Source organism: Centruroides sculpturatus, unplaced genomic scaffold, assembly GCF_000671375.1.
Source record: "Centruroides sculpturatus isolate CEXI.00-Female unplaced genomic scaffold, Cexi_2.0 scaffold1393, whole genome shotgun sequence".
Taxonomy (NCBI): domain Eukaryota; kingdom Metazoa; phylum Arthropoda; class Arachnida; order Scorpiones; family Buthidae; genus Centruroides; species Centruroides sculpturatus.
The window spans coordinates 83375-155463 of record NW_019385616.1 but is presented as its reverse complement, the minus strand read 5'-3'; the positions used below and the strand labels follow the sequence as shown (position 1 = coordinate 155463).

General features: G+C 34.8%; 4 protein-coding genes across 5 annotated transcripts in view; 2 read left to right on the top strand and 2 right to left on the bottom strand.

Moving 5' to 3' along the window:
* LOC111640620 (mRNA cap guanine-N7 methyltransferase-like) overlaps positions 1–9536 on the bottom strand; it is a 38341-nt gene extending 28805 nt beyond the window's left edge. The window contains exons 1-2 of the mRNA XM_023386657.1: positions 9477–9536; positions 462–521 (exon numbers count right to left, since the gene is read on the bottom strand). Of these exons, the coding sequence (XP_023242425.1) occupies positions 462–485 (24 nt within the window). The 5' untranslated portion in view covers positions 486–521; positions 9477–9536. The remainder of the gene's footprint in view (positions 1–461; positions 522–9476) is intronic.
* A 9641-nt stretch (positions 9537–19177) lies between these two features.
* LOC111640618 (protein FAM210A-like) lies at positions 19178–29483 on the top strand. The gene is made up of 3 exons (XM_023386655.1): positions 19178–19429; positions 25310–25598; positions 28944–29483. The coding sequence occupies exons 1-3, from the start codon at positions 19264–19266 to the stop codon at positions 29188–29190; spliced, it is 702 nt and encodes a 233-aa protein (XP_023242423.1). The 5' UTR covers positions 19178–19263; the 3' UTR covers positions 29191–29483.
* A 1757-nt stretch (positions 29484–31240) lies between these two features.
* Positions 31241–34977, top strand: LOC111640612 (von Willebrand factor A domain-containing protein DDB_G0292028-like). Its single transcript, XM_023386648.1, has 4 exons — positions 31241–31450; positions 34378–34633; positions 34723–34844; positions 34949–34977. Exons 1-4 carry the CDS (start codon positions 31270–31272, stop codon positions 34975–34977), a joined length of 588 nt encoding a protein of 195 aa, XP_023242416.1. The 5' UTR covers positions 31241–31269.
* A 386-nt stretch (positions 34978–35363) lies between these two features.
* On the bottom strand, positions 35364–69987 carry LOC111640617 (calbindin-32-like). Of its 2 annotated transcripts, none has more exons than XM_023386654.1 (11): positions 69658–69987; positions 45951–46036; positions 45616–45705; positions 45393–45479; positions 39062–39118; positions 38913–38993; positions 38157–38212; positions 38029–38074; positions 37904–37960; positions 37725–37796; positions 35364–37047 (listed from the first exon to the last, which is right to left on the bottom strand). In XM_023386654.1, the coding sequence occupies exons 1-11, from the start codon at positions 69935–69937 to the stop codon at positions 36919–36921; spliced, it is 1041 nt and encodes a 346-aa protein (XP_023242422.1). In that variant the 5' UTR covers positions 69938–69987; the 3' UTR covers positions 35364–36918. The 2 variants fall into 2 exon arrangements, with proteins under 2 accessions (XP_023242422.1, XP_023242421.1); XM_023386653.1 differs by having other exon boundaries at positions 45616–45708; positions 69658–69985.
* Between the last annotated feature and the right edge of the window lie 2102 nt (positions 69988–72089).

The following is a 72089-nucleotide window of genomic DNA, read 5'->3' as shown; positions in this document are numbered from 1 at the left end:
CTCTGAATTCTGATTTCCAAATAATCATCTGTTTTCAAATGGCAATGGATTAAAACTAAAATTTAAATTGGGCTCCCATGTGATTTTGGAATTTCAATTTGAAATTCAATTCAAAAGCTTTGCTTTTCCAATTGCTATTCATCTTTACTCCTGACAATACACAAGAATGATTGAAATGACCCAGATAAAATAATTTTGTTTTTAAACACCAGAGGGTGAGCATCCAGTAAAAAATGCAAATACATGGTTTACAAAAATTATTTCAAAAATGCAAAAGATCCTTTGCTCATGCGTACAGGACAGCCTAGGTTTTTGATACAGTAAAAAATAATAAAAACCTCATCTTATATGCGAGTAAATACTGTATATGCAATTGCAAATACTTTACAACATATAAATAAAGCAAGAATTACTTATATGTTAAATATATACAAGTTTTAATATGGTAAAATTGTTCATACCTCAGCTACTTCAGATTCAGCCATAATTATATTTCTTTGATGTTATAAATTCAAATATATCTGAAATAAAAAATGAAATAAAATGAAGTAAATTATTACAAGAATTACCATATCATCATATATTTCATTTTTTGGCAGAGAACTCTTTTAAACTTTTAATACCTAATTTCTAATAAAAATGTACATATAGTTATTAATTGTTGAAAATTAGTTATTTTTCATGCTTATACTCATATAACAACTGAAACCACACAATGATAAACTTCATAAGTACTACATTCATCAATAATCACTGAAAATTTTAACAATCTTTAGTGTAAGATAAATATATTTATTGAAAAAGTTGGAAAGAGCTCTTGCACAGCTGCTGTAAAACATAACAGTTAAATAAAATAAACAAACACTTTCTACTCTCCAATTTTACTAGAACAACTTTTAAACTTTTCACATATGCACTTCAAAGAGATTCCTAATACCAGGATTATTTAATTTGGATATTTTGATGGGTAGAAAAGTTCATTCATTTTAGCAAGAATTCAGAGTATAGCTCTATTCAGTTATATATAGCTGTTCAATACATAATATTCAATTTATACAAGGAAAATTCAAATGAAAACCTTGAATTGTAAATACATTCCAATGTATTAATTATGGATGTCATACAATTGCACTAATTTTTAACATAGCTTCCATTTTTTGTAATGCATACTTCCACTGGTCATAAAAGTCCACGGATTCCTCCGAAATTGATTCTATTGAGACAGATAGTGCTTCACATACTTGTGAAGCACTATCTGTCTCTCATCATCTGCTCACAGACCATTTCATATATCACAGCCAGATAATGCCTGATACTCAGCTGGTGATCTGGAAGTCTTACAAAATTCAAGAGTCCATTTTTGATAACATGCAATCTGTTGCATTTATTAAGTAAGTAAACTGGTCTTTGTACTGTAATTTTTGTGTAATAAAAACTCCGCCATTCAGTGCCTTTTTAAACAGTCTAAATAAGTATCACCTGAGTCAACGTGTAATGAGTATGGAGGGTGTGGTAAACACTCCATGTGCAATTCCTGCATGTTTGCAACTATAGAATGGATAATATGTGATCTTGCATTATCCTGTTGCAGAAGAATCTCATAAAGTTAAACATGGAAGACATGATATGCTGAATCAAGACTGATGTTCAATAATTCAGTCACTGCATCCATCATAACATGATGATTCTTCAGTATGATGTTTTTAACTCTAGCTATTAACTATGGTGTCACAACTTAATGAGCCTTGTCTGATCAGAACATTAGTCACTAAAGTCATACATCTTCAAAATTTATACACTTTCTGAAGATAAAGGCAATTTCAAACTAAGTCTTCATTCTTCAATGAATTTCTGCTGTTTTCATCTCTTCACTATAAGATATCTAATAACAGGACACTGCTTCTCTCTGATGATCTAAATGGGAAGACCATATAATAATCCAACGAACGCCTAAATATTCGGGCTATAATATGGCTATAATTAAATAATTAATACAAATGAATTTAGTACTAGATGTAAACATTAGGTGCCATCTCTTATCTAAATTAATAATTATAATTTTTAATAATTTAATAAATAATTCAGAACATTCTGGAAGAAAACAACTGACCCGGGACGGAGCTTGAACCAGCAGCCTCCGCTTGCAATGCAGTGCGCTACCAATTGCACCACCTGGACCCAAGCCAACCTTTGCTTCCAGACATATTTAAATTTTGATATAACTGTTGGATTATTATATTAAATCATCGGTATTTGAGTTGTGAAGTATATGGGAAGACCATCTTAAACTGTTACCGAGATCTCATAAATGTAGCAAGATACTATTACCCAATTTCCAGAGGACCAACAATATTGCCAATTTGAAAAATATTACAAAGTTTTAAAATTTTACACACATTTTAAGATTTTCATTTTACTGATCTATGTATACAGCTAATCCAATACAATAGATTCTGAAAGCTGCTTATTGTAATCAGGAGTTTTATTTTTAGTTATTATTTTAGGTAAGTAGGCATTTTTAAGCTGTCGTTTTTAAGCAATCAGCCTCAGCATATGATCAATAACACAAAATGATTATCAGGTATTGCTATCATTCTTATTTACTGCTTTAAGTACTAAACATTAATAATTTTAATAGATATTTGCTTACTTGTTCAATTATATCAATTACAAACTGACTGAATTACTATTAATTAATAATAATTACAAGTAATCAATCTTTAATTTATACGTTTAAATGTATATTATTAACACTAGCAGACCCCACCACGCGTTGTTGTGGCTCAAAATGTAGCTATTATAAATGTATAACACTTCCCCCGTGGAGGGAAATTTTTCGAAAAATCCCTTCTTAGTGTACATTCTCTTGACGTACCCTATTGAAATGCAAAAAACTGCATGTAAAATAGTATAATAGAAGCCAAGTTCTTAACGATAAGCCTTAATCCAGTCCCTCTCCTCAGCAGGGGAATCTCGAAAAATCCCTTCTTAATGTACATTCTGTTGTCATACCCTATTAAAACACAATCAAAAATGCAAAAAACCATATCTAAAATAATATGAATAGAAGCAGAGTTCTTTACATTAAGCCTTAATCCTAACCATCTCCCTGCAGTGGGGGGAATTTCAACATGTATATTATATAAAAACATGTGTGTATTTGAATGCAGCATTGTGTCTAAATTTCAAAGGAATCGGTAGGAACAAACAAACATTACATTTTTATTTATATAGATAGATAGAAGATGATCCGTTTTAGTTCATTTTCACAGAAAAGCGTAATACCTTACAGAAAAGCAAACTTAGGGCGTTGTACTCGTAGCTCCATCTGTTGGACATAAAAGCCATAACCTAGATTATATCTTTTAATTTATATGAATGTTTAACGGAATAATGTACAGCCTATGTCCACCCTGTAGTTCCATTCTAAATATTGGTGAAAGAATTTTTGAAATCGAATGAGTAGTTTCGGAGATTACCCGCTACATCCAAACAAATTATTAATGTTTTGTAATATTTAGATTACGTCAATAACAGAATAAAAGTTTTAAATCTTTTTCGGACCATATTTTAGATCTTGCGGACCACTGGTTGGGAACCACTGCTCCAAAGCAAGAGCTAATAGGTCATTTTTATAGTGATTTTTGAATTCAAAAGATGAAAATACATAAGAATATGCTAATTTTGTGCCCAAAACAAAATCATTGTTGTCCAGTGTTATCGGACTATTATACGGCTAAGTAAGTAAATGATTAGAAAATTTATTAACTTTTCTAGAGGTAGGCAGTTATGCCACTATCTTGTGTTAACTTTAATAATTATAATAAATTAATTTTTAATTTCTGGAAGAAAAGAATCAGCCCAGAGTGGGACTTGAATCTGCAATTCCTGCACACCATACAGATGCATTTCCAGTTAGGCTACCTGGACCTCTGTCCAATTGAGAACAACTCCAGGCTGGTTATTATTAAAATTAATATGACATAGCAGCATAACCACCTACCTCTAGATCAGGGGTCACCAAAGTGGTCTATATCAGCACCTAAGGATCGATATCAGTTGAGAGAAGCATAACTTTTGCCTTGTCATATGTCATATATAAGAGTTTCCCAATAATGTTATATTGACCCCTAAGGGTCGATATCACATTATTGGGAAGTCGATGAAGACTAAAACTTAAAAATTTTGAACCGAATATTGCTAAGAATTATCAAGCTTAATCATCTCATTGATTGTCAGTTACAAAAATTATTACAGTCAACCCCCCTATAACACTGTTGATTATTCCATTTTAAATGAATTCCATGTTGTACGAGTCACTTAGATTTTACAAATACCTGTGCCGGACTGTGAACGGCTCACATAGGGGGGTTGACTGTATTAACATATGTACAATAAATGTAAAAAACTAAAATTAAAATATTATATTAAAATAGTATGAGCGTTTTTTTGCTTGTAACACAAACTTCTTGGTGGGGGTCGATATGAGGTTTCGATAAGTTGTAGGGGGGTTGACGATCAAAAAAGTTTGGCGACTCCTGCTCTAGACTAATTAGTTACAATTTATTTATTTAGCCACACAACCACATGGTAATTTGGCAGTTATTTGGTTATACTTAAATGTTTCAATGTGTCTTTTTAATATTAAAGTCAATAAAACTAGAATTTCCACTAATTTCAGTCTTATTCAGTTAATGTTATCTGTCAGTTATCATCATCAATATAAATGAGCATCAAAATGATTAAAATAAGTGGATTCTGCTGTACAATAATGAATAACTATTGCATTAATTATATTTGATTTAAAATATTAAACAATTTTTTATATGACATCTAAAAATTTTGTTTTTAAGAGATTTCTCTATACTTGTCACAGCAAGGATTATATTTTTGAACCAATATCTACATACCATACATCAATTTCCTATGCTTTTTCAATTTTTGTTATATATAATGTTCAACCAATCATATAAGTGTTCTTTTTGTTAAAAAAATTTGTTCTCATTATCATTACTATTTAAATTTATTAGGTTAAACTTGAGTATGACCATTTAAGATGGTTGAAAACAGTCTATTAAAGTGTATGTTTTACTGGAATTTTGANTGTTATTTGACGCTATTTAGACGAATAGGCAAGTTTTCCGAAGCATAAAATTGAAGATTTTCCGCCAAAATAGAAACTTCCTAATAATATCGGAAATGACTTTCTAACATCATTTTAAATATTCGCTATCTAAACCAGAAAGCTAGAAATAGACTTATTTATAGAACAATCCCCCATTTCTCACCTCAGGGAAAGTCATAAAACAGTTGGGTGCTAATGACTTTGTGAAAGGGAAAAAGTTCTAAACTTAGAAACTTGGAAAGAAAGGATTTGGCCTGTACAGTCCGCGGGCCACATAAACATTGATAGGGGGCCGTATGTGGCCCGCGGGCCGCAGGTTGTGCACCCCTGGTAATTCTGTGCACTTAGTACAACTTAATTAGGACTTTTTGCCCTTATTAAAGGGAAATAATATAAAATTGCACACAGCTCTCTAAAATAGTACACCAGCTGTTTACTGAAGCAAAGACATCTGTTTGTCATTCTGAAGGGAATGAGTTCAATTAAATGGTTCAAAGTCTTGGTGATGTGGTTTAGATATATCAGACTATTTTTTTCATCATCTGAACATTCTATTAGGGATATGATACACTTTTTTTTTTATTCTTCCTGTCTTATGGTCACTAAGAGGGTTTTTAATGTCCATCACAAGCTCAGTCATAAAAAGGACATGACATTGGATCAAACAAAGCTAGTTCTAGTTCTCTAGTTTTCTATTTCGATCATTATTCCTACATTTATAAGGATGAAATATTTAAACATAAACAAATAAATTGGCAAAATACACAATACGTTGATGAATGCCCTAATGCAAGACAAACTGTTTTGACCTCTTGCTCAGAACAACACAGTAGCAATTAGGGTTCCAAGAAGTCCACTATTGTAGGGAGTAATGTGTGTCCGAGAATGTTGAGTGCGTTACTGCACTTTGTAGTATGAGTGTTCTGCAGGGAAGCAAATTTTTTCATCATCAATAAAAATATTTTAAAAAATTGAATTTTTAAAAATGTGCAAAATAGCAAATTGTGCAAAAGTAGAATGTACAAAAGTCAAGGGCCACCTGTATATGGCAGTTTTTTTCAACCTTTTTCTCAGATCAGTAAAATTATGGATAATTTTATATGGACCAGTAATTAAATGAATTATAAGACTTACTTCTAACCCAAACCAAAAACGGTGCGTAACTCAACATTTCGTTTTTCACTAATGTTTTCGAATCAACGGTTCTTCTTCAGGTGAAAAAACGGACAAAATAAATGAAATTTGATGAAACATGTCTCTTTTCGAAAGAATTTTGAAATGGAATTTCAGTGGAAACTCGTGCAATCTTCGTCATCGTTTGCACATGTGCCATTGAGAGAACTTTTGCCTTGTCATATGTCATATATGAGTTTGCCATGCTATCAATAAGGATACTCCATCTTTTTGTGGAGCCAACATATATTAAGTCTTTATCACACCTATGATCTCTCATAGGAATGGTGTATACTCCAGCTAGAGTGTCTTGTTGTGGAGTATCTTTTCCATTACTGAGCATTTGAAAAAGAGTAGGACATCTTCGAAAGACTAAGATGACTTGTCTCTTTCTAGCGATCTCGGTGTACAGTTTCTCTAAATACAGATTATAAGTGATAGGCACTCTGTCCTCACAAATCATATTTTCTTGCTCTTGCACTTCTGGTCATTCTGTTCGTTGGGGATGAAGCATTTTTTTGGCTAATGCGGTTATCACGGTACCATACCAATGGTGTTTGGCAATACTAATAGCTGTGTTGATTTCGGTTTCAAATGGGTTTCCTCCGAAATTCCATTTCAGAATTCTTTTGAAAAAAAGAATTGTTCCATCAAATTTCGTTTATTTTTTTTCATCTGAAGAACTATTGGTTCAAAAACGTTAGTGAAACATATACTGTCAAGTTACGCACCGATTTTTGTTTTGGATTAGAAGTAAGTCTTATATTTTGTGGTGTGTTTTGATGTGTTGGTTTAAATGAATTATGCTTATTTATTACTTATTATGCTTATCTAAAGTTATTCTACATAATTACTATTTAAATGTCTACCATAATCACTTCTGCCAATGTCAATTCAGTCAAATATTTTTCTGCAGACTGGCAGTTGAGAAACACTGGTATACGTACTGTATATACCATATAGTATATACTGTACAGCTATCAAGAGCTAAGGATAGAAGTTACCTTTAGAAATCTGTATTTACAGCATATAACAAGGGTGGCCAAACCTTGTTGTGACAAGAGCCATTGAAAATAAACAAAGGCCATATCACATATTTATGGTATTTTAACTATATATTGATAGTTATCACTGGTGTATAATAAATGTCACCGTTACTATATTCCTTTTAATTCCTTTGATGTTATGAACGTACCTAAGTTTCATTTATGCTTTCAGTTGCTTATTTGAGGTTATGAGTTACACTTACAATTCATGTATATATTACACTGTAGTCAAAAAACTTACAAAAATATATGTGTAAGTAATATGTATCAAATTTATAAAAAGAAATTGTACAAGTAGGATGTGTGCTCCTATTGTGGACCATATAAGCCAAAATCCATCTAGCCCATTGAAGCAGGTTTAGGCAAGCCATCTTCACAGGAAGTATCATAAGGCAATCCTATTCTCAATGACAAATAACAATAACCAAGGATAGAGAACCAGAGTTGGAGTCAATTTTAAAAAATTCCAACTCGGGAGTCGCATACTTTTCTGTCGACTCCCCATCACCAACAATAGGTCGTCTCTCACATAACAGGAAAAATTATCATGCAATGCCCCTTCTGGCAGTCAACCATGTAGCAAGGCATCGTCAAGTCTTCAGAAGATAACAAGGACTCAACATTTTGGGCGAATATTTTCTACAAAATGCCCATTATCGAGCTCGCTCTTCCTTTAAGGTTGCCACATCTCCCAGGCTCTCAACCAAGAAAAAAAGCCAATCGCCGACTGCCAGAAACAATCATGCGACTACCACAATCGAAATATTTTTTCATAATGTAAACCACAATCTAATTAAAAAATGTTTTTTCCATGACAAGTATAGAAGAAACTTTATTTTCACATACAAATATTACTTTTTGCATTACTTCATACTATAATAAAAAATATCAAAGTCCAAAACGGCTTTAAACGGTCACCTACCGGCACCACGCGAGAGCCACAAGCAGCCGGCGAGCCGCGATTTAGCCACCATTAGTATATACCAGGGGTGGGCAAGCAAGAGGTCAGTGGGAGCCGAAACGTAGGTTTTGCAAAATGCATGGGAGTCGCAGTTCTGTACCGCGATTTTATTATATAATATAAATATTATATAAAACAAATATTTAATTTGTTTAATAAACATATTTTCACAAAATTGTGGAAATAAAATTGTAAAAATAATAATAAAAAGCAGAAATTAACACTTTAAGCAAGAGCCACGCGTAACTCAAAAAGAGCCACATTTGCCCACGGTGGGTATATACGTATAAGCGCACACAAGCTTACAGAAATACTCTCCTCACAACAATTTCCTCCAAACTATGGTAAAAGCCAGACTTACGGCTCAATTCGAGCTCCGAACGAGACAGTCGGGACTCAACGGGAGCCATAGAGCACACCCACGGGAGTAAAAAAGTCAAAAGGAGGTAAGGAGTAAACACGGGAGTAAAAAAGTCAAAAGTCTTCAGAGAGGTGTGGGCCCCCTCTTCTGAAGACTAGAGGGGGCCCACACCTCTACGAGCGAGATACGGCCCCCAAAATCGGGTCGCACGAGACGGCGAGTCCCACGGCTCAGCCAAGACTATTGCATTTAAATATTTAGTCCACACGTAAAGGTATAGTTCCTTTGACATTTTTGCTTTGAATAGGAGGGTCTACAATTTTTGGAGGTACAAAACCCCTCATTCAGAACTCGGATAGAACAAATATATATATGTATTCTGCATGTATATAGTACAGTATAACTACTCTGTAAACAAATTACTAAAAGTAACTTTACCAACAGACGTAATGTTAGGGACTGTCAATTAGTATATTTAGGCCTAAGTCCCCTGACATTAAAACGCAATAAATTCTTTCATTTATGTTAATTGGTCGAAATAAAATGAAAATATGAGAATTTTAAGCCATTAGAAGCAATTTTAACTGCGGGAAGAATCGCCGGATATAAAAAACGAGGAAAAACATAACAAATCCAATGGGTTTGAAGGAAGAGAGAACGTCATCAAAAGTTGTCTGTTTACTTCACTCGTCATTTTACTTGACTCGAAATTCTAATTATACGCGTGTCGTTAAGCATGTTATTTCCAATGAAATTAATTATATACTCGAATACTCTACGACATTTTAATCGAAACAAAGAATAACTTACTTCATCTACCGTTACTCCGATCCGCTTAACTATCCTTCTATAACTGCGCATGTCCGGTAATGCTTAGTGTTGCCAATCTTACATTTCTTTTATCGTCTGTAACGGAATATATTTTTATTTCCTCCCCTCGCCGACATCCTTTAACTTGCTAATTAGCCACTATCCAGGCATTATTTTTTAATTTTTACTACTTCTCTTCATTTGTTCCGGCTTGTCCGAGTTTTCGTAACACACTCCCCCCCGCTTTTAATATCCAAGAAAGCTCGACCCCTGTTCAAACCTTTATCGCTTTATGAACGAAAGATACCAGAAGTAGAAACGAAGCTTACGAGAAATTTTTAATATATATTACAATATGTATAGAATTTAATGAAATAAAACGAATGTCCACTGTAGCTCAATCCCTTCCTCCACCCCTTCCACTGTGGGCGTCGTTTATGGACAACCCCTTACTGACTTTACCAAGTAACCAAGGGGCAAAGGAAGAAATCAACAAGTCAGATTAGATCTGACTCAAAATTTTTTTAAAACTCTTTCTCCTTTTTTTTTCACTCTTTCCGCCCTGTGGGCACTAAGAGGGCCTCTTCTAGCGGGCCCATTATGGGGCGGCCGGGTGGTAAGGGACGGGGCCCGACATATCCGAACGGATCACCCCCCGAAAAGTACCTGGGGATTCGATCCCGAGTTCCCCAGAACGGTAGGCTGCCACCTTGACCGCTCGGCCATCCGGCCTAACTAAGAGGGTCTTTTGAGCAAACTTATAGAGTTTTTCGGCCTCCCGAATTAGATGCCAAGTTCTCAAGAGTGTAGGCTGGCACCATAACAACTTTGCCGCTCGTCCATCCACTAAAATTTCCTTGCTAAATTAAAGAACCTCAATGGCACTCCCAAATCGAAACATCGCTCTTGACAATACTATTAACTGGCCACCATTGCTCCATTAGATTTTTTATGGGTTGGCTGAAGAGTCAAGTGTAAAGGAAGAAGGCGAATACACAAGATAAACTGCTCGACGCTATTACTCGCAAAAAGAAACGTCAAGATGAACTCGAGCAACGTGCGACATAATATCCAGATGGCACAACGCGCTGATTGGTCGGCTGAATGACGTCAACCTACTGGAAATTTGATCAATTAGTCTAAACTTTTTAAGAGTTTTGAGAACGGGCAGACGTTGTAATTATAGACATTTCATCTAAAACTCGAAAAAAGGCACTTATTTATAATTTCACTAGCTCTTGTATTGACATTAATGTTAACAATAACACATTTGATACATACGTGACACGATGCAATGAATTGCCGTAAGCAAAATAATTTTTGCTTGTTGGCATGTAAGTGTATTTTAGAAGGAATAAAATTATTGATATAAAAATTAATGAAATAATTGAATATTTTATAGGATATGACTTGTCTGAAAATCATCGATGAGTTGAATCCTTCTTCTGACTTTGACATCCGGACTGCGTCAATACCAATTTCGATTATGACTTCCCAATTTTGACTTCTTCCCGACTGTGTCTCATTATTACCTTTTAGTGAATTACCATTTTCCGAAATTGGACTACTCGAATTTTCACTCTCGAATTATGTCTTCCCCACGAATTTGGACTGTCCCGAATTATGTCTAACCTCGAATTTGACTCCTGAATCGTGTCTACACTCGAATTTGGACTCTTCCGGCTTGTGTCTATGCTCAAATTTGATTCCGAATTTGTGTCATCCCTGGAACTTGGATTCTCCGGAATTGTGTTTTTACTGGAATTTGAATTTTCTCAAATTGTGCCCATTGCTTGTGACGTCATCTAAATTCAATGAAAGTCCGATGAACGTGAGAAACTCGAAAAAAAGGAAGTTTTGATACACAAAACGGAAGAAATTTTTTTTTAAATTCTTCGTGAAGAACGAATGTTTCCAGATAAAATTTGCGTTAAACGAAACGCTTTACGAAACCGTAATAGGAAATTACATATTTGAATAAATGTCGTTAAGTATTGTTTGTCGCTTGCAGGATGGTGAAGTTTTATGAAGAAAATGTATTTGGAGAATTCAAAAACCAGAGACAGTTGATTCAATTAAAGTTTTACAAGAAGACGTTCTCTGCAATGCTTTGATCCTGATTCAGTTCTAGAATTTGTAAATTTTCGATGTAAGATACTAGTTTGTTGAATGATATAAGTGTAATTATAAGGAATTGTCTCTGTAATAAAGTCTGATTTGATTTGTCATCAAATTATTTTTATGTCACATAAAATTATTATCTTTTAAATTGTTGCAAACTGTTTTCAATCGCTTATTACGGTAATAAATCAAGATATAATACGACTAATTTTAAGTCCTCGAATTAACCGTTGATTTTTACATCCTATAAGAGAAACCTCTGAAGTGTGTGGCACGGCATCTGTCAATGTAAGCAAATCGTCCAGTTTTACATTCAATCATCAAATGGAAACGTTAGGCTTTGTTCGGTGCCGCCGTTAGAGCGGCATCGAACAAAGGGACCACGCCCTTAAGGAGTTTAGTTTTTGATTTTTTGAGCCTTTCGCGGTAATTTGCGATAGCGCTCCACAGAAAATGCATCGAACCACTATAGATTACCTGTATTACTTTTAGGCATTTATATCGCAGAAAATGGTAAAAATTCCTCTTGTATTCAACTAAGTCGGATGGAGAAAACGAGAACGTTTATTTAATCACGAAGGAATGGATACGCGTACAAATAATCCCGAAACAATGTTCCATAGAAACTATTGATTTTAGCAATAATATATCAAGGAATAATCTGTACTTTTTGAAGAACAAAGTACCATTTTTGGTTACTTTCGTAACATTTCTATATTAAAGACGAGGACGACCTTATGAATAATTTATGGATTTAGACTTAGCATCGAAGGACAATATAATCGGGCTATAAACGTGACGATTTATAGGACGATATTCAAATATTTCGTGTCTATGCCACATTGTTCGAATACCTTGCCGAATCTATTGTCNTTCTGTACAAGTAAATACTGTACAAGTACAGTACAGTATTTTCTGAGGAAATACTCGTACTTATTTTTTTTAACCCCATTCCCGATAACTCGGCATTTTCACAAACTCGGCCACCCTTCGGTCCACATTAGGTCGAGTTTTCGAGGTTCTACTGTACTAATAACTGTGTTGATCTCGGTTTCAAATGGGTTTCCTCCGAAATTCCATTTCAGAATTCTTTTGAAAAAAAAAATTGTTCCATCAAATTTCATTTATTCTGTCCATTTTTTCATCTGAAGAAGAACCATTGGTTCAAAAACGTTAGTGAATGACATACTGTCAAGTTACACACCGTTTTTTGTTTTGGGTTAGAAGTAAGTCTTATATTTTGTGGTGTGTTTTGATGTGTTGGTTTAAATGAATTATGCTTATTTATTAATTATTATGCTTATCTAAAGTAATTTTACATAATTACTATTTAAATGTCTACCATAATCACTTCCGCCAATGTCAATTCAGTCAAATATTTTTCTGCAGACTGGCAGTTGAGAAACACTGGTATACATACTGTATATACCATATAGTATATACTGTACAGCTATCAAGAGCTAAGGATAGAAGTTACCTTTAGAAATCTGTATTTACAGCATATAACAAGGGTGGCCAAACCTTGTTGTGACAAGAGCCATACATAAACAATGCCATTGAAAATAAACAAAGGCCATATCACATATTTACGGTATTTTAACTATATATTGATAGTTATCGCTGGTGTATAATAAACGTCACCGTTACTATACTCCTTCAATCGTTAAACAATCTTTTAATTCCTTTGATGTTACGAACGTACCCAAGTTTCATTTATGCTTTCAGTTGCTTATTTGAGGTTATGAGTTACACTTACAATTCATGTATATATTACACTGTAGTCAAAAAACTTACAAAAATATATGTGTAAGTAATATGTATCAAATTTATAAAAAGAAATTGTACAAGTAGGATGTGTGCTCCTATTGTGGACCATATAAGCCAAAATCCATCTAGCCCATTGAAGCAGGTTTAGGCAAGCCATCTTCACAGGAAGTATCATAAGACAATCCTATTCTCAATGACAAATAACAATAACCAAGGATAGAGAACCAGAGTTGGAGTCAATTTTAAAAAATTCCAACTCGGGAGTCGCATACTTTTCTGTCGACTCCCCATCACCAACAATAGGTCGTCTCTCACATAACAGGAAAAATTATCATGCAATGCCCCTTCTGGCAGTCAACCATGTAGCAAGGCATCGTCAAGTCTTCAGAAGATAACAAGGACTCAACATTTTGGGCGAATATTTTCTACAAAATGCCCATTATCGAGCTCGCTCTTCCTTTAAGGTTGCCACATCTCCCAGGCTCTCAACCAAGAAAAAAAGCCAATCGCCGACTGCCAGAAACAATCATGCGACTACCACAATCGAAATATTTTTTCATAATGTAAACCACAATCTAATTAAAAAATGTTTTTTCCATGACAAGTATAGAAGAAACTTTATTTTCACATACAAATATTACTTTTTGCATTACTTCATACTATAATAAAAAATATCAAAGTCCAAAACGGCTTTAAACGGTCACCTACCGGCACCACGCGAGAGCCACAAGCAGCCGGCGAGCCGCGATTTAGCCACCATTAGTATATACCAGGGGTGGGCAAGCAAGAGGTCAGTGGGAGCCGAAACGTAGGTTTTGCAAAATGCATGGGAGTCGCAGTTCTGTACCGCGATTTTATTATATAATATAAATATTATATAAAACAAATATTTAATTTGTTTAATAAACATATTTTCACAAAATTGTGGAAATAAAATTGTAAAAATAATAATAAAAAGCAGAAATTAACACTTTAAGCAAGAGCCACGCGTAACTCAAAAAGAGCCACATTTGCCCACGGTGGGTATATACGTATAAGCGCACACAAGCTTACAGAAATACTCTCCTCACAACAATTTCCTCCAAACTATGGTAAAAGCCAGACTTACGGCTCAATTCGAGCTCCGAACGAGACAGTCGGGACTCAACGGGAGCCATAGAGCACACCCACGGGAGTAAAAAAGTCAAAAGGAGGTAAGGAGTAAACACGGGAGTAAAAAAGTCAAAAGTCTTCAGAGAGGTGTGGGCCCCCTCTTCTGAAGACTAGAGGGGGCCCACACCTCTACGAGCGAGATACGGCCCCCAAAATCGGGTCGCACGAGACGGCGAGTCCCACGGCTCAGCCAAGACTATTGCATTTAAATATTTAGTCCACACGTAAAGGTATAGTTCCTTTGACATTTTTGCTTTGAATAGGAGGGTCTACAATTTTTGGAGGTACAAAACCCCTCATTCAGAACTCGGATAGAACAAATATATATATGTATTCTGCATGTATATAGTACAGTATAACTACTCTGTAAACAAATTACTAAAAGTAACTTTACCAACAGACGTAATGTTAGGGACTGTCAATTAGTATATTTAGGCCTAAGTCCCCGGACAATAAAACGCAATAAATTCTTTCATTTATCTTAATTGGTTGAAATAAAATGAAATTACGAGAATTTTAAGCCATTAGAATCAATTTTAACTGCGGGAAGAGTCGCCGGATGTAAAAAACGAGGAAAAACATAACAAATCCAATGGGTTTGAAGGAAGAGAGAACGTCATCAAAAGTCGTCTGTTTACTTCACTCGTCATTTCACTTGACTCGAAATTCTAATTATACGCGTGTCGTTAAGCATGTTATTTCCAACGAAATTAATTATATACTCGAATACTCTACGACATTTTAATCGAAACAAAGAATAACTTACTTCATCTACCGTTACTCCGATCCGCTTAACTATCCTTCTATAACTGCGCATGCCCGGTAATGCTTAGTGTTGCCAATCTTACATTTCTTTTATCGTCTGTAACGGAATATATTTTTATTTCCTCCCCTCGCCGACATCCTTTAACTTGCTAATTAGCCACTATCCAGGCATTATTTTTTAATTTTTACTACTTCTCTTCATTTGTTCCGGCTTGTCCGAGTTTTCGTAACACACTCCCCCCCGCTTTTAATATCCAAGAAAGCTCGACCCCTGTTCAAACCTTTATCGCTTTATGAACGAAAGATACCAGAAGTAGAAACGAAGCTTACGAGAAATTTTTAATATATATTACAATATGTATAGAATTTAATGAAATAAAACGAATGTCCACTGTAGCTCAATCCCTTCCTCCACCCCTTCCACTGTGGGCGTCGTTTATGGACAACCCCTTACTGACTTTACCAAGTAACCAAGGGGCAAAGGAAGAAATCAACAAGTCAGATTAGATCTGACTCAAAATTTTTTTAAAACTCTTTCTCCTTTTTTTTTCACTCTTTCCGCCCTGTGGGCACTAAGAGGGCCTCTTCTAGCGGGCCCATTATGGGGCGGCCGGGTGGTAAGGGACGGGGCCCGACATATCCGAACGGATCACCCCCCGAAAAGTACCTGGGGATTCGATCCCGAGTTCCCCAGAACGGTAGGCTGCCACCTTGACCGCTCGGCCATCCGGCCTAACTAAGAGGGTCTTTTGAGCAAACTTATAGAGTTTTTCGGCCTCCCGAATTAGATGCCAAGTTCTCAAGAGTGTAGGCTGGCACCATAACAACTTTGCCGCTCGTCCATCCACTAAAATTTCCTTGCTAAATTAAAGAACCTCAATGGCACTCCCAAATCGAAACATCGCTCTTGACAATACTATTAACTGGCCACCATTGCTCCATTAGATTTTTTATGGGTTGGCTGAAGAGTCAAGTGTAAAGGAAGAAGGCGAATACACAAGATAAACTGCTCGACGCTATTACTCGCAAAAAGAAACGTCAAGATGAACTCGAGCAACGTGCGACATAATATCCAGATGGCACAACGCGCTGATTGGTCGGCTGAATGACGTCAACCTACTGGAAATTTGATCAATTAGTCTAAACTTTTTAAGAGTTTTGAGAACGGGCAGACGTTGTAATTATAGACATTTCATCTAAAACTCGAAAAAAGGCACTTATTTATAATTTCACTAGCTCTTGTATTGACATTAATGTTAACAATAACACATTTGATACATACGTGACACGATGCAATGAATTGCCGTAAGCAAAATAATTTTTGCTTGTTGGCATGTAAGTGTATTTTAGAAGGAATAAAATTATTGATATAAAAATTAATGAAATAATTGAATATTTTATAGGATATGACTTGTCTGAAAATCATCGATGAGTTGAATCCTTCTTCTGACTTTGACATCCGGACTGCGTCAATACCAATTTCGATTATGACTTCCCAATTTTGACTTCTTCCCGACTGTGTCTCATTATTACCTTTTAGTGAATTACCATTTTCCGAAATTGGACTACTCGAATTTTCACTCTCGAATTATGTCTTCCCCACGAATTTGGACTGTCCCGAATTATGTCTAACCTCGAATTTTGACTCCTGAATCGTGTCTACACTCGAATTTGGACTCTTCCGGCTTGTGTCTATGCTCAAATTTGATTCCGAATTTGTGTCATCCCTGGAACTTGGATTCTCCGGAATTGTGTTTTTACTGGAATTTGAATTTTCTCAAATTGTGCCCATTGCTTGTGACGTCATCTAAATTCAATGAAAGTCCGATGAACGTGAGAAACTCGAAAAAAAGGAAGTTTTGATACACAAAACGGAAGAAATTTTTTTTTAAATTCTTCGTGAAGAACGAATGTTTCCAGATAAAATTTGCGTTAAACGAAACGCTTTACGAAACCGTAATAGGAAATTACATATTTGAATAAATGTCGTTAAGTATTGTTTGTCGCTTGCAGGATGGTGAAGTTTTATGAAGAAAATGTATTTGGAGAAAGTATAACTACTCTGTAAACAAATTACTAAAAGTAACTTTACCAACAGACGTAATGTTAGGGACTGTCAATTAGTATATTTAGGCCTAAGTCCCCGGACAATAAAACGCAATAAATTCTTTCATTTATCTTAATTGGTTGAAATAAAATGAAATTACGAGAATTTTAAGCCATTAGAATCAATTTTAACTGCGGGAAGAGTCGCCGGATGTAAAAAACGAGGAAAAACATAACAAATCCAATGGGTTTGAAGGAAGAGAGAACGTCATCAAAAGTCGTCTGTTTACTTCACTCGTCATTTCACTTNTTAAGGAGTTTAGTTTTTGATTTTTTGAGCCTTTCGCGGTAATTTGCGATAGCGCTCCACAGAAAATGCATCGAACCACTATAGATTACCTGTATTACTTTTAGGCATTTATATCGCAGAAAATGGTAAAAATTCCTCTTGTATTCAACTAAGTCGGATGGAGAAAACGAGAACGTTTATTTAATCACGAAGGAATGGATACGCGTACAAATAATCCCGAAACAATGTTCCATAGAAACTATTGATTTTAGCAATAATATATCAAGGAATAATCTGTACTTTTTGAAGAACAAAGTACCATTTTTGGTTACTTTCGTAACATTTCTATATTAAAGACGAGGACGACCTTATGAATAATTTATGGATTTAGACTTAGCATCGAAGGACAATATAATCGGGATATAAACGTGACGATTTATAGGACGATATTCAAATATTTCGTGTCTATGCCACATTGTTCGAATACCTTGCCGAATCTATTGTCCATACAACACAAATATGCGAAAAATTAAGAGTTTGACGACGTAGTTAAGGATTTGGCTCTGGCTCCGTTAATGAAAAATAGGAGTAAATGAACACGTTTCCCAAACAGAATAACAGGGCTAACGAGAAGTGTATCTTAGACAATGCGATTATTGCTTTAAAATGAGTGCACCCGTTTGGTTTGAGTCTCCGCTCGCAATAACAAAATTAACGTATTGTTATAGTTATAAATTCAAACACTTCTGGCGAGAAAGATTTGCCACGACTTCACAAACGTTCAGCCGATTTTGTATTAAATTAAGCATATAAAACTTGGAGAGAACTAACGGAATTTTAGCACCATTTTCCTGGTAACATTAATCGCCAAAGCAAGACGATTATTGTGCTAAGATTTAATCAGGCTGGCCACGGAAGAAGCTGAACGATTAGGAACTGATATAAATAACTATCTTTAAGAAATTCGTATAAATTTTTGACTCTTCTCGAATTCGAACCCGGATTCCTCAGAGCGGGAGATATTCATCTCTGCCATTTTGGACATTCAGCCAGCCACGTTTTTCGGAATTATATAGAAATCAGTACAGAAATCTGCAAATAATATGTCTCAGAGTTTAAAACAGATGCATAATCGTGAGAAAATTCAGGATTCATATTTTCTATACCGATAATAGGATAGCCGAGGCAGTTTTTTAAAATTATTTCCTATCCTACGAGCGGCAAGTGACTTTTTTTTCGCCCGTCACGTGTTCAATTATTGATAGTTCAAAAGTAGATGGGCGGAATGATAATAATAAACGAGATTTAACTAACCAAAGATTTAACCAATGACATACTCCGTTTCATATGAAACGGAGTATGTCATTGGTTAAATCTTTAGCCGCTGTCAGTTACTGGTTAGAAGCATCCGTTATTAAACGTGACGTGATTAATTAATTAATTAAAGTTGATTTTATCTATTTAATTTTGTTTTATTATCTTCCGAATTTAAATATTATTTTAGAAGAAAAAAATAAAAATAAAAATAAGGGAGGCGAAGCGAATAAGTTTGGACGAAAGGTGGCACTGTTAACTGGCGCAGCAAACGAAGGAGTAATGTGCACGTGTGTGTGATTTGTTATAAAAATAATCTGTACAAGTTATCTGATGAATATAAATTTGACGAGAGATATGAGTTGCTATCTGTTAAATTCGGCAAAATGGAGTGTGATTTACTGTGTGAGAAGGCAATCCAATCGATTACTCGTAAAGCAAATAAGCGATTTGAGTCTATTTAAACTGCAAGATCGACCAGGAAAGTTCTTTCATTATGGTTAGGAATTCCTTCTATTCATTTGATTAATCGGGTTTTAACTATTGTTTACAGCATAAACGAAGATGTCTTACTAAAACCATACAGAGGATGTAATAATATATAAGCCATAGCTGTATCATATATTGTTTATTTTCGTGGTATAACACGTGATATATGTTGGTGGTATGTTGTCAGGGGCGCCCGTACATTGGAGCACGTGTCCCACTTTGTTGTCGGGTTGTGATTGTTCGGTCGAGCACTGAGGTACCACTTTGATATAAGTGGTGGCATTGAGGGATTAATTAACTGTGTTAATCAAGGGATATCTGTATATATATACAGATATCCTTATATAGAGTGTATATTTTATGTAATGTATGTATGTATTATACCCTTTTTTATAGTCTACATGTGCCGCTGATTGTGGCTCTGGATGAAGTGTTTGGGACCTTATTGGCGCTATAAGCTATGCCCTGGGAGTAAAAAAGTCAAAGGAAATGATGGTCTGTGTGTTAATCTTTGTGATATATCTTCTGCTTATCCAAAATTTTGAAAACCTTCAAAACTAGAGTAAAATTTAAGAGTGAAAAAATGCAGAATTTTTTCTCTAAACTGCTAAAAATCAACCATTTTCCACTTTACTAGATGGCCACAAGCTCATAAAATATGAGAAAGGCTGTTGCACTGACTACTGGGGTTTGATTGGAATCATGCTTTGCATTCTATTAAGACTATTTTGTGTTTTCAGACTGATTTTAGGGCTATGTCTCTCAAAGGGTTGCATATAGACCATCAGTTCCTTTAATGGTTTTTGTAAATATTATGATAGGCTGACCATAATACTGTGCTTGCACACAATCCATGACTCACTTTAATCTAGATTGTAACTGTCGCCAGTTGAACATTGAGCTGTTTGCATGGACAATCCGCTTGAGAAGAACCCAGCTATTACAGGTGATGGTAAAACTGACGTAACTACTCGATAAGTCATGAACACCAACCAACAAAATGGAAGTTTTTATTAGAAATAAATACTTTTTTCTTGCCATATATCTAATAATAGCAGATCTCATCATCTCTCCAAATATCTTTTTTATTTCTCTGTTGATAGCCCAATATTTATTCCACAGCCATCTTGTTTTTTCTCATGCAGTTGGGATTGTGGAGACTCTCTTATGACTGGATCTATTTTCAAAAACTTTCTTGAGGTCAATTGTGATTGAACCTCATTTCAGTCGAGAGAAGTTGTGCACCATGGCACAGTCGCCGACCTTGATCACAATCTAGATTGAAATGTTCAGTGCAAATGGGGTATAATATTTACAATCTAACCACAGACACATTTTGTAATCAGTGAAAATGGGGTGTAAAATTGGTTGAATTTCAGTTATTTTTTAAAATTTATGATCTATAAATTGGTGATATTATATTGACATGTTAATAAAATTGCTCTATTCAAAGACTGTATCTATAATCAAATATTAAAAACAAAGAAAACTGGGAACAGTCCCTGGTCACCCTACCTATGGGTATGGTGTACAGCTCTGATGAGACCCCAACTGCCTCATTTAAAGCTGCAATTTTACCACTTAGGTATTTCATTCATTTGCTACTGGAAGTATGTATTTCTTAATCATAATCATTTAAAACATTTTTAAATGATGGATTTCTATTTATCCAAGTTAGTTCTGGACCTGCTAACTCTGAATAAAGGAGTTTCTGCTATATTATACTTTTTAATATTGTGTAATTTTATTGCAATTTTTTTATAATTTTGAACCATTTTATAGTATGCTTTAGCTTTTTATTTAATTAATGGCTGAATGCGATTAACTGGGCCATAGCTACTGGGGACACAGAATTGAATTCAGGTGAGAAACCTCAGGAACTTTTTTGTGGTGGTTTGTTCTGAATATGTCAGGCATCGTCCCTTGCTATATGTTCACATCATTATGGGCCTAGTCGAAACCACAATGAACATGAGGAAAAGGCCTTAGTATTCACTAGGTGGGAGAACTGGGGATTTTTCCTTGGGCCCAGAGAAAACTTACAGGGATAAGAATCACTATTGACCTTTAAAATTAGTTATTTTTATTAATAAAGAAACATTCTGCATATTTCATTTGCTCAAAAACAAAAAGGACTGTTCCGGGGTTCCATACAAGCTGTCGACGGTCCTAGTGCCCAAAGGGTAGAGATGTGCACAAAAATTGTATCGCATGCCACATTTGATATTAGGTACCAAAAACAGCAAATAAGCTGCATAAAACTGCCGTGAATTTGTAAATAATAGAAAAAAAACAAAACTTTTATACTTTATCCATAAACAGAACATGCTTGTTTAATGAATTAATTAAACCCAAATAAAACATCTTTTAACATAACTTGCAAAATGCAAAAGACAAGTTCACTACTAAATCTATCATGAACAAAAGGAAGCATTAACAACAAATGTGAACAAAAAGTGAAATTGTGTGTAGTAATAATATCTGCTGGCCTTGATCACTCCATAATGCTTTTACATCACACCAAAAGGATGATGCAATCATTCGTAATGTTGCAGGTGATGTAAAACAATTTTACAACTAACCAATGCAACTTTTACCAACAAAAGGGTGAGGCAATCACTTGTAATGTTGCAAGTGGCATAAAACACAATTTTACTGATAGATGATGCAACTTTGTCAAATTATTGTGTAGTTGTGTCAGATTTTCAGAAAATGTTAGTGATGCAACTTTTTGTGAATTTCTGTATTTGTAATTCAGAGATGACCAAAAAATTTCATCTATTTTTTGTTTTAAACATTAAAATTAGCTTTTCTTAAAATGATGATATTAATTAACTTAAAAATTATGATTATATCATTTTTATTAAATAAATCTTTGGCTCAAATATACTTGGTCTTGTAAAAAACAAATGCAAAATGTGTACGTGCTTTGCAATTTTTTATTGGTTTCTATCTTTACTTTATAATAATAATAATAATAAAAAGAGTAAGTTGTAAAGTTATTATATATGAAGCTTGTAGGTGATAATTTAAAGTTTTCACTAGCAGATTTGATTCTTGTTTGGTAAAGCATAGCAGCAGGCTAATCACATCAAGATTATCAAGAAATTCACGAGAGTTTATTACTACAAAGTAAGAAGAAACTTGCCAAATGCATCATGCAAATTATTATATTATCTATATCTGTTGCTGGCTGTACCCACCCGTGCACCAGTTTGTGTCCCGAGTGTGTGGTGCCATTATCTAGTGCTGTGTCTTGAGTTTTAGTTGACTAATTTCACAAAAATTGAATGCTGTTCTCTTTCTTTTGTCAAATTTGGACAAAAAGAGTGTCAAAAACCTTCAAATTTTGAGGAAAAATTACTCAATCAAATTAAAAAATTAAAATACATTTTAATAAATAGGCTAAGTATTATGAGAAAATAGAAACTTTTATTTAGAATGTATGCTTGATGCACTACTTTTATTTTAATAGTTGTTCAGTTTTTTTAACTCTGTCTGTCCTGTGGGCACTAACTTGCTAAAAGAAAGATCCTTTTACAAGTCCATTATGGATGACAAGGGAAAGTGCCTGACAAATCCAGATGAAACAATCCCCAATAAATTCCCAGTGTTTTTTCCGCCCATCTGGATTTGTTCTCCAGGTCTCACAAAGTGGTAAGCCCCTATATAGTAGGTCATTCTAGCAATAACCAAAAAACAAATTATAATAGTTTATAGAAAATGGGGAAAACACATCAAAATACTACAGAATTAAAAAAAAAAATAAGGAATATTTGGATTTTTCTGTATANAATGAACAATTATTTTAAAGGATTGTCTAATTGAGATATGCTTATTTTTATATATATATATTTAAACTAATATAAAATTTTAAGAATGTAACAAGATTCGAATCTAAATTTTTGTTTAGATTTCGTTTAAAAATTGATATCTAAACATGATTTAAATTTGGAAAGTAATTGTTCATTTGTCTTATATTTTTTCCTCTCCTGAATTATACTAAAGATAAATATCTCTAAAGAACAAACAGTCGGTGAAGTGTATTATTTAATAGCGTTATTGCTATCTGATCACTCCTGAATTATTAATAAGAAGCATTATTCGATGTCCAAATTATCCGTTGAAAATCAACCTGGTTTGACAGTTGTAGCAGTAGTTTCGTTATTAGATCTACCTTCTGGTGATATTGTAATTGATGATGTCAGAGCTCCGATTATTTTATCAGTCTCCTTGCGTACTGAAAATATATAAAAATGATAATCAAATTTTATAAAAAAATAATCTGATAACATTTCTTATAAAATCACTAATAGATAAAATGTTTTGCTTAGCGATAACTACTATTTCTTTATTTGAAGATATGTAAATGCTTTCGTTACTCAACAATTCCTGTTTGTGATTGTATCTTTTAATGAATTAAATTTAGAATCTTCTAAACTATGTCAATTTAAAGAATAGATTGCATTTAATAAAACACGGATTTCTCTGCTAGGATTTATTTAATTTGAATGAGCTCTGGAATATAAGTATTTATAACTGTAAAGAATGAGATAATTTTATAATAATGCCAAAAATATTTATTATTTATGTTAAGATAGCATTGGATTCTCGGTTCAAGTTATTAGCAATATATATTAATGTTTAGGGTCAGTATTAATATTTATAGATTTATTTTTGTAGCAATAAATTTAGTGATTTAAGTATAAATGAGATGTGCAGGATAATGATAGAAAGCCAATAAATTGATCAAAATGGAAAAAACTTGGTGATGACAGGATTTTCCAGCAACTATAGAACTATGGAATATTATTATTAAGTTCTATTGACGGTGTGAGTATATTAAACCAATTAAAGGAGCACTTATACCAGATCACAGATGAATTGCAGTCCATTGCTCCTGTAAATATCACTTTAGATAATGATATTTTGGCATGCAAAATATCATTATCTAGCTGGCAACCTAATATAAGAGGTATGTGATATATATAAATGGTCTCCTCTGGTTAAACAGCATATAATTGCATCTTTGAAAAATGACTAGGTCAATCAGCAGACCGACTACAAGAAATAAGAAGCCGGTGGTCTGCAGACTGCCGCTGTTTTCTTTTGTGGACTACTATTGTTCATACACCATATTTTATAAACCAAAGAGTAATTAATCTTAACAAATTTGATACTTTCTTATTTCATGTAGAGCTAATCGATATAAAAACTGCATTCGAATAATCTCCATTCTGTCGATGTATAACCTATACTCTGTTGAGAGCATCGAGTAAGAAATTCTTCTCGTGACAACTGAAAAACTAACTTTTATTGTTGAAAATTGAAAGCCCAATATGCAACCTTTATATAGATAATTAATGTTTTTAGTATTTGTAGATAGTCACTACAGTTGAGATGTGCACAGTGTGACAACTGCTGCATCTGGTTGAAGAGTCTAAAACTGCCCCCGTGGATCTTTAGGAGTCCTTGCATCTGACTGACCCAACACAATGAGCCTTTCAGGTCTCGGTGCCAGGTGACTTCCTCACACGATCTCAATAGAACAAATATTTAATTCTTATACTTAATTCCATTTTTATTTTGTATTTGTTAAAATTGTCAATTAAAAATTATAAATTCCAGGCAATTGTCAATTTTAATTGAGTGGAGAAGATTAAGAATAATTAAAAGTTGTTTGCAACAATTTCATGTTGTTATCTGCAATTCAGTTGCTGCATTGAAAGTGTCTGAATTGCAAATAATAATAACTTTTAACTGTAGTTTAAAGAATCTTTAAAATATAGCTTGGTTAACTGACTTTTTGCCATCTTGCATCACTAATTATCTACAAAATTAAACTTTTATATATATTTTAAAAGTAACAATAGAAAATTTATTATTTTAGGTGGAAGGGGTTTGTTATTTCGTCAAATGAGAATAACATCGAACGACATAAGAATATGCTCTCAAGTCTTTCAATACCAGATATCTCGAACTTTAGAAAACAAACCAAAACATAAATTAGAAAAGGAAGAAGAACTGGCCGAGAATGCAAATGAAGAAAAGGAAGAGAAGAAAATGTCGTTAGTTCAGCGTTATAAAACAATGTTAAAGGAATATTGGTATGTTCTAATACCTGTTCATGTGGCAACGTCATTGGTTTGGTTCGGTAGTTTCTATTACGTAGCGAAAAGGTAAGAAAAGAGTATTTATAAATTATTATATATTAGTTTTATTTAATGACCGACAGTTAATAGTATAACAAATTGTTTATGAAATGTTCATAAATAATAATGTCAGTTGAAAATAGAAATAATCCCATTTAGAAATATAAGGTGCGTTGCCTAGTAGAGCAGCCTTACAGTTGGATAAGCAAGCTGATGACAGTCTAACTCAGTTGAAACAGACTGTTATTGGTTTGTTTATCCAACTGTATTAAAGCCAATTTACCTGGCATTCCCATATTAAAGTTCCATTTGTTTCTAAACTGCCTTCTGTTTCTAAATTTGTTCCTTCTGCCGACAAAGAGAAAGTGACAATTTGTCATTCCCCTTGAAATTATAAAATAGCAGAATGAGAAAAGAGGTTACACAATATTGTAATACCATTCTTTAAAACTTTCTAAAAGGCTATTATGGCATAGGGGGTTTATCAAAAATTCATCGTACTGCGCTGATGCATTCCCTGAGCAGCTTTTTATGCTTTGCCATACTCTGTTGAAAATTCCTACACTGTTTTGACTTGGTCTTAGTCATTTTGGATATGCTTTCTCAGAACATTGACATTAGGTACAGGAGTTGATCCAAAATGGCTTTGAAACACTCCAGGAATTTTCAACAGAGTAGAGCAAAGCATAGAATTCAGGCTCGGGATGGATCGAAGCAGGATGAGGTCACTTCGAGCAATTTTTGTAAATCTGTGTTATTAAATGCCTTGCACGTATCATTAGCAATAAACCTTATAACTCCCTAATGAAGGATTATCAGACCCATGTTCATATGAACTTTTTGTAATGTTTTGGTGTCAGGAACACCCCTACATTTATTGACACCAATATAGATACATCCTGTATTTAAGATAGTTTAGAAAATTCTAAACATTTATTTGAATTCTTTTCATCATTACTGTCACGAATGTTACTTTTGTTTTCTACTTATTCTTATACAACATTACATTCTATGAGAATCAGAAAAAATAATCTCTTGAATTTAAGTTTGACAACCTTTTATTGAGCATGTGTTTAGAATTAATAAAAATACAATACCTACAAATAACTATGAGTGAAAGGCATTCATTACAAGACAATAATCACACTTTTCTAAAGTTTAGTGATCTTGAATTCTAAATGTAGTGAATATTTAATAAATACAACTAACGTGATTTCAAATACCAAAATACAAACAGTTAGATTTCTTATTGTTAGGTACTTGAAATAATTATTGGGTTAGTTGTATTTATTATAAATATCTATGGATATCCGTGGGTGCTAAGTTGGTCCCAGTTTATGCCTCAAGTTTATATCTAAAATGAATCTGAAAGCAAAGATTGGATGGCCTCCTGCCAAATTGCTTAATAACTATTTAGCCTTTACTGCGATAAAGAATCCGGCTGTTCGTTTGGTATTTAGAAATACACTTCTGTTATAACTCTCACTTTGCCTAGATTCCATTTATGAAAATTCAAATAAATTTGGTTTGTTTTTGAAATTAGTCTGTACATGATTGGAATTCGACAGTGCATTCTTGCTATTTCACTCTGCATAATTCTAGTAATAACTATGTACAAAGTTTAGTAACAAATCAAACAACAATTTATTCAATGAAAATCAATAAGAATCAACCCGACAAAACTCATATCAACCTATTTGCTAACTTAAATCTATTCCCCTTTGGAACTCGACAAAAAAATTCAAAGATTTAACTTATGTACAACAATTCTTATGAACTAAGGTCCTAATCGTCACCTCAGTATACTAGGAACCTTTTTCCTCGACTCTCAAGACTTTCTAATCTTCGATCCACAAATCGAATAACTTCAAATCGCCTTGGAACAACTATCACTATCAGATACCTCTTGTCGTTTGCTGCTACAAAGCTCACCACGCTCGTTGCTAACAGAAGCTCACCTCGGTCATTTTCACTTGAGGTTCGGACTTCATACTGTGAGGTGACGTCACAATTCTGAGTGAGATCACTCCCCTCATTTACATACTTATTGCTAACAGTCGACTTTTCCTTTCTGCCTGGCAGCCTATTTCCTGACAATACTCGCTAACCTTTTACATTATTTTTTTTTTACAATTTTTTAGGATGTTTTATTCTTTAAGGCTTAGTAAGTTCCTAAGTTGTGCTTGTGGGGTATTTCCCCCTCTTTCTCGGTGCGGACTTACTTTTTTCCGCTCGGGAGCGCAAGTGTGCGTGAGTTTTTTTTTATGGTGCTTTTTCTCGTCGGTGAGTTGGTTCTTGTTCTTTTATTTTTAAGTTTCTAAGGTGATTAGTGAGGAAACCTTCATCCTAACAAAACATAAGCCCCAAACAAAAATAGAATAAAAGCAAAATAAAAAATAACTAAAAATAATGCTTGGACTTGGTTCCTTACAATTGTCAAAATGTTAAGATTCAATTATTNAAGGTGATTAGTGAGGAAACCTTCATCCTAACAAAACATAAGCCCCAAACAAAAATAGAATAAAAGCAAAATAAAAAATAACTAAAAATAATGCTCGGACTTGGTTCCTTACAATTGTCAAAATGTTAAGATTCAATTATTTTGAATAATTTATTGTTATAACCACTTGAAATACAGGGTGATTCATTAAGAGTTACAGGATTTCAATTTGGTGCAGTTTTTGTTGGGGGCACTGCAGCACCACAAGCCAATAGAACACTATTGTATACATAATAGTGTTCTATTGGCTTGGGAAATTTAAGACGAATCTATACATGGTTCAACGATGCATGCATATTGTGAAAATGGGGCAGGAAATGCACTCATAATGAATGATAAATGATACCGTTATGTGGTTCTAGCAGGATGATGTGACATGTTACACGGCTCATAAAACTTTTCAGTTGCTGTGTGGGAAATTTCCAGGTTGCATTATCATCTAACTGGCCTGCCAGATCTTGCGACTTGACGTCTTTGGGATTTTGGAGAATTTGTATGCCAACAACTCAGAAACTATACAGCTCCTGAAGACAAATGCAATAAGTCATAGGCAAAGTAGAGCTTCAGTATTCTATAGTGTTGTGAAAAATGTCACCAAAAAATTGACAGTTTGCAAGAAAAGTAGAGGCAGCCATTTGTATATTATTGTCTTCTGCTCCTATTAGATCAGTGTAATCCTGAGGGATACAAATATACCTCAGGATTACATTGGTCTAATGGAAACTGAATTTTGAGATAAAAAGAAGTTTTTATTAACAAAATAAATCCTGTAACTTTTATTGAATAATCTTTATTTCAGTAAACGTGGCGAATTTAAAAGTCACATCTGTATCTTACGTAAAATGTTTATATAATAATTGTTTTTGTTACAGTGGTTTCGACATAGTGCCATATTTGGAAGCAGTTGGATTCAGCGAACAGTTTCTAGAGCCTCTAAAAAATTCCAGTCTAGGTTATTTAGCCGTCGCATCAGCCATATACAAACTAGCGACACCAGCAAGATACATGGTGACCATCGGAGGGACGACCTTTGCAGTAAAGTATCTCACCAAAAGGAATTACATAAAACCCATGAAAGACATTAAGACTATGATACAGCAGAGAAGAAAGGGAAGTTGAATCGAAAGAATATTTTCTAAGAATGGAAGAAATGCTTTAATTTATGAAAGTCATTTAATGTTCTATAGCAGAATCATGGAATTTTTAAAAGTACATAAAATTCTTTTAGAGGAATTATATTTTCACACGTAGAAACACAGCGTAATGAATAGTCAATTTTGTATTTTGTTAGTATTCTTTTTTAAATTTGCACTTGCCCTTTTTTTTTAAGCCAGATAAGATGTATGTAGGATGGTGACAGTGAAAATTTGGAGTAATGACGACACACAGGAAATTATTTTTGATTTTATAATCTAAGTGAAGAATACAGAATTTTATAATTAGTCTTGATAATATTAATCCAAAACTATTTATTTCAAATTAGTAAAATGATCAGTCTATTTTTTGTATATGATAAAGTAAATTGTTGATAATGCAAAGATAGAGTAGAAATAAAGGAATATCTCTAAATTGATTTCAGTTTAAAGTTTGTTTATTTTTGTGAACAGTAAGACTGCCTTTTTCATAACCATTATAGATTTGGCCACAGTGAGGGCAGGCATGTGGTGAAGTTCAGGATCAACAAATACAAGAGAGAGAGACTATCTGTGAAAAATTCCTGGGTTTTTTGACTGTCTGGATTTGATCCTCTGATCTCCCAGAGCAATAATTTAACTATCTCAGTCACATAGTTCATAATAGTTTAATCATAAACTTTTGAATGCAAAATATTTATTCATATATTATTATTATCTCTTTTACTTTTGTATTGTAATCATATATTAGTAAACTGTATCATATTTAACTACTTTAGTGTCTACAGTTATGAAGTTAAAGTAATTTGTCTGAAATTTTTCAAATTTCAGTCCTACACATTCCACTCATGTCTCTCTGTCCATCCTCTTAATCTTGAGAACAAAGTTAGATAGATGAAAATCAAAATCAGATATGAAAAGCTAAGGACTATGGGCCCTGATTTATTTATGTATGAACTTCCAGTCAGGACTAAAGTTAATAACTTCAATTAAAAATTACTTTCAAAAATCATATTGATCCCTGGCTATCTGACATGGAATTTTATGGTGATTTTATAAGCCCGTCTTTAATAAAACAGCATTGTGGATGATTTTTAATGCTAATTTTCAATCTTGCATTGATTATGGACTGCCAATTTGGTCAATGGCTGCACCTTCCCTTTTTACGTTTAACAAAATGTGTAATCTGATTTTCACTGTTGACTTTAATATTGCTAGAATTTGCCGGGGCTTCCCATCTTTCTTTGAGAGAATTAAATATTTTGATTGGTTAATATGTTACAAATATTTTAATGGTCTTATTTATCAAGATTGGCTTTCACTCCAAATTCCATCAAGAAAACTTTACTCCTTTATTTACGTTTTTACTCCTTTTTATCATCTAAATCTATCTCAACAATCTTTCTTCTACTGTATATTGCAAAATCTTAATAATTTTGATGAATTTTTACATCTTGACCTCCCTGATTTTAAATTGAAATGTAAAAAAGCTCTGTATCTTTTTTAAGATTTGTTACCTGTTTTTTTTTATTTTATTTATTTTTCTTGTTTTGTTTGTTTTTATGATGTACGTTTTTGTAGGGGGCAGAAATCAAATGTCTATCCAGACTTTTCATGTAAATTTAATGAAATAAATAAATAAAATAAATTTTCTCCACAACAGAGCTAGACCGATGATTAGTATGACACTGTTGTTATCAGGAAAAATATGGTATACAAGAGCAAGAAACTACTACATATATTTTAAACTGAATAAATTAAAAATATGATTAAAATTGCAGCCCAGCATTGTAATGATGTCACAATAATTTTATTCTATATATTTTCTATCTCAAATAATTCATTTTATAAGAGCTTTCATCATAGAAGCAAGTAACAATAGGCCACTTTTTGTAATATATATCAATATTAGATTTTCAGAATTTGGATTTGCTTTTCTATGTATAATTTAATATCATTTTTTGACTGTGGAACCTTGTTATAATTAATTTTTATGATTTTATTTCAGGTAACACAAATATTTATCAATTTATTATTAATATAGATTTTTTTTAAACAGGTTTGCATGTTGACATTTTATCCAGAATTTGAAGCAGTTACAAATCCTCATCCTGAGATAATTATTGCATTAGATGCATCAAATTCTATGCAAGGGAAATTATTTGCAGATGCTTTGAAGACAGCTGTTCTATGTCTCAAAAATCTTCCACACAATTGTTATTTTAATATAGTAGTTTTTGGATCAGGTAATAATGAAAATGATTGTTATAATTCTACATATATTTTATTAAATATCATTATCTTATGCACTTTATTTTGTTCTTATTAGTACAGGTATGTGCCACTTAACATTCTGAAAAAGATGTTATTGAGCAAATTTTATAGAGAAACCTTATATAGTTTAGTCTATTACTCATAAAGGCCATATGTAATACAATTGTGACAATGTGACAATGATTAGATATGTTTAGATACATAAATACTTAACATAAAGATACAATCTGTTACTAATTTTTCAGCTCCATTATAATCTTATGGAACATTTGTTCCTAAAGTAAGTAGTGCATACCTGTATTTAACTACTTTTTTATAGTTAAAATTTAATTGTATAGTTTTAATTATTTTTGAATAAATTTTCAGACTATTTAATGTTAATTCTTTAAGTACAGACATATTGTATATTAATGATTATTTTAATAAAGAGATATATTACATAATCTATAAATTTTTCATCAAGTCTTATCCCAGTCATGACAATAATACTTTAAAAACATTTGACCCATTAACAATGAATATTTTTTTTGTCACAACTACTGTTTTTCTGTTTATTATAAAGATGCAATTATAATGCATTCTTGTTTAGTTTCAATATGTGCATTTTGTAGGCATTGTGTTGTTTTTATTATTATTTTTTTACTTTGCATTTCCAAAAATTTTAAAACTTCAAAAAAAAAAAAAAAGTTGATCTGCTTTTAAAGTTTACAAATTGTATTGAAGTTTTTGTTAAATGTTTAGTTGAAATTCATGCAATATTTTTTTTTTTTGCTTTTTTTGAATATTTTCTTTTCTGTAGGACTGTTCTAAATATGTTAATAATAGTAATAATATTTCACTAATCTCTAATATGGAAAAATCCACAGTGTACAATGGAAATCATTTTGTATCATCTACTATCGGGAAATTTCAAAAATTTAATCCAGATTAAGTCATTTGAATTTTTCTTGAACAGTTGTAATTGTGTCCATATTTTACCATTCCAGATGATCTCATTACAAAAGTACCGTAAAGTGTCGTTTATCTGAATCAATCGGGGACTGGGGTTGTTCGGATAACTTATTTTTCGGATAACCGATTATGTACGAAAAAATATATTAACCTATCCCATCCTGAAATTTTTCTCCATTGCGTGTCACTTTGCATTGAATTTTTGTCGATGTTAAGCCTAATGTAAACTTTTTAAAATAATAATCGTGGCTATTGTATCATTAAAAATTATTTCTTTATTTTGTACAAACAAAATAAATATATTGAAAAATATAAAAACAATAAAAAATTATACTTCAGAAGTTAATTTAGTATGAAAAACGTAAAATATTTGAGTAGCCCAAGACATAGCCAAAGATTGCAGTGCCACAACACTAGTGGAAATTTAAATTTGCCAACTGGAATTTTTTCGGATAACCGACTTTCGGATAAATGACGCTCCACTGTAAATAAACTCTTAATGTTGAAAAAAGTCATTCATACAAATAAATTGCAAGAATTTAAAAGATTTAAATGAAAAACAAAATCTCTACTGTTTTTAAATCATAATTTATTTATCAAAGAAATTAGCCCACTAGTGATCTAACATGTAGTTGGTTATGGGTTTGCACCTGCAGTTGGTAACTGTCTTTTATTTGGGTGGCTAGTCCTCCAATGAACTGTATTGTCCTCTAGTCCTCCATTTATCAATAATGTTTTTCTTTTAAGTATATGCTTAATTGTTTGTTTTTGTTTAATTTTACTTTATATTACTGGCAGACAACATTCCAATATTTTATTTTCTTACTTTAAAGTAATAGTTTCATCTTTATCACTCAACAGAAAGAGAAAGACACTACTATTAATTACAGTCAGACAAGAAAATAAAATTGAGGGACTTAGTTAGGGTGGCATTGTGCAACAGTTAATAATAATTTTAACATTGATTTTAAAACCCTACTTATAGTCTATTTACTATTTTATGATTTATAGTCAGTCAATAAATATTTGCTGGCTAACAAATGTCCTTTATAATCCTTTAACAATATCTGTGCAATATCCTCTTGTTTAATATAAGAAAGTTGGATACCCTATTCACATTTTACCAACATTCTGGCCATGTGGAGTTTTCTAGGTTTTCTTTACATGTGTAACACTTAAATAGAGGCCAGTTTTCTGTAGAAAATTGGGGGCATCCCTTGACAGATCACTTGTGTTGCATTGTCTTATTTCATCAATCCAGTTTAATCAGAGAAATTATTCATGCTTCCATTATTTTTTATTACCTTTCATTAGACGTCTTTGGTTTGGTTTATTTTGTAATTTTTACTTTTCTAGCTCTGTTATATATAAAAAAGGGAAAGTATGGTTATCAGTCAAAATGACCCCTAAGATTTTTACATTTTTGGACTCAGGACACCTTGAAATATCAAGAAATGCAAAAAAATTTTGGATGTTTTCCTGTATGTATGGATGTTTGTGTGGGGGACTAATTTTTTTTCACCTTCTATGAAGCTCAATAACTCCTGTGCTTTTTGTCGAAAATTTCTGAAATTTGCAGGGAGGTTCATGCATTGGGGATTGATGCTATTAAATTTTTGTGGTTAAAGGTTGACAGGATAGAGAGATAAAAGCGGTTGTGTTTATCTCCAGTAGGATCAGACTTAATGACGATTTTATTTGTTATTATCATTTACAATTTTTTATAAAAACCTGTCCCCACCCTCAAAATTAAGCTTTTTTGCAATTTTACAATAATTAAAAATATAAAAGTTTTCTAATAAAATATAACATATGGCACCATCAAAATTTTAAATGTTGCTGGATTTTTATTTAATTAAATAATAAAAGTAATACAATACTAAAATTTGATTTACCAGAAGTCTTATATTCTTTATTTTTATATTTAAATATTATTTCTTTTTGATAGTGTTTCATGAGTTATTTCCATCAAGTCAAATATGCAATTCAAAAAATGTGCAAAAAGCTATGAATTTCCTGAAACAGGTTACATTATTAGGTAATACAGAATTTTCAAGAGTTTTAAAATATTATCAATTAACTGCTGGAAAAGGCATAAAGAATATAATTCTTTTGAGTGATGGTGATGTTAATAATGAAAGGATAATATTTAAAAGTATCAAATCTTATAGCAACAAAGTGAGGATATTTACAATAGGTTTAAGGTAAGAACTATTTGAAATTTTATCATCATTGTAAGTAATGTGAAATTTTTTATATTATTATACTACTAACTCTTTGCTGTTTTTTATAGTTCAACTACTTATATCAACAAACATACATTGCAACAAATTGCTAATAAAAGTGGAGGTGTGTACGAATGTTTAGATACTTTAAATTTAGAAAACTGGAAGAATATGGTAAATATAATATTTGGCATAAAGAAAATCTGAATTTATTAATCTTAATATTTATGATTTATTTTGTTATTTTTAAAATTTGTGAAAAGAATAATTAAATTATTAACTTTGATCATTTAGGTAAGATATTTTACTTTAATTCAGAGTAGTATTGTTCATTCTATTACTATGAATTACAATAAAGATATGAATTTATGTGAAAGCAAATTGAATGAGTTGCCTTATGATTAGTTATTAAGTAAATAATGATTATTAACATTTGGTTATTAAATATTAATTAAATTTACTCACAGCTTATCTTCAATTGTTAAAGTTTCTTTAACTTAAAGTTGATTTATTTCTGTTATACAGCATTAAAGAATATAAAAGTAATATTATACTGTGTGAAGTAATTATATTCAATCAGATTCAAAAATGGTTTGCAGTAATCTAGTTAATAATAATATGTTTTCTGCTTGTTCATAATTTGTTTTCATTGAGAGACAACATTCACTTGTATCTTTAGATTCATTAAAACTTTAAATAACTTTAATGAANCGCTAGTGATTGTGCTGTATAATAGTGCATTATCATGTTATAGAAGTTAATACAAGAATATACTTGAGATAGATTCATGTGTCCATTTTGTAATTGAACACATGAAGAATGCAACTTGCAAGATAAATCTTTGAATGTTTTCATTATGGTTGAAATTTTTTCCAAATTGTTTATTTATTTATTTGAATTTAGGCCATTCAAAATAATGTAAACAGTCTGACAGACGTACTCTTACATTGATTTATTTTGGCATTCATTTTGTTTCTTGGCACTCTCTCATTCAAAGTCATAAATCAGTTTCTTTGAAGTAGGCAATCATCCAAAGGCGAATTATTCACCTATTATTGGGCATAAATGTGTTTACAAATGAACAATACTTTCAATTCGACAGCAAACACTACTTAGTGAAATCGTTTTATGAGTTTCTTCACGAGTTCTTCGTCACTGGCTCAATTGTTTTTTCAATTTTCGTTTTAATTTTTTAAAATTGTTTTTAATACTGAGCTTCTGTTCATTTATTGAATAATTAATACGAAATACCAAAACATTTAGGCTACTTGGAGGCATCACTCACGCTAGCCAACTCCATTGAAGAGTTGGCCAGGCCACTATGAGTGAGGAGGCCTCAATGTAATCTAAATTATCTGGTCACTCCTCAATGGTGGGTTGGTCAGTATGAGTGAGGCCTCCACTGTCCTAGTATATAATCCTCAATATAATCTATTCCTGTATATACTATTTCTATAATCCTCACTCCTCACTCGTGTTGGCTGGGTTGAGCCAGCACCAGTGAGGAGTGAGGATTAATCCTCCGCTATATAAATGTACAAAACATAGATTTTATGAGAAAAATAAGCTAACGAATCAAATATATTTGAACAATTAAACAATATTTTATTACTATTGCTATCACAATATCATGTTCTTTTTCATATTTCTATATTTCATTTAAATAAAAGATGCCATTAATAACACGAATTCCAATTTCTATAACGATTAAATTTTAAATTTAAGTTAAATATGTATTATATTTTACACTAACACTTCGTTAATTTCGTTGTCAACCTCAATAAAGTAATGGAAAACAATCAAAGATGGAGGAAATCAGACAAAATGGAGTCGGAGGAAGGCGTTTTTTTTTCTTTTTTACAATAAAATTTTAAATTTAATTAACGTAAAAAAATGCAATACAACTCACTAGGCAACACGCAAGATGAATATTCATGTAGGGAGCGCTGTACACTGAAGATCAGCCATTTTGTATATAAGCGGCCATTTTGAATGCGTAAATTAACTTAAATAACGAGAAATAAATGATTTTAATCGCAGCAGCTAGCGATATTTACTCTCCTAGCGATGAGAATGGAAACTAAGTCCCATTAAATTACGAAAGAAACTAAGTTCTGTCGAATGAAAATAGAAACTTTGTGCTAGACAGATATTCTGTTGGAAGCCCCTAGACTGGCTGTCTACTTACACTTTTGATCTATTGTTTTTTATTTATTTTTTGTTTATTTATTCCTCTCACACGATTATTATAATGACGAGGATAATTATGATTCGTTGGCTACTGATAATAAAATACGGCTAAGTTCCGATTTGCTGATCCTCTTCTCATTGCTGAAGCCAATTCCATTCATGATGGAATCTTGTAGTTCTTCTAGATCTTGGCTATCGTAATCCTGTGTTAAAAGAAATTCATGAAAAGTTAATTGTTCTATTTGTTAAGTGTTATATACAATCATTCGATTAAGCCAAATTCTTCAAACATGTACTGTACATGTATACATTTATAATTAGGAAGGGATGTGGCAAAACGAATGAAATCTCTAAATTAGTCGTGGGTTCGTGTCTATCAATGTAATTTCCGGATTTTCTTCACGTGTCTAACACCTAAACAGGAGCCAGTTTCCCGTAAAAAGTCCTCTCGGAGGCCAGATCGCCCACGTGTTGCATCGCCTTATCCAATCAATTCCCTCTAAAAATTAGTGTCAGAAGGCCTTTCTATGGTACATTGGCCCCTAATTAAGTGTTACAAAGGCGAAGAAATTTCAGAGCTCGCGAACCCACGAGTTTCATGGACTTGGTAACAGATGGGTACGTGAACGTCACGTAATTCAAAACAATGGTTTCAGGCACGGATCTAGTCTTGTAGTACTTAATATTTAATGGATAAAGAGAATAGATTCGTTAAGATCATTTCGTGGAGCATTTAACGAATCTATGGAAATAAAAATCAATTTTAAATCTGTGTTAAGTGGATATATTCCTATTATAATCAGTGGCAAACTAACGATTGAGTGGTTTTATTTTTGTAGACACTAAAGACATTTCGAGTGAAAATCAATATCCACCCCACCTTCGTGATCAGCTCCATTAGATCCTTGAGAAATCCTTTCAGTTCTTCGTTCTCGATCGATCCATTTCTGTCCTGAAAAATTTCACCATCTTTGTTTAGCGGGTGATGGACATCCCCCGATTTACCGTATAATTTCTTCGATTTAACGATTAAAGAAAAAAAAAAAAGAATCCATTTACCCTGTCGTACAGAGAGAAAACTTTTTCTATGTCCTCTTCGGTCAGTTTGCTGGCCCCCTGTGAAAGATCACACTAGAATATACCACCCGAAACAGGGCATTAGCTCATGCACGAGTTGTACTTACTTTAAAAGAAGGTCTGCAGAGGAAATTCTCTTTAACCGGAAGAAGCCTAGGATAAAAGAAACAATAATTTCTTTAATTCGAAGGGGGTAAACAGTAAATACTGTCAAGTTCTCTGTACAGTACACTACCTGGCCATCTCGCTAAGTTGGAGTTTCCCATCTTTATTGGCATCAAATATTTGTAACTGCAAAGAAATATTTCGATTTAAGCAAAATACCTAATATTTATAAAAAATATACAGCAATCTAAATAGAATAACAGCAAAACCTCGATATAACGTCATCTTATATAGCGCCACCCCGGTAAAGCGTCTGGAATAAATCTTCCTTCCGTATCTTCCAATGCACGATTATGCATTGTTATCATCGAATTACGCGTATAGAGCTCGTAACTGTGCGTAATTCGAGTACTCCTGGTTTAGCGTCGCACTCGATTTAGTGCCAATTTCAGAGGCCAAGAAATGACGGTGCTAAATTGGAGTTTAGCAGTTAAATTCTGTGCGATTTTATAACTGTTTTGAAATATGATGGCACCTCAAACCTTCTAGAATTCATATTCTAGATTTTCAAGTGGGCCTAAGGAAGAATGCTACAAGAAATTCTAGAAATCGGCAAGGATATTAATGCTAATTTACTTTGTGCTTGAATATACCAACGAACTATTGTAATTTCATTTGTTAGAATCAAACAGAACCTCGCGTGTATACCCAATGCTTATGGGGGCCCCAGTTTGTGATTGGCATTTAAAATCGGCGTATAACCAGCACCCCTTTATAAATTAGCTTAAACGACGGATAATATGAACGAGCTATTGCAGTAGTATATTGTACAACGTTTTTTCTATTGTTATTTAACTTTATAACACCAGAGAATCGAAAAACTTACAATAGTATCTGTGTATTCGATCAGTTTCTCTTCACCAAGGTTCTCCCTCTTGGCTTCACGAAGTAAATCTTGAAGGAAGTTCTAGAAAAGAAACTGCAATTGTAAATTCGTAACACTACAGAGAAAACTAGTGTATTGTCTTGTGTTACCTTTAATTCATCCGCTTCGATGTAACCGCTACCATCCGTGTCATACTCCCTCCAGATCTGTGTAAAAATGAAAATTGGATTAAAACCGGAAGTTCCTCGTGTCATTCCCCCTCAAACAATTGTACAATGGAATCAAAACACATGGAATAACCCCCCTGACGAAGCGACTCTTGAATACAGTAAAAAAAAAAACACAATATAGTGTCTTCACTAGTGTCAAAATAATACGTACTGTACTACATATTAAATAGAGAACCCTTCAGGACTTGTTACTATACAATCTAACCTCGGTTTAGCGCCACCGTTTGTTCGTCTCTGAAACTGGCGCTAAACTGGGCTACTGTAATTAAATTACTCCCCAATTCAACGTGCCAATTTCAGTTCCAAAAATGCAACTGACGACATTTCAACAAGGTATTTGGAGGAAAAAATTAGTATAAAAACTCACCACAGTGGCATTTTTGGCGCTGCATTTAACAAACCTTTTATTAATACGAGACGTTTGCGTTATACAAAGACCTCGGCGATGCCAAGGGAAAATGTCTCCTGGGTGAACTATCTATGGGACTTCGTATTGGCCCTCATTTAGGGGTTAGACACGTGAATAAAAGCAGGAATTTGCACGTGACAGGCCATTGATGAGGCTCGAACCCGTGACTAATCCCAGTTTTCGGTACACTTGCCAACTCGTCTTCTGGCAAGGCAATGACCATTTTTATAAACAGAACATGGCTTATGCAAAAGAAACTGTTTTTCTCGCAGCTTTTAGCGCCAAAAGTGCCACTGTGGTGAGTTTTGGTACTAATATTACTTACGATAACGTCTTCCACGCATGCCATACTATACTATCTATAGATTTGTTTGCATTTTCACTGATAAATATTTCTCTAGACAGCGTTGAATAGGGGTACTTTAATTACGATCACCCGGTATAGCGAATAGAATTGTGCAGTATTAAAGTTTGAAATTCAAAATCGTGCGCTCAGAAAATCATCGACAGAGAAAAAATCCCTTCGATTAACATTTATGAAAAAGACCCATTTACAATTATTCGCTTTATGAGGGTGGCGCTAAATAGGGGTGTTACATCGATATAATCCGTGCCGCAGCTCGGTTTATTACCACATTTCATTTGTTGCCAGTTTCAGAAGCAAAAATACGGTAGCGCTATATCGGGGTTTTAGTGAAAGTCGGATACTAAATTCGTAATTAATTTCAAGCCGAGACTTTTCGGTCGAGTGGTGAGAAATCGATAAACCGAGATCTATGACAGGTGATCGATTGACACATTTATGATTCATTATAACGTATTTAAGAGATCATTTTTGTATTAATTCGGGGTTCAAATGATTTAATAAGAGGCTTGTGTCTTCTATTTTTAGTTTTTAGGAATTAAAGAAAGCAATTATTTCTGTGATTACAACTAATTACGCTTACGGTGGAGAAATTACATCTCGAACTACAAAGAAATGAGCGTAGCCAGTCAGATCGATATATACGGGAATGTACGTTATACCGAAATGACAAGAAAACCCCATTTTAAGTGAGTTTCTTTGCTGTTTATACACCAAACCTTGGTCTTTTTTAAAAAATTATATGAAACCGAACCTCGATATAACAACATTCCAAATAGCGTTAACCTCGTTATAACAATTCAAACGACGTTACTTTCACTAAATCGCGACTTTCAAATAGATCTCGTCACTATACAAGGCGTAATTTTTTATTGTTTACAGTATACAGTACACTATTGTACAGTGTACTGTACTGTACAATAATATACATGCCTGTACGCAACTGACCATATACCAAGTTGAATAATGTAGAGATTCAATTGCGTTATATCCGAATTCGTGTTAGCACTATAGCGTTATAACGAGGTTTTTCGTGTTTAATGTAATATTTGCTCGATTTAACGACGAATTCGTATTTGTTTTTTGCATTAAAGATTAAAATTTAAAGCTGATCTATGTCCGAGTTATTAACCAAAAGGCCCTACGATATCCCCTCGATATAAGGCTTCATACGTTGAAAAATAAATAAAAATATTCAACTTAATATCGAAGAAAATTCTCGACATTTGACCTTCTTTACGGGTAAATTTTCTTGGTGAAGATTGTAAAAATTCAAAGTTTCTTGTATAACGACGTTTATAACGTTTCGTTACATCGAATGTATTATTATAAGCGCGACTCTCCCTACAAAAGAAAAAAACGTTAAATCGATAAATATCGATGGAGGAGAATGGTAAAAATGCTGATGATTCTCCTTACGATTCATTACTCTTAATAGACTTTTCTCTACATTCATACGTAGAAAATACTAATACGGTCGAACCTCCCAACGACGGACACCGACGTGACGTAAAAAATGGCCGTAGTTTGGAGGTTATTTCGCAGGCATTACAAAAACACAAGTGGACACTGTTTAGAGGTGGCCGTTAGCGGAGGTTTGACCTCACGGGGGCTGGATCAGTAAAACTGCAAGCTTTCATTTTATAAAACGACAATTTTTTCTGTTATTTGAGTCATAAAATTGTTGTTTTCTCGGAGGGGGGTTAAAATTGGGACGTAAAACTTCTTAACAATGAAAATCTAGGAGAAAAACTAGTCAAGAATGTACATAATTTGGAGTGGCAGGAACACAGGCACGACAATGCAATCCCTTTATTTATGGGCAGTTTCTCGCCGGAAAAACAGAATTGCTTTCAAAAATTGCTTTCCCCCCGAATGGAGTTGTTGAAAAATTGTCCAATAACAAAACTCCAGGAGGCGAAATCGCTCGGAAACAAAGGCAAAATATAAATCCCTGCCTCACACCTGGGCGCGCAATTAAACGGTAGGGGAGAGGTATTTAATAATGGTATTTATGTTTTGTATGATTTAAAATTATGGATATTTTTAAAAGCTATTTTCTTCTAGATTTTTATTATTCTACAATTTTTGCAAGATCTCGTCAAGTAGGGACCTTTTATAAAAGTGTTGTTTATCTGACAAACATGTAGTTTTTGGTTAATGGGAGATCCAGGAGCGGAACCTGATTAAGGAGATGGGGAAAAAAGGAAGAAGGGAGAAAGGGAAAAGAACAAAGAGGAGAAGGAAGAGGGGGAAATAAGGAAAAAATGATAAAAAAGAAGTAGGAGGAAAAGGAGAAAATGATGGGAGGGAGAAAGAGAAGAAACAGATGAAAGAGGAAAAAGATCAGAGGGAGATGAACAAGAAAGAGATGAAGAAGAAAAAAGGAGAAGGAAGAAGGAAGTGAGTGAGAGAGAAAAAGGAAGGAAGAAGACAAAAAAGAAGAAAAAAGAGCGCGAGAAAGAGAAGAAAAGGCGAAAAAAGAGGGAAAGAAGGACAAGAAAGAGCAGGAAAAGAGGGATAGAGAGAAAAATAAAGTGAGGAAAAAGACGAAAATGAAGAAAGAGACGGAGAAAGAAAAGAAGAAGGAAAAACAAGGACGAAAGGAAAAGGAGCAAGAAAGAGCAGGAAGAGAAGGAAAAAGAGAAAAAGGAAGAGTAGGAGAGCGAGAAAGGGACGTAAAAAACAAAAAAGGAAAGGTATGGGAGGGAGAAGAACAAGGAGGAGAAGGAAAGAGGAAAAAAGCCGATAAAGGTCAACTCTATTAGTGTTTAATTGCATTCTCATGTCACGAGGAGGGCGTTTCACAAACAAAATTTCATAAACTTTGAAAATAATCTTTTTTTTAATCATAAAAATTTTTCGGAAAAAAATTATTTATAATATTTAATATTTCGCGAAATACAGTACTTCAAAATATCGATTCGAAATTCATAAAGCATGAAAATCTTTTTTTTACGACTGTAAATAGAAATTTAACATTTTTAAAATTAAAATAAAGATAAAAAAAAGAGCGAATATACGAAGAAGTGGGCTGGGATCCCGTATATTTTTTACGATAATTATACCCCCTTTTTTAATTTAAATTAATGGGAAAAATAAAAAATATTTACCGAACCCTTGACAAAATTTCAGTATTAGTTACTTCACGCGCAAATTTAACGATATTTAATAAATAAAATACAAAATAATTATATTATATTATAATTAATAAATAAGTTTGGGTTTTAATTGAAAAAAATAACGAAATTATAAGCAAATTATTTCATTTGATTCCATTTCTTTGCTGACTCGACGTCTGGAATGGCGTTAAAATCGATGAGGAAGACTTAAAGATGTTATTAGTTTTATAAAATTAATGGATGCCTCAAATAAATAATTGTAATTTATAATAAATTTAGTTTCTAACGCTGATATTTACGTAAAAAAATATAAAAATTATAAGTTTTTTTAATATAAAAAAGTTGGATAAACTTCCCTAATACTCGAGTCTCTCGAATTAATAGTCTGTTCTCTCTTTTAGAATAGCTCAATACGTCAATTTGACGTCATTAAATCAGTTTTTCAATGAGAAATTCTAAGCGATGACGTCAAATTTACGTAAGAACGTATACTCTTCGATCGAACAAACTTTATTTGATTAATTGATTTATAATAAACATTTTGTAGTAAGTTCTAATGTATTAAATTTAAATGTCCCTGAAGTATCCCTTACGACCGGGACCGTGCAAAAATATTTAAGGCCTGGGCGCTAGAAGACCTTTTTCCCTATATTGAGATAAGAATAGTCGGCCAAAAAAAGGCCCCACCGCTCGAAACTCGGAATAGAATCCCGAATCAAATTTTTCGTAAGAGGCCTGTCTCCGTCTCTCGCCCTTTTGCGGGCCTGGCCGAACACGTGACGGGTATGAAAAAGGGGCCCCTCAGCGCCCATACAGAGCCAAACATTAAATTATTCTGCTTATTTTTTTTTTAAATTTAGGGCTACTAAATCGGGAAACCTCGTTGCCAGGCCCTACTTAAACGATTACAAAAGGCCTGCAAGGATCCCAATTACATCAAACTCGCGTTATAAATTACTTTAGAAGTAAGAAATTTATAAAAATGGTGCCGGAAATCAAATACTGTAATTTTTTTGGCAGATTTAGCTTGGAATTTTCTATATTTTTCTGCAATCCAGCAAAAAGAAAATGAGAAAGAATCTATTATAGCGGGGTATACATTCGATATATCGATTAAATGATGGATCGAAGCGCATTTATCCGCTTGAACATATCATTTATTTAGCTCTTATACTCCGATAAATATCGTATCATTTGATCATTAATCATTTATAATTATAAATAATATAATTATCGTATAAACATTCCCACTGTCGCGCGTGCCTTTCTGTCTGTCCTTGTTAAATCTAGGAATTAGAAAGGCCTAGAAGAAAATCCAAACCGGATATGGAAAGCTTATAAACAGGAGGCCCTGATTAACTATATATATACATATATTGCAGCGTGGTATTGTGACGTAGCCGGTTTCTAATTCTTCTAATCGATCGATCCAAACTTATGACAAATTTACTTCAATTTGTTTCCGCCACAGGAAACGAAGCTGTAAAGAACTATAAATTATAAGAATTTGCCATCTTTTACTATAATATATGCCCATTCACGTAAAGTTTAGCATTTATTATGGTAAATATCTTCGATATAACGCTTTAGAATAGTGTTATTATGTTGAACGTAATGCTTCTTAAAACCAAGGTTTACGTTAATTAAGTTTATGGAGATAATTACCATTAATACGTCAATGCTTGATGCGATAATGGTAATTATCTTGCTAGATATAAGCGGGGCCACCTCTGTTCTGTGAGGCCCTTTAATATTTGGCCTTATTGACTGCTCCTTATCACTAGGGGCCCCGTTTCTTTTATGAATTTCAGAGAGAGACTGGCCTCAAAGAATAATATAAATAAAACAGATATAAATGTACTTTTCACCCGTTATTACACGGACAATTATTTAAGGTGTGTTATTTTCAATTCAGGATCTTTACCCGAATAGCTCTCAATCAAAGTAATAGCAGAAATTTTCATGAAAAAGTTGACTGGGCCTCATCCCTCACCGTGTAGTTGTCCCCCATTGTAGACTCGACTGTAATTGGCCCTAAAGTAAAGGGCCCATTACAGTAAATGTCTAAGTAAATGGGCATGGTTAAAAGGCTCTTAAATGGCATGGTAAAGATCTAACTTGTAAGTAATTTGGCACTGTAAAGAGCCTAGGTAAATAGGCATGCTAAAGGCTCATTGTAAATGGGCTGCAGATCGGAAATAATTACAATTAAATCTTCTCTGTATTCCGGAAGAAACACATCACCATTTTTCAATTTGAAGACGATGAAGATCTAAATCGGGAGTTTCACTTTATATTTTCTAACCGATTTTTCAGAGATTATACAAGATAAAAATGGAGAAATGGAGCCATTACCTTCATAAATTCTACACTTGATTCTAGAGGATTATCGAATCGAAACAGTAGAAGAAAGCTCTCTTCTAGAGGTAACAGTTGAGCCAACTGCAAGAAGAAGAAAATTGATTTCATATTGGATTTGTCGCCTACAAAATTGAGATTATTCTTAGTCTCCTCGAAAGAAAGATAAAGGAAACAAAAATACACAATAATTCCACATCCTCAATTAACTTCACCCTACCTCTTGTATCTCAATCTTGCCATCTCCATTAACATCGTAAGTGTCCATAAAACACTTCTTCACCTCGCTCATTACCTCATCCGTCATGGGCTGCTAGAAAAGACAAAGAAGTTTTCCGTTTAAATAGATCTAGGCAAACTAGGTAATTATCTAGGCATAACCTAGGCTCTTCAGAAAGTCGATCATTTTGTTATATTTGTCACCATTAGTGAAGCTTATTCGAAGTAACAAACTTGTTGGCTTTTTGAGGGAGACATAGGTTATGCCTAGGGCCCGAAATTTATTTTATACGTCATCAGTTACATATTATATTTTAAAGTGGTGATGTCACATACCTGAGGCGCAGCATCTGCTCCTGTGACAGCAGAAACAAACTCTTTAAGAAAGTTATCGAGCTCCTTCCCTTCGATGAAACCATTACCTAAAATAAAGTATTAAAAAAAAGCTAAAATTTAATTTTATGCCCGAGCCACTTAAATTTTTGAGGCCCTGTATATTAAAACGAAAAAAACACAAAGGTAAACTTTTAGAATAAAATAAATAAATAAAGATTTTTGTCTTCTTAAAAACACAGGGAAATGCAATAGAAAGTCATGTTTTTGGGGCCTCTGTAAATTTGAAGGCTTGACAGATGGCCCTTTCGGTACCCTCGTGACAGGGCCTGGTTGATGTAGATGCTAAGCGATATTCTGGATCGAAGATGGACAGTAGTTATTAAAAGCCAATTCTTTCGTCTTATTTATATGTTGTTAGTATGTACAGCTGTGTTCAAAGATATTTTGTTTATGACGTGAATTTAATGTTGCTGCTTTCTGTCGTGTGATGTGACTAAAATGTAATGTTTTTAGATTTGTATTCTATGCAATGTGTGGATTACAGACACAATACCACTTATAGAAGAAGGACTACAGACCCAATACCACCTGTATAATAAATACAGACACGATACCACCTGTAGAAGAAGGACTACAGACACATCGAATACTTAATTCGTCTTTCACATGCGCTTTCCCTTCTTGAACGAGTTCGTTGTACTTATTGATTTTACAAGCGTAGGCAATTCGTATATTGTGGTGTGTTTAGGGCGGATACAAGGCCGTCTGTAAAGACCCCTTTCCTCCACTAGATAACAATAAATTTAAAAGTGTGAGGCCCTAAACCATAGGCCAGTACTCGTAGAAAATCCAGGCAGTCGATCCCGGACCCACAGAGCAGCAAATATTTAGTGATTCTGTTAAAACAAAAAAATTCCTCTAAAGTGCTTCCACTCTTCCAATTGGTTTGTCAAAGCTCTTGAGATATGTCTGCACTACTTTGAACCTTCAATTTGTCTCTTGAATTCAAAATATCTTTGAAAACTTATCAAGTGAACATCTCTTTTATCCTTTCTCTTGGTTGTTTACCTTCTGATATTTCACTCCCTGTCTTCTGAGTGTGTCCTGTAAACTATGTGCAATCAAACAAAGTGTTTTCTTTCTTATATTGTTTGCAAAATTCCCCTTTGCCCCACATTTGAAGTACATGTCTTCATTTTATCCTTTCTACAGTGTGGGTGTAAAGTAACTAGGCATTTAGAAATCATTATAATTTTTGTAATAATAATGCAAAAGATAGAAAATATATGTGTTCATCTACAGCAATAAATATAATCTTATAATTTCCTCGGTGATGTGGACAGCAAGCGAGAGAGACTGCACGCGTAGTGGCCAAACAAAAATGACCATCCGCTCGTCTGTTTGAGAGTGAACGCAGATTGCCACACATTACGAGGTGGTGTCTATGCAGAAATGGCAGCGCACGGTGAAGGTACAGTACATCGTGCCACGGTCTGTCCGGAAACAATCAAGAATTGTCATTCGAAGTTAAAATGACAATAGGTTCAGCTGCGGACATACAGAAAAATGGCCATCCATCCACGTCACGATATGAGGAAAACGTGTCGTTGTTAGATGGTACTGGTGTCTAAATTGAATTTATAGGTATGCATCCGTATTTCCACTTAATATGGTATGCGTTGAATAATTTTCATCACAGTTTCCTTATAAATATAGAAATTACAGTGATTTCTCAATGCCTAGTTATTTTTCATCCACCATATAGTCTTGATTCTATTTTTTCAATGCATCGCTAGGCCACGATAACAGGCTTCACCGTACAGAGATTTATCGGGCCCTACAGTAAAAAGACTCGGTGATAGGGCCCGGTATATAGCCTATAACGTGTAAGGCCTATAGAAGAGTATATATAAATAAATGTAAGCTTAATTTAAATAATTAAATACTCTAATCTCTAATTTATCTTCATTCTAATCGATCAATTAGAAATTCGTGATTATATATTGCAAGAATTATCGTAAATGTTAACAAATATATTAATTTCAAAATTGATTTTCTCTAATTATAATTATTTAATTAACTTTTTCCACTGGATCAATTTAATACCCATTTAATCTGTTTAGAATAGTTTAAATTTTTATATCAATAATTATTAAATATGTTTAATTTTTAAGCACATACAATGACCATTTTACAATTGCACCATCATTTAACTAATTACCATTAAACAAGTGATTAAATGACGATGCAATAACTTAATTACCATTAAACAAGTGATTAAATGACGATGCAATAACCTAATCACCATTAAACAAGCTGTTAAATGACGATGCAATAACCTAATCACCATTAAACAAGTGATTAAATAACGATGCAATAACCTAATCACCATTAAACAAGTGATTAAATAACGATGCAATAACCTAATTACCATTAACAAGTGATTAAATGACGATGCAATGGTCGAATAACCATAAAAGAGGTGATTAAATAACGATGCATGATCTAATTATATTAAATAAGTAATTAAAACAACCTTATGTAATCCCATTCAATGATCATTGAACGGATTCATTAATCGCTGGCCACGGTTTAATCGTCATTAGTTAAAACATCTTTATGTAATCCTGTTTAATGATCATTAAACGGCTTCAAATGTCTATTAAATCTGTTCTAGAAATTCAAAATCTGTAAGAAATAAATGAATAATTTAATGTTTTATATCTTAGATTTATACAAAGTGTTTATATTATACATTTTACAAAGAAGAAACTTAGAAACTCAACAAAAGTAAAAAGTAATAACTGAGCCCATAAGTTCTTGTAGAGAAGAGCCAGCAGGACTCTTTGCAATGGGCTTCTGGCATAGAGGGCCTCTCGAAATTTAATATTTTATATGAAAGTGATGTAAAGTTTCGGTGTTTTCTTAGAGAGGCCTACATTTATGAACGACCCAGACCTTATTTCAACGTGAAAGTCGGTGAAGATTTTAGTTCAAACCCCATCTAACATTTCCATAACTTATCATGAACAGTACGAGTCGAGGGCATTGTACTACGTCCCATTTGGGGGCCTCAATCAGGCCTGAGTACCACTAGTAAAATAGGCCCGAATAGAATAGTAGGTTTTGGGTTCTCGTCCGATCGACGAGCCGGCCACGTGAAGTTTTTCGGGGTTTTCTTCACCCTAAATAGGGGGGCCCTTTTCTCACAGAAAATTAGCCCACGTGTTGCGTTGTCTTCCTCATCACTCCACTCTTCATGGATGTCGAAGATCATCAAAATTCGATACCCGTTGATGTATATATGCTGCTTTGCCCTAATTAACGAACTAAATTATAACACAAAGAGGCCCTTCCATCTCCACGAATAACAGATATTAAATTTTTCGAGAATAGGGAGGCCCCTCGTAGCGCGATGCCCTAACTTGTAGCTTGTTTAACGTGTTTGTAAATAATAAAGCACTCGAAAAAGAAAGGAATTTAGTGTTTGGGTTAACTGACTTTCGAACCATCCTGTGTTCTCGAATGCCTTCTTGCCGCTGGATAAATAAATACATTACATCCAGATAGGAAGGGGCCAGCAGGATCATCTGGACAAAGATTTAGTCATTTATCAGTGGCGCGTTATAACGATTATAGGATTTATTGTATCGAGTACACAATACACGGGGGAAACTTCGATTTAGCGTCGCGATTGCAATGTACTAGAGGAGGGACGAAACTGTCCCGGATTAAAGAAAACCCCCAACAGAAACCGTTTTATATTGGCAATAAATCAAGTGTGGCGCTAAACCGAAGTGACCCAAGCGATAAGGATTATACGTAATAACGAGGTAAAGGCGTAAGGTTGAATTTGGGACTTTTAAAGTTATTTTATTCGGCTGTAACAATGGAGGAATCCCGATTTGATACTTGGCGGTGTTGGCTTTACGAGAGTGGCGCTATTTAGGGTGTTTCTACGTAGAGGTTTGTACGTTCAAGTGTGTACCTTCGTACGTTGCGTGTGTACGAAGTATAAATCGTGGTATATAATTCACATTAAGGTAAATGATGATGAAAAGATTCTGAGAAATTTCTAGACAATTAATTACCTCATCCATCAAGAAGAAATTTTTATTTTAAATACTTTTTGTGGTACAACTTAATTATACTCGTCACTAATTGGTTCGAATCCAAGGATTTGTATTTTACTTTTTTAAAAAGAAAGAGGTGGCCGTCGTTGGGAGGTTCGATTGTAACATCTCGGTCATATATTGTATTACAATTCAAAATGGAGTAGCCCAAAAGTCACTTAACCGAGATATAGGACTTTTTCCCATATTCCGAATACGGTGGGTTAATTGGAAGGTAAACTGACTTTTGGGCCAAAGAGAGCATTCCACAGATTTCAAGATGTACAGGTACAAAAAGTTAGAATTAAATGTAATATTTATCTGGGATTTACGTACAGACGGAAAGACGGACGAAACTACTAGAAAATTCATTAGATAAATAATTTAATCAAATATAAAAATATATTAAAAATCCTTTTCTTTAATAAAAATTTAGATTATTTAGCTTCAGAAATATCAATTTGAAGATAGCGTGACACGAATAAGCTCTTCTTTCTTCTTTTCAGTGGGAGACAAATTGATTGCATTGTTGTCCTCGTTATATCGAGGTCACGTGAGAGAGACAATCGGTCAGATGTTCTTCGCGTATTCTAAACGTCATTATCTTTTAGTCTTTCTTCCCCCCCCCCCTTTCCACCTGTGGACGAGTGGATAAAAGCACCGAACACTGATATACTTGGTCACGGGTTCGTACCCGATTAGCTGCTCAGATTTACGTGTTTTCTTCGTGTGTCTAACACCTAAATCGGGGTCAGTTTCTTCATAGAAAGTTCTCCTTGGTAGAGAGACCAGTTTCCTATGGGAAGTCCTCCTGGGAAGTATCCCTTTTTTGGCAGATCTCCCAGGTGTTGCGTTGCCTTATCCCATCCATCCAATTCAATTTTTTATGTGTTTTATCTGTTCAACTGTAAATTATCTGTTACGTTTCCAATTTTTCCTTACACGATTCTACCCAGTGACATTTTAAGGAGACATTCAACTGTTCCATTATAAGTACACTTTAATGGACCCTCTGTATATGATGAGGCCTAAGATAAGGCAACGCCACTCAAGAGCAATTTGTCAAGATGATTGTGCCTCCTGGGAGGCCTTTCTGTGAAAACTCCATGTTGCCACTCCTTTCTCGGGCACAAGCCCGTGTTCAGTTGGTTTATCCCGAGCCTTGTTATGCCCTATAATAGGGCCCGCCAGATAAAAGAAATCAACAAAAACATTTAATTTTCAGCTCCAGAGGCCCTTCAAAATTTATTGTCACCCAGATTTGTGTGAATGTGAATGTAAAATCCTTCAAGAGTATGGGAAATTGATTTTTCTTAAGGTGAACTCCTCCTCCCAGTTTTCTTTGTTGTAGTAGCTCTAAACCGGGAAAAAGATCGAACAAAAGAAAAACTAAAGGGTTGATTAATAATTAAAATTAATACGTGACTAATTAAATTAATTACTTAATTATAACGGCGCAAAATTGTAATGGGAGGAACGTGATTAAGACCACGTTTCTTGGCCAAGGCTTGGCCTGTGACAAATAGATTCGGTTTTTCTAAAATAAATTATGATTTAATAGATTAAATGTCAGGAAATTTGGTTAACAATAACACTATTCGATATTGTGGTATATCCGAAAGCATCTGCTCGTGACATGATGGATTGGCCCACAGCTCAAACCGAACAATATGTCTAACCTCAGTTTACCTGCCTTTTAATAGCCAAGGTAATTGATTGATGCCGGACAATAGTTTATGGTATAGTTATTTATTAAAAAAATAAGGATTTTTGGGACAGAAATTGAATTCGGTTCCCCATTCCCATGTGGTTTCGAGCGATTATTGCAGATAATGGCTTCGTGCCCATTGATACTGATTCTTCTTCCAGGTATCTACAAGAGGACACATTCTTATTTATGGCTTACAAAGCCAACAATGTCAGGCCCTGTCGACACAGATTCTTCTTCCATATCTGCAAGAGGACACGCCCTTATGGATTATAAAGAAGCAACAATGGCAGGCCTGATATACTGATTCTTCCTCCAGCGGTTACAGTTGCAAGCAGCACCCTTATGGATTATAAGAAGTCAACAATGGTACTGTTTTTAATGGTAACATTTATATGACAGAGCCAAATTTATGCTTCCTGAGAGCCAAACTCTCAATGACCAGCCTGAATAAAAGATGAAATTACCATCCCAAATTACATACGATAAATTATAAAGATAGAACTCGAACCTTTACCGGTAGGATTATTATAACAAGAGAGCCATATTGTGTTTTTTCCCGTGTTTCGCTAATATCCAGTAATTATAAAGCCCACCAGAAGAATGGTGGGTAGAGGGTGGGTAATGTGGGTAGAGAAGATAAACACTCGAATACTGGAGCCGGTCGCGTGTTTGCGCCTTACCAAAGGACTGGCTGGCCACGTGCAGTTTTCCGGATTTTCTTCACGTGCCTAACACCTAAATAAGGAACGGTTTCACATAAGAAGAGTCCGGAAGACATCGTGTAAGTTTTTTTGAGGTCATTACCAAATTAATAAACCCAAAACAGTGTTAAAATTTATATTATAGTTTCTAAATAGCAAAATGTAACAAATTAAAACTTTTTCTTCAATACAATAGAAATACAACGGAATAACTTGTAAGAAATGTTTACGAAGTTTTCTCGATACCCAGGTCAAATACTGTAACTGTAACATTGTTAGTGCCTTATTGATGATCAAGAGCTAACTGGGCCACTTAAATAATTGTTAATTCATTATTAGCAAGCTGTCACGATCTGGGTTTTCATCAATTATTGGGCCTATTACGCTCTGGGTTTTAGCAATTACTGAGCCTGTTACGCTCTGGGTTTTTATCAATTATTGAGCCTGTTGCGCTCTGGTTTTTAGCAATTATTGGGCCTATTACGCTCTGGTTTTTAGCAATTATTGGGCTTATTACGCTCTGGGTTTTAGCAATTATTGAGCCTGTTACGCTCTGGTTTTTAGCAATTATTGAGCCTATTACGCTCTGGGTTTTAGCAATTGTTGAGCCTGTTACGCTCTGGTTTTTAGCAATTATTGAGCCTCTTACGCTCTGGTTTTTAGCAATTATAGGGCATGTTACGCTCTGGGTTTTAGCAATTATAGGGCATATTACGCTCTTGGTTTTATCAATTATTGAGCCTGTTACGCTCCGGGTTTTATCAATGATTGAGCCTGTTGCGCTCTGTTTTTAGCAATTATTAAGCCTGTTACGCTCTGGTTTTGGCACTTTTCGACCTATTACACTCTGATTCTTCCATTTTAAACCATGTTTATAAGAAATTTAATAAAGGGATTATGTCACGTGNACATGCAAAGTAGTAATTACATATCCATAGTTGATCAATACAGTTTTCAAGTATTGGACGTGTAACAAAGGAGTCACGAAGTGGAAATCCCCGAATAGCTTATTATGGGATGTTATTTATAGAAGAGGAAAATTCCCACCTGGTGTTTTCTAATACATAAAATTAGGGCCCCCTATCTGATATATAAATCATGACTCCTATCGATACTTTACGTATCAGGCAGATTAAACTTAAAACACTAAAGATAGTATGAGGTGTATGGTGTTAATTACCATCTGTACGAATTCCCCCCCCCTTTACGTCATAAATTTTGCTTTGCTTTTCACCAGGAGGCCCTAATTTCCTTAAGAACTTGGCACTAGTAAACATCGTAGGGGATATCGCGGCAGACACTACTACGTAATTCTGAGTGATTTTTTTGGACACAAAAGAGGCCTTCCTGGGACCTTTTTCGGGTACGAAGTTGGAAAATTTTAAATCTGTTTCGAGTGCAAAAACAGGAAATTATAGAGAGGTTTTAGGTGCAAAAAATTGCTTTAAAAAACGCTGTCATGGATCATTTTTAAATAACAAAGAAATTCTAGATAATTGTTCTTGATTCAAGAGAAGCGAATCTGGATCGGTTCTTAGATACAAAATTGGCGATTCTAGTTCAGTTCTAGATGCAGAGTAATTCTAGATTACTTTTAGGATACAAGAACAACTATAGATAATTTTTTGGGTATAGAATGGACAATTCCGGATCAGTTTTAGATGCAAAACAGGGCAATTCTAGATAAATTTTGAACACAAAATTGAGCAATTCTAGGTCATGTTTTTGGATTAAAAATAAAATAATTCTAGATTCAGTTTTTTTAGATACAAAAATGGACAGTTCTAGATAATTTTTGACACAAAAGTAAATCATTTTTCGGATACAAAAATGGTAGATTCTAGATCATTTTTTGGGCATAATAATCAGCGATTCTAGATAATTTCTGAGAGAAAATTGGGCAATTCCAGATAATTTTCTGGTTAAAAAAAAAAGGAAAATTCTAGATTTAGCTTGTAGATACAAAAAAAATGGGCATTTCTAGATAATTTTTGAAACAAAAAAAGCAATTCTAGACAATATTTGAATTCAAAAATGGGCGATTCCGCAACATTTTTATAATACAAAAATGGGATAGTCCGGATGATATTTTAGATAGAAAAAACGGGAGAGCGATTCTAGAACGTGTTTAGAATTCAAAAAAGGGTTATTAAAGTGACTGGCATAATCATGAAGGGCCTCCTTGGTAATAAAACACCGCAATTCGGTAAATAATTTAAAATAAGGAGTAATGTATAAATGAATAAATTAACATTTACGTTGATATAATAAATGAAATTAGAGAATACACAATGCAAATCATTACACATCATATAGGCCTAATCAGTTTTATAAAGGCCATCTTTAAACAGGAGCCGATTACCCTACTCGCGAGAGCATTAAAGAAACCAATTAGAGTCGAGTTCGCTTTAAATTGATTTAAGTCCACACAGAATTGATACGGCCTACTTAAATTAACATTTAAAGTAACCTCGAACGTGGTTAAACGTGTGTATGGGCTTGTGTTGTGCACGTGTGTATCAGTTACCTGTGTATAACTTTCACTAAGAATGGAATGCTTCACTATCGAGGATTCTATTTTCAAAATTGCATATAATTATTGATCTTTCGCGTATTTTATATTATTTAAAACTAGTATTTGTGCCCACGGGAGAGATGTTAGAAAATGAAATTCAAATTTGTGTGTGGACCGGATAAAGAGAACAATAAAACTTTTATGAGCAGTTAAGTGCTTAATTTATTTCCACTCGCTCCAATAACATAAAAATACTAAAATATAATTAATTCTTTCGTGAATAAAATGTATAAAGTTTAATAACAATCACTAAAATACACACCCAGTCAAGAAAATAGCACCCTCGTAAATAGTGCCAACGAACAGAGAACCCCGAATATTGCTCATCAGACTTCGGACCTGTATACCTCAGTACTGCGTTATTGTTTGAGGTACTCGGGTTTAGCGTTAGGTTGGATTTCGGAGGCGTTATAGCGAGGTTCGTCTCTTGGTTCGATGATTCGGGTGGTTTAGCGGTTGGGGAATTTAGAGGTTTCGATGGTAGTTCAGAGGATTCTAGAGGTTTCGATGGTAGTTCAGAGGATTCTAGAGGTTTCGATGGTAGTTCAGAGGATTCTAGAGNCTAATAAGAGGCCTTTCACTAATCGTGAATTTATCCAGGCCCAATATGGGGCATGACCTATCTGGGTTAACTCATCATCCTATTCGATGATCCGGGTTCGAGTTCCTTAGAACAAGAGAGAGTTGCTTAACTGTCTCTCGTGATTAATCAATAATCGAACGTTTTGAGCAATTCCGGAGGGCCCTTCCATTAAATAGCCCTTCCTTGTCAGCCTATTACTTTAGGAGATCCGAACTCAAGCTTGATCTAGACTTAATTATCATAGGTAGTACAGGTCAACGCTTTGTTTTCATTACTTGTAGGTCGATCCCAATGTCGAGCCCTCCTGTGATGAATTAGATCGGATTGAATTAATGGGCTAGATCAACACATGGGCCGTCTGCCAAAGAGCGATGCCTCTTGGGAGGATTTTACACGGGAAACTGGACACGTAATTATTGACTAAACTTACTGATTCGAAATTATTGAGCCTCCAGAAAGAAGTTGTATTAAATAATATTGGCTGCAATCAAACACGTGAAATGCCACGGGCTATTCTCTAAACGAGGTGATCAATCATTTTAAATGCAAAAATTTAAAGTTATTTTCATTATGTTTTAATAATTCGCCTGTAATTAAATTTGTTCAACGTGGTTTTTAATATATCAAAGGAACTTTAAAATATTAATTCATTGTTGTAATATCAATTGTTGAGCCTGTCACGTTCATGGTCTGCCAACCATTGAGCCTGTCACGTTCGTGGTTTGCCAACCATTGAGCCTGTCGCGTTCATGGTTTGCCAACAATTGAGCCTGTCGCGTTCACGGTTTTCCAACCATTGAGCCTGTCGCGTTCATGGTTTGCCAACAATTGAGCCTGTCACGTTTACGGTTTGCCAACCATTGAGCCTCTCACGTTCACGGTTTGCCAACAATTGAGCCTGTCGCGTTCATGGTTTGGCATCAATTGAGATTTGTTTTAAATGCCATTATGTCATTATAGTGATTGGCATAATCATGAAGGGCCTCCTTGGTAATAAAACACTGCAATTCGGTAAATAATTTAAAATAAGGAGTAATGTATAAATGAATAAATTAACATTTACGTTGATATAATAAATGAAATTAGAGAATACACAATGCAAATCATTACACATCATATAGGCCTAATCAGTTTTACAAAGGCCATTTTTAAACAGGAGCCGATTACCCTACTCGCGAGAGCATTAAAGAAACCAATTAGAGTCGAGTTCGCTTTAAATTGATTTAAGTCCACACAGAATTGATACGGCCTACTTAAATTAACATTTAAAGTAACCTCGAACGTGGTTAAACGTGTGTATGGGCTTGTGTTGTGCACGTGTGTATCAGTTACCTGTGTATAACTTTCACTAAGAATGGAATGCTTCACTATCGAGGATTCTATTTTCAAAATTGCATATAATTATTGATCTTTCGCGTATTTTATATTATTTAAAACTAGTATTTGTGCCCACGGGAGAGATGTTAGAAAATGAAATTCAAATTTGTGTGTGGACCGGATAAAGAGAACAATAAAACTTTTATGAGCAGTTAAGTGCTTAATTTATTTCCACTCGCTCCAATAACATAAAAATACTAAAATATAATTAATTCTTTCGTGAATAAAATGTATAAAGTTTAATAACAATCACTAAAATACATACCCAGTGGAGAAAAGTTACGAAATACCACGCTCGTAAATAGTGCCAACGAACAGAGAACCCCGAATATTGCTCATTAGACTTCGGGCCTGTATACCTCAGTACTACGTTATTGTTTGAGGTACTCGGGTTTAGCGTTAGGTTGGATTTCGGAGGCGTTATAGCGAAGTTCGTCTCTTGGTTCGATGATTCGAGTGGTTTAGCGGTTGGGGGATTTAGAGGTTTCGATGGTAGTTCAGAGGATTCGGTTGGTTTAGTGATTCGAAGGGTTCGGCAATTTGCTAGTTAAGAGGTCTCGAAGAATCGTGTGTTTTAACTGTTCGGTAGTTCAGAGGATTCTAGAGGTTTCGATGGTAGTTCAGAGGTTTCGGTGGTCCACCAATTTAAATGATTTAACGGTTTGGTTAGTTCAAAGGTTATTAATCAAATTGAATATAAAAATAAAGTAAATATTTTATTTTATATTTTTATAAATTGTATTAAATTATTATTAAACGGTACAGAAAATTGTCTGTTGAAATTCTTAAATTGTAAAACAATTAAAGTCCGGTTGTAAGTTGTAAATTAAGACAATATAGTAATTAAAAGTTAAATTAAAGGAAACAATTAAAAGTAAAGTTTTTGAGGTAGAAAGGAAACGTTTCAAAAGTTTTAATTACTTGGTATTCTAGGGCCTACTTGCATTTCACTCCACAAATTTCAGTTTAAATCTAATCTTAAAAGGCCTTTTTCTTCGTACTAATTACGGGTTCGGCCAGGCCCACAAAACGAACGAGGCATGACACATTCGAGACTTAACGCCCACGAAAAATTCCCGATGGGTTCCAGAGCGATACGCGGAAACCCTAACCGCATATCACTTTCGTAACGTATCTTTTACATACATGATTAAATTTGGGCCCCCTTTTTCCCATTTCCATCGTATCGTGGCCTACAATTCCTTAGTGGGTGATGATCGGGCCCCCCGTTCTTTACCATCCGATTGCCCCATTGTGGGCCAGGCTGAACCCACGATGGGTTTTTTTAAGTTGATGGTATAAGACCACGCACGGGAGGGATACCTTCCTAGTAGTTAGGCACGAACCCGCGACCAGTTTTAATCCACACCGCCGCTGGTGGGCCTTCAAAAAATGGCCCCATTAGTGACCACGGGAAGAAAAGAATCCTTTAAGCGGTGCTTTATTTTTTTTTAAACAATACACCGAGGCCCCAAAGATGTTTAAACCGTAGAAATTCGGTTATTTTCGATTATATTACTGAATTTTTTTTGGTGGAACAGCTTGGAATTTTACATAAGTTTTAGGATTGTTTAATTACATTTATGTATGCAAAAATATACCGAAAGTTTATCACAAGATGAAAATCTCGTAAGATTGAAATTCCATGTTGCAGCTTCTTGACCATGAACCGATCGATCTCATATCACGCCAGAAAATACAATTTATCGATCCTGAATACTGATCCTTTAAGAGAATGTACATGTAAAAAAGGCAAAATTAAAGACGATAAAACACTATTAATGGCACTAAAATGAATTAAAACCCTTGGATTAAGGCCCTTTTATCTCATGACTTGATGGATATATCATAAAGGTACGAGACTCCTTTTCCTTTCACTATAAATAAATTTTTTTTAAAGAGGCCCTAAACTATTACCGCAGCGTGAGGCCTTAAGCCTAATATAAACTGGTATAAAAGGGTTTTTTTTTGGTGCTTTTTCCTTTACTTATATTCTAGTGTCGAGCAATGTCAAATACCAAATCTCAACAATTTCTTGGCCCTAAAATGCAACATACGAGAGGCCCTTCCTTCTCTACCGAACGAAATAAATTTACAAGAGCGACGCCTTAGGTACGGCTCGTAAAAAGAGACCCCAATCCGTATATCTCGGTTTACGTGAAGGTACTTCAATGCGCCATTGGCGATGTACCTTCGCGTTGCAAGGGCCTTTAAATACGGATAGTTCAATTTAAAAACGTTAAGGCTTTATAAAGTTTATAAAGCAAGTTTATAAATCAATATTTACGAAAAAATTTCAAAGAAAATAAGTTAAAATCGAAATTAAAAGAAAAATAATAATAAAAATGGTGGAAGGTTTCGATCCTCGCGAGTCAATGTGACCCACTTTCATAAACGTTCACGCAAATTCATGACCAGTGTTCTGTGGTTCTATCCACTGGTGGGCCATTTTGTTGGTACTTTGAGATTCCTTTGCGCCTCGAAGAATATTAACAAAGTTTGGATTCATTAGAACCCCAGCAAAACCATTTCGTTAGAGTACTTTGAACACTCTTCAGGTTCTTCAACAGAAGCATTTTGCTAGTTTAATTTAATGGGATCTGCCAAGGGGTCCATCAGTGGCCGAATGAATAAAACCACCAACTTTCGTAGTTGGTCTTGGGGTTTCCCGGGTTATCTTTGCGTTTGTAACATCTAAATGGGAGACAGTTTCCCTTAAAATACCTTCCAGAAAGCATCCCCTTTCGGTAGATCGCCCTCGTGTCGCGTTGTCTTAATCAAATATAAGGGAGATACTTCCTGTGAGGCCCTTTGTACGAAAAACTGGTCCCTATTTAGGTGTTAGACATGTGAAAAAACCTGGTAAACCCCACGTGTGAGGCACCAGTGTTCTGTAGTGTTACTCACTCGCCCACTGATGGACTCCTTCGTTAGAAACTTGAGGAACCATTGAAACTTTTGAGGTTAACTATAATCTCAAGGAAATGCATTTTATTAAGTTGCATTGCACTTCAAGGGCCTTTGAGAACATATAAGATTCATTGCAACCGCAAGAAAATCAATTCGTTAGTGTGACTATAAAGTTCATTAGAAGTTTAAGGATGCTCCAAAGCCATTATATTGAATTATTGCACCATTGACTCGATAATCCGTATAGAACAGTGATAAAATTTCCATTTGTTTCGGTAAGTTAGCAGACGTTTGGGCCACACTGTGCATAAAATATAAGGCCTAAAATGGTTCTGAAAGGCCGGATTCGATTCCGGATCCTTAGAGCAGTAAGTTGACGTCTTAACCGTTATTCAAATATATTTGTGAACACTACAAAACGTGTTCAAACACCAGAAATCGACACTATTAAAAGCCTTCCAAACATTACAAAACGCCTTCCAAACACTAGAAATCGATGTCGAAACACTAAAAACTGTGTCTAAACACTATAAAACGACGTCTAAACACTAGATATCGATGTCCAAACACTAAAAACTGTGCCCAAACATTAGAAATCGATGTCTAAACACTATAAAACTGTGTCTAAACACTATAAAACGACGTCTAAACACTAGAAAACGGCGTCCAAACACTAGAAAACGTTGTCCAAACACTAGAAATCGATGTCAAAACAATACAAACTATGTCTAAACACTAGAAAATGCCGTGGAAACACTAGCAACACTATCCACAGAATCGCAAACACAGTCCAAACACTAAGATTTGAACAATAATTACAAAGTATTTGGACAATGAGACTATAAATCAAAAAGATTGTTCAAGTATTCGAAAATCTTTTGACTCGAATCCGGAGCAAGATAAGAGGAGATTTATGAACAGGAATGAAACTAAATTTTAATTGAAGAATTCAAGAAAATATTCGAAAGAATTTCTTTCTTTAAATATTTACAAAAACATTGATTTAATGTGTAATTAATGTAAATTTTATTACTTTTACAAATTAAATACATTTTTTACTTGAAAAATTGCAAAATTCTGATTTAAAATTAACTTATTTGCATAAATGTAATTAACTTAAGATGATATTTTTAAAAAGAAGTTTAGGGCCCTTCTGCGCTCGAGTATGGGACACAGAGGGCCCAAAGTTTAATTGTTTTTATTTTTCACATCATTTACACATTTTGACGACTTTCGGAAAAGAATTAGGCCCACAATTATGACCGGATCGGGCCCTAAACACCGAGTGGCATCACAAATTTAATATTTATATATAAGAATTAGTCTTGTTAGTTTTATCTACAGATTTCTTACGATTTTCAGAGGTGAGGGCCTCACATTTTTGACTGGCTCGGGCCCCGGACACAAAGGGGGCCCCCACCAGTTTATTTCTTTTAGGAAAAAAGCAACTCTTTTGTAAAATAAGACTAGACTAGTCTAATCCGCTTTCGGGCTTACAACGATTTAGGCCCGAGGCCCCTTTCAGGCCTGAGGCCCCTTTCAGACCCGAGGCCCCTTTCAGGCCCGAGGCCCCTTTCAGGCCCTAGAACACTTTTTAATTGGTTAATTTAGTTAAAACGGCATCAGTCATTAAATATATGAATCACTAACGACATGCAAAGTAGTAATTACATATCCATAGTTGATCAATACAGTTTTCAAGTATTGGACGTGTAACAAAGGAGTCACGAAGTGGAAATCCCCGAATAGCTTATTATGGGATGTTATTTATAGAAGAGGAAAATTCCCACCTGGTGTTTTCTAATACATAAAATTAGGGCCCCCTATCTGATATATAAATCATGACTCCTATCGATACTTTACGTATCAGGCAGATTAAACTTAAAACACTAAAGATAGTATGAGGTGTGTGGTGTTAATTACCATCTGTACGAATTCCCACCCCCCTTTACGTCATAAATTTTGCTTTGCTTTTCACCAGGAGGCCCTAATTTCCTTAAGAACTTGGCACTAGTAAACATCGTAGGGGATATCGCGGCTGACACTACTACGTAATTCTGAGTGATTTTTTTGGACACAAAAGAGGCCTTCCTGGGACCTTTTTCGGGTACGAAGTTGGAAAATTTTAAATCTGTTTCGAGTGCAAAAACAGGAAATTATAGAGAGGTTTTAGGTGCAAAAAATTGCTTTAAAAAACGCTGTCATGGATCATTTTTAAATAACAAAGAAATTCTAGATAATTGTTCTTGATTCAAGAGAAGCGAATCTGGATCGGTTCTTAGATACAAAATTGGCGATTCTAGTTCAGTTCTAGATGCAGAGTAATTCTAGATTACTTTTAGGATACAAGAACAACTATAGATAATTTTTTGGGTATAGAATGGACAATTCTGGATCAGTTTTAGATGCAAAACAGGGCAATTCTAGATAAATTTTGAACACAAAATTGAGCAATTCTAGGTCATGTTTTTGGATTAAAAATAAAATAATTCTAGATTCAGTTTTTTTAGATACAAAAATGGACAGTTCTAGATAATTTTTGACACAAAAGTAAATCATTTTTCGGATACAAAAATGGTAGATTCTAGATCATTTTTTGGGCATAATAATCAGCGATTCTAGATAATTTCTGAGAGAAAATTGGGCAATTCCAGATAATTTTCTGGTTAAAAAAAAAAAAAGGAAAATTCTAGATTTAGCTTGTAGATACAAAAAAAATGGGCATTTCTAGATAATTTTTGAAACAAAAAAAGCAATTCTAGACAATATTTGAATTCAAAAATGGGCGATTCCGCAACATTTTTATAATACAAAAATGGGATAGTCCGGATGATATTTTAGATAGAAAAAACGGGAGAGCGATTCTAGAACGTGTTTAGAATTCAAAAAAGGGTTATTAAAATGTCAAAACTCTTAGCGTAATTTAAAAAATCTGGCGAAAAACCCGGGCGTGTTCATGTAAATTCATGTAAATACAAATTGCTATTTAAGTAAAGCTACACATAATATACATTAATCGATTAATTATCAAGACATAAAAATCGATACGAGTGAAAAACTTCCAGAAATTTTATAATTATTCTATCCTGTTTATAGAGGGGGCCCCACGAAATTTATTTTGGGGCCCCCTAAGAGTAGCCAAATGGCCAAACATCTAATTAAATCCGCGACTGGTTGTATACGAGGCTCTCTCCGGGGTTCGACAGAAGCCAGGCCCGTTACCACTTTGAGGCGCCAGCACGTAAAAACAAACGTAAAAGGCATAATTATATTTTAAGAAGTTAGAATGAGGTCTCGCTAGGTTGAGGCCTCCTTCTGGCTTTACTATGATGAGGCCCTTGGTTGTATATTAATTATAATTTAAAGCGATGACAAACGAGGCCTAGTCGGTAGACCAGTTCGAAAAGGCCCTAAAGCACTCAGCGTAAACTTGACAGGCCCTCTTTTATGTCTGTTTTCGTAATAACCACAAGATGTAAATCACGTAATACAGGCAGTGGCCCTTCCAAACGTTAACAATTAGAAGAGCGTGAACCCGAGAGGCCCTTTTACGTTATGTAAAGCCTCAATCGAACCGAGAAAGTTAACAAGCGTCGGACTTTGTGTTTTGAACCCCCGAATATATCAGTTGCACGTGTCGGAGGCCCTTCGAAATGCGAAAGACTAGAAAAGAGTGGGCCCGAGAGGCCTCCTTTGTATAAATTTACATTGTTTAAAGGTTGTAAACTGTCAATTTCTTAGCTATAGAAATTAGAGTACCAGACCAAGACTATATATATATCGACGTATTTGTTGGTGTCTGAGGCCCTTAGAAACCCGAAATGCCTCCTTTGTATAAATTTACATTAGGTAAAGGCTGTAAACTATCGAGTATCAAGTGTTTTAACTTACACTACAGAATTTCGAGTATTAGACCAAGGCCACGTATCGATGCGCGTATCTGAGGCCCTGAGATACGCGAGGCCCTAAATCCGCTACCGCATTAAAGATATTTGATAGTCTAGATTATTATTAAGTGTGTCAGTTGCTAAAATTCGCATGTAAACGTATTGCAAATCATTATACAGTCGATGACTTAACACGCGAGCCATAAATCCTTGGAGGGATCGATACAAATACGTCATATTTATGCCCCCTTTTTGAATTTTATATATTACTGGAAAAATAAGATGTTAAACTTCAAATTCTTGTCAGAGATTTACATTTAAAAAGCCAATTTTTAACACTTAAGAACCCCCCAAAAAACTGGAGTGAATGAAGGAAGAGGGCCCCGGGTGACTTTCTACGAGAAACTGGCCCCCTTTTAGGTGTTCAGCACGTAAAGAAACACGGAGAACTCCGCGTTGGTGGAGTGCGAACCCGCGACAGACTACCAGTGGTCCTCTAAAAAATTTTGGATCTCAAGGGGTGGGTCAATTGTCATCTAACCTCGACATTAAGAAGGAATTTCTTTTGAGGCTGAGGCCTTCATAAGTGATGGTGACAGGCCTCTATCATAAATGACCAGCAGGAAAATTTTTGTTCGGGCATCTCATTTACAGGAGGGCCTCAAAAACATTTGTTACAATTGTAAAGTACCTTTACTTTTTTTTATAATCACATTTTATTACTTAAAAAGGGTGGTCCAAAAGTGAGTTAACCACTGTTCGTTGCGATGAATTTACTTCTGGGTTGTCCTGTTTAATAAGACGATGTAATTTAACATAATGGAGACCTCAAAGAGCCAAGTGTCTCGGGCCTCTCTCGACCCCCGAGGGGCCCTTACAGATATTAGGAATATTTTTTAAATTAATGTTTTAATTGTATTGTCTCTGTTATTTAACTTGAAATTATGTAATTTACATTTTTTGGGGGGCATTCTCTAATGGATTCCAATCATGAAACGGCAATTTACCTCTAATATTTGGGAGAAATTGCCAATTTTAAACGCATTTTTGTGCCTTTTTTTTTCGTGTAATGGACCCATTTAACTCCTAAATGGTGTCGATGACTCATTAATGGCTACGGATTCTCGGAATGACCTCTTGCTGCAAAAAGTGGAGTAATTTCGGGCCCTGTTAGAGAGGTTGTAGCGGGGATCGATATAGAAGGGCCCTAAATTTAATCATCTGTATAAAAACGCAATTCGAAAGCTATACGAAGTGGAAATATTTATTTTTATTTACGTATTTTGGCTTTAGAAGAGGTGTGGGGCCCATACGTCTCTCCGTTTTCCCTCTCTCTCTCTCAGGCCCTACTTCTCATCTCTCAGGCAGTCTCTCGCATTCCTACGTCTCGTCTGTCAGGCTCTCTCTTGCTTCTCTCAGGCCTTCTCGCTCGGATACTATATAAACTATTACAGAAAAAATTATTATAATGGGGCCCACTACCCCAAAAGAGCAGAAATATAAACGTTGACGCTCCTAAGAGCGACAAGTCTGGGATTCAAAGACCCTTACACAGCCCTCACACTACGGAATTGTAGGTTCTGTGTGGGGCCTTCCGAGATGGAGAAGATGCGGGATTTATCCCGGAGACTCAAGCTTACAGGAGCCCTGAAATTACACAGAGAAAGAGAGAGAAGGGGAAGAAAGAAATATGATAAACTGGGTGCGTCAACTTAGAAGGCATAGGGGGCCCAAGAGAGATCGTGGCTCTGTTTTCACATTAAGTTGATTATAATTAGTCATACTCATTGCCAATTTAGCTCCTGACATTATGATATTGGTAAACCCCACGTTATGGTATTAAAATTTATCACTATGGCCTTACATTACGTAAATGGAAGGCCCCACGTTATGGGACTAAAGTCTGTTAGGGGCCCCACAGTTTTCATATTCAGGAACGATCGGAACAAATGAAAGATTATATAATTATTCGAGATTAAATACATTTTCTGGAGGGCCTATGACGTAAATTAAACCCACCCGGATATAAGGTATACGTTATAAGCGGGAATACACTTAAAACGTGAGTCATTATAGATCTACTGGCTACGTGTTGGCTGTATTAATTTATAGAGCTATTTTACACAATATCATACTAGAAATTGGGTAATTTAAAGTGAAATTAATGGTAATAGACACAAAAAAAACCTTCAAAAAACCATTTTAAATCAAGACTTTTCAGTTGGCGAGTGACAAAACCCTCGGGAGCTATAAGAATGCCAAAGCAATATTGCAGTCTTTCAACACGACGAAACGGGATTATCGACCGGAAAAATAATAAAAAAAAACACCGATTTTAGAATCTAAAACCCACCAAAATACCCAAAATCTTCCATAAAAATCCCACAAGATTAAATAAATTCCATTTAAAATGGCTTAAAATCACCATTTTTTGGGTCAGTTCTCGTCTACTCGAACTCGTCTCGAGTTGCCACGCGCGTAAAACCTCTTTGCACTAAGATTTGTGAAGGTTTCGGATCGTTGAGGCCTTAGAAAATAGGCCCACCAATGGCCGAGTGGATAAAGCCATCGCACACTGGTCGTGCAGTTTACCGGGTTTTATTCACGTTACTAACACCCGAATAGGGGTCAGCTTTCCGTAGAAAGGCCTCCCGGGAGGCATATCTCCCACTTGTCGCATTGCCGTATATATATAAAACATACAAAAAAAGGGGGCCCCAATGTTTCCAAGAGTTTATGCTGTGTAAACTTTGTGTCACGCTATACTCGGCATCGAACAGCTACTAGTTTACGATCGAATTTCTGCGCGGGGCCCGGGGTAGAGAGAGCCCTTTTGCCATGTATTTTTGAATAAATGAAATACATAGAATGTTTCTTAAAATATTTTATTTTCTGTTGATGAAAGTAACATTAACAGGGTACAATTAGCAGGGCCCGACTCCCAGTCTCGATGATCCTACCTAGCAACAAGTTAATCGAGGAATTTCGAAGGCCCTTCTGGTCTTCTGTCTAAGTTAGTAAGGCCCTTATATAAGCGGAAATAGAAGGATATCGGCCTATAGCAGGGCCTTTCTAAAAGGATAAGACATTACAGTATTTGAACCTGTATTAAAGGGCCTCACTAGTATCTAGGGCGTTTCATTCCGAGGGCATCGGATACTCAAATAAATGTGTAATGAAATTCCTTTTTAAAAGTAATGAAAAAAATCTGCTTTTTATTTGTTTTGTTCATTTTCTTCGCGTATTTTTAAGGAGCAAGAAGAAGGGCAAGGCCCTTCTTCACCTATATCAGGCCCCAGTTATTAATTACAAATTCCATAAAATATCTCATTCAAGATTAATTTAATTAAACTTCTCATTTATAAAAATATATTATTAAGCCTATTTAATATTTTAATAAATGGAAATATTCTTTATATTATAGTAATTAATTTATTATAATTAATTTAATGTTTAAAGTTATTTTTTCAAATGTTCATTTTAATTGTTCTTAATGAATGTCAAATACTATTTTTCCCTATAGCGTGAGTCTAAAGTCCCGTTTTCCTCTATTCAGCGAATACTAAATTCCCTTTATCCCTATTCAGCGAGTACTAAATTCTCTTTTTTCCCTATTCAGCGAGTACTAAATTCCCCTTTTCCCTATCCAACAAGTACTAAATTCCCTTTTCCCTATCCAACAAGTACTAAATTCCCTTTTCCCTATCCAACAAGTACTAAATTCCCTTTTCCCTATCCAACAAGTACTAAATTCCCTTTTTCCCTATTCAGCGAGTACTAAATCCCGTTTTCCCCTATTCAGCAAATACTAAATTCCCTTTTTCCCTATTCAGCGAGTACTAAATCCCGTTTTTCCCCATCGAACGAACAAAAAAATTTAGCGATATTAATATCCAACGAAACCGTACACGGCGTAACATCGAATATCAAACAAGATTTGATTAATTGCCCGGAATTAACGCCATGAAAATTAAACCACCGAACGTCGTAACGTCATAAATTAGAGCGAATTACACAGGTGTTACGGGCGGATAACGCTCGCCACTTTCTTAAATTCACCCGAGGAAGTGTTACTGCTCTTCCGAGACGAATCATTAACTCCTAACAGGAGTAACATCCCCGGATCGATAGGTCCAAAGTTTCGTAATGAAACAACAATTGCGGGGTGACGTATCCGAATGACACAAGGAAATGGAGCGAATTCGTACGAGGTGACGTAAAAGAAAAAGAGGGGACGATAACGGCAACTTTCGCCCCCCCCGTAAAGTATACACAAGAGATCGATTTCGTTTCAAAACGCATATTAACACGTCACAATACTCGCTTATCTTATCGACAGCGACATTTCGAACACGAGCGGCGAAGGGGGGGGAGGGTGAACGTGGGGTAATTTTTTAAAAATCGGGTTTATTGTTACGAACTTGCGCGTGGCTTTCTCTTCCCCCTTTAGAATGCGCGTGGCTTTCTCTTCCCCCTTTAGAACAGATGTAAATCACGAGCCAGTGTCGCAGTGTGTGTGTGTTTGTGAGGAGGGAGAACACAACGACTTTGATTTTTCTCCGGGAGTGAGTTTGAATCGATAATGACGTCACTGGTCTATCCGCTATCATTAAACCGAACCCGAGAGAACGATCGTGATTACACTTTAGAGAATTAATAAAACAACTCCATCCCACTCCAATTGTTATTGATTTATAAGCTGCAATCGTCGCCGCCGTGTGAACCGATCCTTTCTATCGACAACCGAACAAAAAAAAAAAAAAAACAAATGCGATTTACTTCTCTCGGGGGCCGAATTTAAACGTGCGGGCCTGAGTCGTGACGCGTAAGAGTCCCTTATTAACAGTGACGACCGACTACCACACGGGGCCTCAGGCAAACTCCGTAAGCTCTACTACCCCACCCTTGTTCGAATGAAGTGACATTAAGTTACATTTTGTTTTTTCCTTTATCTCGGGCCCCTAATCGGCTTAAGGGTTAATCTGCCACCGTTTGTAAGATTATAATAAACATAGAATAGCCAGGCCCCAAGTTGTAGTATATTTATAAATCGGGCTCCACTTCGATACAAAAATTGGATGATAATTTGAGAAAATACAAATTTGATTTTCGCACGGGCGGATTCAAATTTCGGCTGTTTGGGGGTCGGGTTTAGAGGCCCTAATTGGCGACGTGTAAGAAAGAGAGACCCTCGTCCGAAATCCTCGTCGTTTTAAATTTATTATTAACGCTACCCTCAAAAATTCGAGGCCCTAAACGGAAACTAGGGCCTCATCCGCTCGTTCGATGCAAAAACACGGACGATAATTTATAAATAGCAATATTATTTATGTCAGTTACGCTAAGAAGAGGCTGTGTTTTCATTTTTACGTCCGTGTTTTTTCTTTACAACGCTGGGGCCTGGCAATTTGTAGAAATTGAGAGGCCCCAGAACTAAATGGAAAAGGATTAAATCCTTCACCGAAATAACAATAAACTTAAAACAGCGAGGCCCTAAAGTAAATCGGGGCCGCTCGTTACGTGACGTCGGGAAATTTGCGCGTCGAAAGTTACGTTAAGGCGCGTCGTTGCCGTAATTTTCGCGCGGCATCCGTGACGTAAATAACGTAACGCTCGAGCCGAAATATTTTACAATTTTGTTACGAAAGTCGCCCCTTCGAGCGTTATCGATTAACTGTCGTAACGCCAACAAGTATCTACCGGTGTTGTAAGCGTCACACGAGAGCGGCAAGAGACGTTGGTATAATTTACGCGTGTCCGGGACATCCGTTCGGAGTTACGCGCGCGTGAAGCGAGGGAATCGAACCCGGTACCGTTTAAACGCGTGGCACAAGCGGCGCGTAACACTCACCGTCGTTGTCGTAGTGGCTCCAAACTTCGATGAACTGCGTGGCGGTCAAGTTCTTCAGATCGTAACTGCCTTTCTCCCTGAATCTCTTGAGGAAGTTGCCCCCGTATCTGGAACAGCCAGCCATGACGTCGTCGACGCACCACTCGACCTCCCCTTTTATCTGTCCGGTCGAAGGAAGCGCACGCGCACTGCGCGCGAGAGACGTAGAAAATATCCTGGCTGTCGGCTCTCTATCAGATTGCTTCTCCCCCGGCCGAGGACGGAAGACGATCTTCATCATCCCCGCCTCGGGAGGAGGATGAGGATGATGTAATTTTTTTTTTTTTTTTAACTTTCGGGTTCCTTCCGAGAGGCCGACGTGGTTCCTAAATAATAGGAGAAAAATGGGAGGTAAATTAAATTCGGTTGGGTGCTAGTAACGTAAACTACGGTATATAATAATTAGTATGCGTTTAACCTGTGTAATGGGAGAGAAAGAGTGGTTTTGTTGGATCGAATGGGTGTTTCGACCATCCTATTCTGCCTTTATAAAACAGAGATCCTGGGTTTGTGGCTGTAAACGGTTGTAATCCTGATAAACGGTAGAGTCTGCTAAACGGTTGCGATCCTGATAAACGGTTGTAATCCTGATAAACGGTAAACGGTTGTAATCCTGATAAACGGTAGAGTCTGCTAAACGGTTGCGATCCTGATAAACGGTTGTAATCCTGATAAACGGCTGCGATCCTGGTAATCGGCAGTGATTCCTATAGCTAGTGATCCTGATAAACAGCAGCGATGCTAATTAAGAAGAAAGATCCTGACGAACACGCATATTTTATATCGAACCGACATACAGGAGTTCCAACAATCCTGATAGAGTCTTTAAATCAGTAGTGGTATTCATCAAGATGCTATTAAGATAATATTATTGGACCACCCGTACGTCAGTTCGACCCAATAAAATTTGTATTATGTCAGCTGTGACGTCCATCAAGACCACTGTTGATATAAGATAATTAGAATTGTTTGACCGTATGTTTGTCAGTTCGATCCGTAAAAATTTTTCGAATCTTATCAATATAATTCAAAAATAAACAGCGAAATCGCTGTGTTCACACCACGAGAACTCAATTTTCTAGTGTTGTAAGTGAAGCAATTCCACCCTTTTATAACGTCGTCGATATTTACGTAATAGTAAACAGTATTGTTGTTAAAGATTAGAGTTACAGAAAAAAATGTATTGTATTTACGTGTAAGTTAATTTACGTGTTTTCATTGCGTATCAGTACCGTAAACGGTACACGAGTGCTTGCAGATAGAAAACAATTAAAGTACAGTACAGTACAATTACCCCCATTACTGGCAAAGAAACGAAGAAAAATCAGCAGGAAAGATAACAGGAGGGGAAAAAATGGTGCCACACACGGCAATACTGTTAAAGAAACGCAAAATTGAAGCCCGAAAATCCGAAAATGATTGATGATTTTCATAAAATGTTGTCACGTGTATAGATGGTAAGAGTAATTATAGTGTTCTGGTATGCAAATGAGATTGGTTTCCAGTCAAGAATATGTTCGACTCTGTGACGTCATCAATCAATTTGCATATTGAAATACGCGATGACTCCGCCGTTCACGAAGTGTAGTTTACTGGTTAAGTTCAATTAAACTGGTGTAAGGACAATTGTTCTGTGTTATAAGCTGGTATAAGATCAGTTCTTCTGACCTGTTCAAGAAAATTTCACAGAATAAGAGTTTATAACAGTTGTTTACACGGAACGACTGTTCTTTCTTACACCAGAATACAAAAAAACCAAAAAAATGTACTGAACAGAGAGTATAAACTATTTAATCAAACAATAGAACATACTCTAACCATATTTTAGGGCCTGATAATATGATGCTGACCTATCACAGGAGGAGCATTTGAAGCAGACCTCACATTTAAGGAATCTCAGGAAGTGTTAACACTTAAATTGGGGCGACTTTCCCAATGAAAATTCTTCTGGGAGGCACCTCCTTAACAGATCGCGGATACTCTATCACATGCTCTATCAAACCAAACCTTCATCAATGAGGCCCTAAGGTATAGACTCAAAACGCGAGGTTTGCAATTTGATCGATAGCAAATATTGATCGATTGTTGATTAGCAGATTGCGGTTCTTCTTGCACGAAAGAAGGATTATGTGTAATAATCATACCCTGTGGGAAAGAAACTAGAAAGGCCCCTTTGTCTGGTCCTCGAATTTACACAGGCCTCAAAAATCTCCGTTAGAAATGATTCGTTCCTTTGTTTTTCCCGTGTATTAATGAAGGGAAAAAACATTCATTTTTGTCAAATTTTATTATTGAAAAAAAATAAAATTGGGTCCCAAAAAAAATAAATAGCACCGGCTTTGTTGACTTAGGGCCTTGGTGGTAATTCTGTAGAATAATTTCGTTCAGTCTTT

Bases quoted from the DNA above. Each gene is read 5' to 3' on its own strand.
- LOC111640618 (XM_023386655.1), top strand. From the start codon at position 19,264: ATGAATATAAATTTGACGAGAGATATGAGTTGCTATCTGTTAAATTCG. The intron at 19,430-25,309 runs GTTAGGAATTCC...TTATTATTTTAG, and splicing joins AGGAAAGTTCTTTCATTATG to GTGGAAGGGGTTTGTTATTT. The intron at 25,599-28,943 runs GTAAGAAAAGAG...TTTTTGTTACAG, and splicing joins TTCTATTACGTAGCGAAAAG to TGGTTTCGACATAGTGCCAT.
- LOC111640617 (XM_023386653.1), bottom strand. From the start codon at position 69,937: ATGATGAAGATCGTCTTCCGTCCTCGGCCGGGGGAGAAGCAATCTGAT. The intron at 39,119-45,392 runs GTAATGGCTCCA...ATTTTTACACAG, and splicing joins CAAGTGTAGAATTTATGAAG to ATCTGGAGGGAGTATGACAC. The intron at 38,075-38,156 runs GTAGTGTACTGT...CTTTTATCCTAG, and splicing joins CAACTTAGCGAGATGGCCAG to GCTTCTTCCGGTTAAAGAGA.
- LOC111640612 (XM_023386648.1), top strand. From the start codon at position 31,270: ATGTTGACATTTTATCCAGAATTTGAAGCAGTTACAAATCCTCATCCT. The intron at 34,634-34,722 runs GTAAGAACTATT...TGTTTTTTATAG, and splicing joins ATATTTACAATAGGTTTAAG to TTCAACTACTTATATCAACA. The intron at 34,845-34,948 runs GCATAAAGAAAA...TTGATCATTTAG, and splicing joins TATGGTAAATATAATATTTG to GTAAGATATTTTACTTTAAT.